Source organism: Nicotiana tomentosiformis, chromosome 7, assembly GCF_000390325.3.
Source record: "Nicotiana tomentosiformis chromosome 7, ASM39032v3, whole genome shotgun sequence".
Classification (NCBI taxonomy): domain Eukaryota; kingdom Viridiplantae; phylum Streptophyta; class Magnoliopsida; order Solanales; family Solanaceae; genus Nicotiana; species Nicotiana tomentosiformis.
The window spans coordinates 44,299,000-44,371,088 of NC_090818.1; the positions used below are offsets into that span (position 1 = coordinate 44,299,000).

A 72,089-nucleotide genomic window follows, 5' to 3' on the forward strand; every position below is an offset into this window, starting at 1 on the left:
AAAAGTAATTTTGGTGAAAATCCAATTTGTGTTTGGCTAATCAATTTGAAAAGCACTTTTGAATACTTTTAAAAAGTGTTTCTAAGTGTATTTTTCTCAAAAGTGCTTTTCAAAAAAGTGATTTTCAAAAAAATACTTTTGGGAAAAAGTTATTTTTTTACTGCTTCTTAGAAACAACTTCTGCTTCTACTCAAAAATATTTTTTTCCTTCAAAAAACTTGGCCAAACACCTCAAATTTAAAATTAAAAAAAGTACATTGGCCAAGAAAAAACGTTGGCCAAAGAGGTTTCCAGTCTTCTACCAACGTTTTTTCAACGTCAATTCAAGTATTGTCCAAACGCCTGCTTAATCAGTCATATGAACTAACCAAATAAAATCATAGAGTAAATAGGTAACGTTTACTTAACTTGAAATTAAAGAGGATCTACAGTTTAGGAAAATTAGGAGACAATATAAAGGTGGCCGGTTCAAAAATAGTTCCTCCTATGGCAACACATGCTTCATCACTCATCAATTATTATGTTTCTCCCTTCCTTGCAAATATGACACTCAACATATATACAATAAGCTCTTACCTACTACTACAATTTTTTCAGAAGTTAAAATCGAACACAATATTGAATACGAGACTGATTGTATTTTAATTTGAGGTCAGGATCACGAGAAAATAGTGTCGTTTGTCTCCTTCAGTGTTAGGCAAGCATGACCAGAAATGTGCTATGCAACTGCCCCGTCCAGAAAGAGATTTATATATGTGTAATTAAAATATTATAATGAGTTATTTTGCAAGCTATACAAGATTATTGTATTTGTTATAACAGTTAATGTTATTGCAAGTAATTCAATGTGATAGTGAAAAAAGACGATACATTGTTAATGCACTGAACTTCACCGCAAGCTTAATTAGAACTTGTGGGTGTAATTTCACGAGCTAGTCAACAAGTAGCAAATTGGATTATAGTAGATGTGTCATAGACATTACATTATTAAGGTTAAGGCAAGTTGTCTCCCAGCCTTACCTTTTTGTGTGTGTGTCTGTTTTGTGGGGGGGGGGGGGGGGCAGGGGGGGCAGGGGGGGCAATTTGATTATATCATGGATAGAATAGGTTAACAAGGGATAGATCATTTTGAGGATTTGATATTTGTCTGAAGCTGACACTTCATTAGCTGACATAATTTATGGCCCAAGGTTAATATAACTAAATATATTGTGGTTTACTTTATCCAGTGAGAGAACAATAGACGAACAGGCATATAGTAAAGAAATTTTATGGCTGTCGATCTTTTGGGTGGTGGACTGATCACCTTTCTAGAACAATTGCTATCTTGAAATTGGCTTGAGAAGACAAGGTTGCTGATGTTTATTTTAGTACTACAGAAATCTGAGGGCTCACTTGGGCAGTTGGCGACTACTATATTGCAAGAATTGACAGAAAATACTAGCCTGGTCGATCAACAAGGCTGCATTTAGACCCCACTCCAAGTCAAGAATTGTTTACAGATATATACAACTTTCATATCATGCACACTTATCTTGCAGTAGATTTTTTGGCCACTACCAAAGCCAACCAGTGACAAATTTAAAATTTAAACACAGGGCATGGGCTCAAATTTGAGAGAATAAAATTTGAAATATATATCTAATTCTATCGACATATACTTATTTTTTGCGCATATGCACAAGGCCGTCTCTAATGTTATAAGAGGTAAGGCTTATGTCTTAGGCCCCCAATTTTGAGGGCCCCATTTTTAAAAAATAATAGGTTTATAGGTGTTTAAAAAATAATATTTTAGTACTTTTCCATTTTTAAAAAATAATAGGTTTATAGATGTTTTAAAAAATAATATTTAGTACTTTTAATACAAAAGTAGAGTTTTTAATATAAAAGGAAATAAAACTCTTTATATATTTATTTATAAATAAAGTAATAATTTGACTTACTTAAAAATGGGTAGATGAATAGTGTAAAAATTGCACGGGGCACCCTATTTGGTCGTCCCCATTTAACCTATACCCACTTTTTATAAAAGTTTTAACTTGTACCCACTTTTTAAACAACTTGAGGTCTCTTTCTCCTCCTCCTTCGTTTTCTTCTTCTCCTCCTTCTTCTTCTTCTTCTTCTTCTTCGGGTGATATTATTCTTTCCTCTAGATGATATTATTATTCATATGGTACAAGGTGAGTCTCGAAACGGTTGTGTGGGTTGCCAACAGGGACTACCCAGTTCCATTTGTATCAACTGAACTTTTTGTTATCGTTATTGATGATGGTAATCTCAAAGTGTTGGACTCGTCAAGGAACTCATATTTCTGAACACAAGTAGGCAAACGTGCATCTTTTTCACATAAAGCGAAGCTCTTGGATTCAGGAAACCTGGTTTAATTTATGATTTGTTAGGGAAGCCACTATGACAAAGTTTTGATGAACTCACTGATACCTTCCTTCTTGGTATGAGGATGGACGACAGGAAGTTCAAGTTGATTGCTTGGAATATTACCCAAAAGGACCCAAGCACTGAAGTGCATCCTCTAGGAGCTGAAGTTCAGCAAATACTAAACAAACTTCAGCTCCTAAAATGCTGAAATTCAGCAGATACTAAAAAAACTTCAACTCCTAGAATGCTGAAGTTCAGCAATTACAAAACAAAAACTTCAGCCAAAATTGTTGAAGTTCAGCAATTATTGAACTGAAGTGCATCCTCTAAGAGCTGAAGTTCAGCAAATACTTAACAAACTCCAGCTCCTAAAATGCTGAAGTTCAGCATATACTAAACAAAGTCCAGGACCTAGAATCCTGAAGTTCAGCAATTACAAAATAAAAACTTCAGCCAAAATTGCTGAAGTTCAGCAATTATTGAACTAAAGTGCATCCTCTAGGAGCTGAAGTTCAGCAAATACTAAACAAACTTCAGCTCCTAAAATGCTAAAGTTCAGCAGATACTAAACAAACTTCAGCTCCTATAATACTAAAGTTCAGCAATTACAAAACAAAAATTTCAGCCAAAATTGCTGAAGTTCATCAATTATTAAACGGAAGTTTTCCATTTCACTATGAACTGAAGTTTGCGTGATTGCCTTCGCAAGTCATGCCAAACCTCAAGCAAAAATATCTGAAGTTTTGCTTTGATAAGGCTACACATTAGGCAAAACATTCTGAACTTCAAACTTCAGACATAAATTTTTGCTACTTTAGGCCCGTATGTCTGAAGTTACTCGTAAAATGGGTACGCTTGTAATTATTTTTGCAAAGCGGGTATAGGTTAAAAGATAACCCAAAAACTCGGTATAGATGCAAATCCTTTTCCAACGTTCAAATATTTTACTTTTTACTCCTTCATTAGATAACGTGTAAAACTTTTATTCGCCCTTTCTTAATTTGTTCAAGTCAATCTTTCTTTTTTCCAATCTCTTCATATTTCAAAAACCTCTACATATTTTTTATCTTTCTCTTTATTATTCTTACTCACATTCTTTCTCCAAGATTTTATTAGTTTAAGTGTTCAACAATACTTTTAAGCTTTCAATAGTTCTATACTTCTATTGTTCTATAATATCTTATATAAAATAAACAATATCTCAAGAAAGACTAAATGAGTTGTCTATAATATTAATTGAAAAAGAATTATTTGAAAAAATGATTATAAAAAGATTATTAACAACTTTATATCTCAAAAAGCTAGAAGATCATATTTAAAAAAAAATATCATAAGGGTAGGTTTATTTCTTACCTTAAGGCAACGAAGATGATCAACAAGGAGTGTATTTACCATTTGGTCCGGGTTACGGACACCAATGCCTAGGTCCCTACACTTAAGTGTGTGCCGGTTCTGAATGAATTTCCATGGGTCTTCCCTGATGAGCTCCATGGGATCCCACAAGATAGGGAGATTGATTTTGAAATCGATGTAATGTCAGGCACGCAACCTATATCTATTCCACCCAACAGAATGGCGCTGGTAGAATTGAAGGAACTAAAAGAGCAGTTAAAAGATTTGCTAAAGAATGGTTTCATCCGACTGAGTGTGTCGCCTTGGGGAATATCGGTTCTCTTTGTAAGGAAGAAGGATAGGTCACTGAGAATGTGTATTGACTATTGGCAGCTCAACAAGGTCACAATCAAGGACAAGTACACATTATCAAGGATAGAAGACTTGTTTGATCAGTTGCAAGGTGCTAAGTACTTCTCCAAGATTAACTTAAGATCGGGCATCACCAATTGAAGATTAAGGAGTAGGATATTCCGAAAACAACTTTCAGGACCCGGTATGGGTACTTTGAATTTTTGGTGATGTCTTTCGGGCTAACGAATACCCCGACAGCTTTCATGGATCTTATGAATCGAGTTTTCAAGCCTTTTCTCGACTCTTTCGTGATAGTGTTCATTGACGACATCCTTGTGTATTCAAGAAGTCGAAAGGACCATGCTGATCATCTTAGGGCAATTTTGTAAACTCTGAATCAACACAAATTGTACGCAAAATTTTTAAAGTGTGAATTTTGGCTTGAATCTGTCGCTTTCTTCGGTCATGTCGTCTCTAGTGAGGGGATCAAGGTTGATCCTCAGAAGGTCGCAGCTGTGAAAAATTGGCCTAGACCTACAACTCCAATGGAGATTCATAGTTTTTTGGTCTTAGCTGGGTATTACAGGAGATTTGTGAAGGGGTTCTCTACTCTTTCCTCTCTATTGACTAAATTAACACAGAAGGCGGTTAAGTTCCAGTGGTCAGATGCTTGCGAAAAGAGCTTCCAAGAGTTGAAGTCAAGATTGACTACGACACCTGTGTTGACCTTATTAGAATGTACGGATGGGTTTGTGGTATATTGTGATGCTTCAAGGATTGGACTTGGGTGTGTATTGATGCAACATGGTAAGGTGATCACTTATGCCTCTAGGCAACTCAAGAATCATGAGAAGAATTATCCAACACATGACTTCGAGCTTGCGGTGGTGGTATTTGCATTGAAGATTTGTCGTCATTATTTGTATGGGGTCCATGTGGACATATTCACGGACCACAAGAGCCTTAAATATATTTTCAAGCAGAAGGAATTGAATCTGAGGCAGAGAAGATGGCTCGAGTTACTCAAGGACTACGACATCGATATTCTATATCATCCGGGAAAAGCTAATATAATAAAAGATGCTCTTAGTCAGAAATCCATGGGTAGTTTGGCTCCCTTGGAGGCACATCGAAGGCCGTTAGCCAAGGAAGTTCACCGGTTGGCCGGTTTGGGAGTTCGTGTCACGACCCAAACTCCTTCCGTACAACGTCGTGATGGCACCTAGTCTCTACGACTAGGTAAGCCTAACAAATTGCGGAAAAAATAAATACAATAATGGAAGCAAAACTAAACAGCTAACTGCATTAGATACTAAATAACCAATAATAATAGTGCTCGGCATATACAATAATCAAAATACTAGACATACACAGTTTTCCAAAACCCGGAACATCGCGAATCACAAACTACAGAAGGAAACCTAGTATCTCTATACATCAGAGTCTAACAAAAGAAATACAGAATATAATGGACATGGGGAAGAGTAGAAATGGACTTTGAGGTCTGCGGACGCGGCCGATGTACATTGAAGTCTCCAAAGCTGTCTCGGCCCACTGATAATGCAATTGGTAAGGAGTACCTGGATCTTCACACGAAAACATGTGCAGAAGAGTAGCATGAGTACACCACAATTGGTACCCAGTAAGTGCCAAGCCTAACCTTGGTCGAGTAGTGACGAGGTCATGTCAGGCCCATTGGTATCTAATAAATAAGCAGGAGAATATAACAATATAATAAGAGACTGGAATTTAAACAAAGAGAACATAGCAAAGTAGCAACGCAGAACATAGGGATAAACATCACGGGATATCCCGAGATACCGTCTCGTAGTCCCAAAATAAAAATACAAGGAGACCTCCCGAGGTACCACCTCGTAGTCTCAAAAGTAAATATGCAGGGAGAACTCCCGAGGAACCATTTCGTAGTCTCAAAAGTAAATATGCAGGAAGAATTCCCGAGAAACCGCCTCGTAGTCTCAAAGTAAATATGCATTGGAGGGGGATCTCCCGAGTAAATGCCTCGTAGTCCCAAAGTAAATATGCAGTACATGGGGATCTCCCGGGATACCGTCCCATAGTCCCAAAACAAATACGCAACTCAAACAAATGAATATAAAAGTTATAACAAGAAACCCTACAATTTAGGCTAAGTACAAGTCAAGAAAGAAGCAGGACTTACTAATCATGCTGCAAAGAGTTCAAATAGGCAATTAGGACACGTAGACATGCTATTCTAGGCTAACACGATAACTACAAATGCTAGTATACTCAGATAAGATGAAAATAGGCTATTACTCAGTAAAAATTAGGTTTTTCCACAAATAGCCCGTGTACGCACTCGTCACCTCGCGTACACGACGCTTAAATATCATAACAACACCAAATCCAAAGGGGATTTCCCCCACACAAGGTTAGGCAAGCCACTTACCTCGAACCAAGCTCAAATCAATCCGTAGCAATGCTTTTTCCACGAATATCCGACTATGAATGGCCCAAACCTCGCCAAAATCAATTACATACCATAAATACAACTATAAGAAATTAATCTAATTAATGAAATCAAGATTTAACAAAAATTCCGAAATTCATCCTAAAAAGTCAACCTCGGAATCGGGTAAACGTCACAAAATATGAACACCCATTCACTAACAAGTCCAACCATACCATAATTACCAATATCCGATATCAAACTCGACCCTCAAATCCTCAAATCAAATTCTCCAAATCCCTAGCCTCAAACTCCCAAATCCCACCTTAAATACGCACTAACTAGGTGGAAACATAAATAGGGAAGCGAGATTATTGATTAAAAAAAGCACAAGGGACTTATCTCAAGAAATCCCTCGAAAATGCTCTCAAGAAATCGCCAAACCCGAGCTCAAAATGTTTAAAATGAGCAAAAATCGCGAACCCTTGCATTTAAGTGTCATGTCCAGCATTTCCGCATCTGCGGACCTCTAGTCGCACCTGCGGTGCCGCACCTGCAGAAAAACCATTGCAAGTGCAGATTCCACTTATGTCCAGGGTTTTCGCTTCTGCGGACCAGGTATCGCACCTACGATCTCGCTTCTGCAGAGACCCTTCCGCTCATATGATCCCAAACCTCCCAGGCCTCTCCGCTTCTACGTTCAAGCTTCCGCAAAAGCGACTCTGCTCCTGCGGCCTTCATGTCGCACCTGCAACCCCAGGCCAAACTCCTCCAGCCTGCATCTGTGATCCTCCTCTTGCATGTGCGAGTCCACACCTACGGTCACCCCACCGCAAGTGCGAAAACACAAGAAACAAGAAACTTCAGCAATTTGCATAAGTCCAAATTCAATCTGTTAAGCATCCGAAACATACCCGAGGCCCCTAGGACCTCAACCAAACATACCAACAAGTCCTATAATACCATACGAACTTAGTCGAGCCCTTAAGTCACATTAAACAACGCAAAAACACGAATTACACATCGATTCAAGCCTAATGAACTTCAAAGTTTCAAACTTCTACATCCGATGCCGAAACCTATCAAATTAAGTCCGATTGACCTAAACTTTTGCACACAAGTCATAATTGACATTACGGACCTATTCCAACTTCCGGAATTAGATTACGACCCCGATATCAAAAAGTTCACTACCGGTCAAAATCTCCAAAAATTCGACTTTCACCATTTCAAGCCTAAATGAGCTACAAACCTCCAAAACACAATTCGGGCACGTCCCTAAGTCCAAAATCACCCTATAGAGCTAACGGAGCTGACGAAACTCTATTCTGGAGTTGTCTTTACACAGTTCCGACTATGGATAAAATCCTAAGACTTAAACTTCCGTTTAGGGACTAAGTGTCCCTAAACACCCCCAAAACCATAACAAAATCTCCCAGCAAGTCACATAAGCTGAAACAGATACAGGGAAAGCAGTAAATAGAGGACCAGGGCTATAACTCTCAAAATGACTGGCCGGGTCATTACATCCTCCCCCTCTTAAAATAATCATTCGTCCTCGAACGAGTATATAGACATACCTAAAGTGGTGAAAAGACGAGGATAATAGCTGCACATATACTGCTCGGTCTCCCAAGTCGCCTCCTCGACCGGCTGACCCCTCCACTGAACCTTCACTGATGCAATGTTCTTTGACCTTAGCTTTCGAACCTGCCTATCCAAAATAGCCACTGCTCCTCAACCTAAGATAGATCCTTGTCCAACTAGACTGAGGTGAAATCTAACACATGAGTCGGATCGTCGTGATACTTCCGGAGCATAGAAACATGTAATACTGGATGAACCCCTGCAAAACTGGGAGGCAAGGCAAGCTCATAAGCAACCTCCCCAACATGTCGCAACACCTCAAATGGGCCGATAAACCTTGGGCTCGGCTTGCCCTTCTTCCCGAACCTCATAACGCCCTTCATAGGAGAAACCCATAGTAAGATCCGCTCTCTAACCATGAATGCAACATCGCGAACCTTCTGATTTGCATAACTCTTCTGTCTGGACTGGGCTGTGCGATGTCGATATTGAATCACCTTCACCTAATCCAAGGCATCCTGAACTAAGTCTGTACCCAACAATCTAGGCTCGCCCGGCTTGAACCAACCTACTGGAGACCGACACCGCCTACCATACAGAGCCTAGTATGGTGCCATCTGAATGCTCGACTGATAACTGTTGTTGTAGGCAAACTTTGCAAGTGGCAAGAACTAATCCCAAGCACCCTCAAAATCTATCACACAAGCGCGGAGCATATCCTCCAGTATCTAAATAGTACGCTCGGACTGTCCGTCCGTCTGAGGGTGAAATGCTATGCTCAGCTCAACCCTAGTACCTAACTCTTGTTGTACAACCCTCCAGAACTGTGATGTAAATTGTGTACCCTAGTCAGAGATGATAGATACCGGTATGCCATGAAGCCTGACAATCTCGCGGATATAAATTCGAGCCAGTTGCTCAGAAGAATAGGTAGTCATTACAGGAAGGAAATGAGCTGACTTGGTCAGCCTATCCACAATCACCCAAACTGCATCAATCCTCCGCTGAGTCCGTGGGAGTCCAATAATGAAATCCATAGTGATCCGCTCCCATTTCCACTCCGAAAATTTCTAACTTCTGAAGCAACCCACCTAGCCACTGATGCTCATACTTCACATGCTGGCAATTTAGACACCAAGCTATATGTTCCACTATGTCCTTCTTCATTCTTCTCCACCAGTAATGCTTCCTCAAGTCCTGGTACATCTTCGCGGCACCTGGATGAATGGAGTACCGCGAGTTGTGAGCCTCCTAGAGAATCAACTCACGCAACCCATCTACATTGGGCACACATAGCCTGCCATGCATCCTCAATGCACCATCATCCCCAATAGTGACTTCCTTAGCATCACCGTGCTGGACCGTGTCCTTAAGGACATGCAGATGGGGGTCATCATATTGACGCTCCCTGATACGATCATAAAGAGAAGACCGAGAGACCATATAAGCCAATACTCGACTCGGCTCAAAAATATCCAATCTCACAAACTGGCTGGCTAAGGCCTGAACATCCAGCGCCAATGGCTTCTCTATTGTTGGTAGATATGCTAAACTCCCCAAACTCTCTGTCCGGCGACTCAAAGCATCGGCCACCACATTGGTCTTCCCAGGGTGGTACAAAATGGTGATATCATAATTCTTAAGCAGCTCTAACCACCTCCTCTGGTGCAAATTAAGATCCTTCTGCTTGAAAAGATGCTGCAAACTCCGTTGATCGGTGTAGATCTCACAAAGAACACCGTACAAATAGTACCGCCAAATCTTCAAGGCATGAACGATAGCTGCTAACTCAAGGTCGTGGACAGGATAGTTCTTTTCATGCACCTTCAGCTGTCTAGATGCGTAGGCAATCACCCTACAATCCTGCATCAACACCGCACCGAGACCAATCTGCGATGCATCATAATATATAGTATAAGACCCCGAACCTGTAGGCAATACCAATACTGGGGCTGCAGTAAAAAGCTGTCTTGAGCTTCTGAAAGCTCTCCTCACACTCCTCTGTCCACCTAAATGGAGCACCCTTCTAGGTCAGCCTGGTCATAGGTGCTACAATAGATGAGAATCCCTCTACAAAATGATGGTAATACCCTGCCAAACTAAGAAAACTCCGGATCTCCGTAGCTGATGACGGTCTAGGCCAACTCTGCACTGCTTACACCTTCTTCGGATCCACCTTGATCCCATCAGAATGTCGTCAATAAACACAATGACGAATGAGTCAAGATAGGGCCGAAACACACTGTGCATCAAGTGCATAAAAGCTGCTGGGGCATTGGTCAACGCAAATGACATCACAAGGAACTCGTAGTGACCATACCGAGTCCTGAAAGCAGTCTACGGGATATCTGGCTTCCGAATCTTCAACTGATGATAGCCTGAGCGTAATTCAATCTTGGAAAATACTCTGGCACCCTGTAACTAATCAAATAAGTCATCAATACGAGGCAATTGATACCTATTCTTCACTGTAACTTTGTTCAGCTAGCGATAATCAATGCGCATACGCATAGAACCATCATTCTTATTCATAAACAAGACAGGAGCACCCTAAGGTGACACACTGGGCTGAATGAAGCCCTTATCAAGCAACTCCTATAATTGCTCCTTCAACTCAGGAGGAGCCATACGATACGGAGCAATAGAGATGGGCTGATGCCCGGCAATAAATCAATGCCAAAATCAATATCTCTATCGGGCGGCATGCCCGAAAGATCAGCTGAAAACACATCTGGAAAGTCCCTCACTACTGGAACTGACTCAACTATAGGGGTATCAATACTGAAATGTCTCACATAAGCTAGATACGTGTCACACCCCTTCTCAACCATTCGATGAGATTTAAGAAATGAAATAACTCTGCTGGGAGTATACTCTAAGGTACCTCTCCACTCTAATCGTGGTAATCCTAGCATAGCCAGCGTCACGGTCTTAGCGTGACAATCAAGAATAGCATAATGGGGCGACAACCAGTCCATGCCCAAGATAACATCAAAGTCTACCATACTAAGAAATAATAAATCGGCTCTGGTTTCAAAACCACTAAGGCAATCAAACACAACCGATACATGCGGTCCACAACAAGAGAATCTCCCTAATGAGTAGACACATAAATGGGGGAACTCAAAGAATCCCGAGATATGCCCAAATACAGGTCAAAATAAGAGGACAAATAGGAATATGTAGGGCCTGGATCAAATAGGACTGACGCGTCTCTATGACAGACCGGAACAATACTTGTAATAACAAAGTCGGAAGCAACTGCCTCTGTACGAGTAGGAAGAGCATAATATCTGGCCTGGCCTCCCCCTCTAGGGCGACATCGACCTCCCCGACCTCTACCTCGAGTTGATTGAGCAAGTGGGGCGGTAGCTGGTGCTAGAACCATAGCCTGAGGACCCGGTGGAGCATGTTGTGCCTGAGAAGTCTGTAGAGGTGCACCCCTTCTAAATCTGGGGAAATCCCTCACCATATGGTGAGTGTCACCACACTCAAAACAAGCTCTCGGAGGACATGACTGTTGTGACTGGCTCGGTCCAGGTCTACTGGACTGGCCACTGGGAACACCCTGTGCAGGAGGCACACTAGATACTGGCTAGGCTCTTGGGGCCTAGAAGGGGCTGGAACACCACTGGTGGCTAGAAGAGCTGAATGAACGGGGCGACTCATATAACCCCTACCATGGAGAGCTACTTGGGCACGAGCACCAGAATAAGAACTAGTATCTCGAGAGCCCCCAAGACCTCAACCAATCACACAAATCAATCCTATAATACCATACGAACTTAGTTGAGCCCTTAAATTACATTAAACAACTCTAAACCATGAATTACACATTGATTCAAGCCTAATGAACTTTAAAGTTTTAAACTTCTACATCTAACGCCGAAACCTATCAAATCAAGTCCGATTGACCTCAAATTTTGCACACAAGTAATAATTGACATTACGGACCTATTCCAACTTTCAGAATCGGAATCCGACCTCGATATCAAAATGTTCACAACCGGTCAAAATCTCAAAAAATTTAACTTTCGCCATTTCAAGCCTAAATGAGTTACAGACCTCCAAAACATAATCTGGGCATGTCCCTAAATCCAAAATCACCCAACGGAGCTAACGGAACCGACGAAACTCTATTCCGGAGTCATCTTCATATAGTTTTGACTACGGATAAAATCCTAAGACTTAAACTTTCGTTTAGGGACTAAGTGTCCCAAAACACCCCAAAAACCATAACAAAACCTCCCGGCAAGTCACATAAGCTAAAACAGATATGGGGAAAGAAGTAAATAGGGGATCAGGGCTAGAACTTTCAAAATGACCAGTCGGGTCATTACAGTTCGTCTCATAGACTCTAGCAAAGGTGGAGTAGTTGTGCAAAATAGGGCTAAATCATCATGTTGTAAAGGTTAAGGAGAAACAATACAATGATCCATTATTGGTGCAATTGAATGAGGGGATTCATAAACAAAAAACCATGGCTTTTTATCTTGGCACGAATGATAGAACGCTAAGATACCAAGAGCGATTATGTGTTCCAAATGTAAACAGTCTCCAGAATAGAATCATGACCGAATCTCATGGTTCCAAGTATTTCGTGCACCCGGGCTCTACGAAAATGTACCACAATCTCAAGAAAGTCTATTTGTGGAATGACATGAAAGGGGACGTAGCGTACTTTGTGGCTAGATATCCGAACTGTCAACAAGTGAAGGCCGAGCACCAGAAGCCCGGTGGCTTGCCACATAATATAGAAATTCCAATGTGGAAGTGGGAGATGATCAATATGGACTTTGTGGTAGGTCTACCTCGCACGCCTCGTAAGTTTGATTTGGATGATTATCTACCGGCTCACGAAATCAGCACAGTTCTTACCTATTAAGGCTACCGATATAGCAGAAGAGTATGCTCAGTTGTATATCAAGGAAATAGTCAGGTTGCATGGCACTCCAATTTCTATCATCTCTGATCAGGGGGCACATTTGACAGCTAACTTTTGGAGAAATTTCAGCAAGGTTTGGGTACTCAGGTGAATCTTAGTACAACCTTCCATCAACAGACAGGCGGACAAGCCGAGCGGACTATTCAAATGCTTGACGATATGTTACGTGCTTGTGTTCTTGACTTCAAGGGTAGCTGAGATGATCATTTGACGCTTAATGAATTTGCCTACAAAAACGGTTACCATGCTAGCATTCAGATGGCACCGTTTAAGGCACTATATGGTAGGAGATGTAGATCTCATATTAGGTGGTTCGAAATCGGGGAAGCGGAGTTGATAGGGACAGACCTCGTGCATTAGGCTATGGAGAAGGTTAAGACCATTAAGGAACAATAAAAAGTGCTCATAGTCGCCAGAAGTCCTATTCGGATGTGCGTCAGAGAGATTTGGAGTTCAAAAAGGATGATTGGGTATTCTTGAAGGTTTCCCCCGTGATGGGTATAATGCGATTTGGGAAGAAAGGGAAATTGAGTTCGAGGTATGTTGGACCGTAGAGAACTTGTCAAGTGGCTTACAACTCGAGCTACCTCCAGAGATGTCCTTAGTATATCCGGTGTTTCATATGTCTATATTGAAGAAGGTGGTTGGAGACCCATCGCTCATTGTTCTGGTATAGACTATTGAGGTTAATGAAGAATTAACTTATGAGGAAATTTTGGCTTCCATTCTTGATAGACAAGTTCGAAAGATGAGGAATAAAGAAATTTCCTCCGTGAAAGTGTTATGGCGAAACCAACAAGTTGAAGAGGCCACCTGGGAGGCCAAGGAAAATATGAAAAGGAAATACCCTCATTTGTTTGTATAACTAAGTAGTTGTGTTTTGAAAGAATGTTAAGAGCTTTCTTTCCATAAATTATGCTCCATTTGTATAGTTTATATTTAAGATGCTCTTTTTAGTAATATAATGCTTACGAGGTTATGGTTGGTGTTATTTTCATGATATGTTACGTCATTGGATTATGAATATGTTGTTAGGATTGGTTTCTAGGGCTTTGAGAGGTGGATAGGCCTAAATATAGGGGAAACTCTGGCAACATTTTTGAAAATTTGGGGATTTAGTCAAATTTGGAATTTCTGGTGTGTGGGATAAACCATGTTGTGTGTTTTTTACGGACTTTATTCCTCATTCGAGGACAAATAATCCTAAGTGGGGGAGGATGTAAGACCCTGTAATATTTTATAATGAACTCACTATACTATATTTGTGCTTAATTGAGTTTATTTTATGTGTAGGTACGTTGAAGACGAAATTGGGAGCAAAGTAGAGATTTTATATGTATTTTATACACTACAAGAATGAAACTATGATTATTTGATTATTGAATATACAAGGAATAAAGTTTAACATTACTAAGGAAATCAAAACAAATAAAGGAGAACAACTGAAAAAGAACCAAAAGCAAGAAACGAGAATGAGAAAAGAGTTTGAAAAGTTAGGCAGCAAAAAAAATTAAATTGAAGCTAAGTAGTTGGGCGACGCGAGAATATTTGCTCGCTATAGAGCATGCGACACGAGGATTAAAGCTCGCTATGGAGCTGGCAATGCATAGGCTAAAGTGAGGAGGAGCTCGCATCACAGTGTGTAGCGAGGTGAAGCTCGCGTTTTGCCTCGGAAGGTGAGTCACGTGGCGAGCATTTTATATTTTAGGGCTTTGATGTGGAAATACGAGATCGAAAGGGCACAGAGAACCAAGTAGCTGACCATCTATCAAGGCTGGAAAATCACGACCCTCCCTCATGGTACCCAGACTATGTGAATTATCTCGTGAGCGAGGTACTTCCTCCTGAAATTAAATCTGAAGCTAGAAAGAGGTTTCTACATGATGTGAACTTCTACTATTGGGATGATCCATATTTGTACAAGTAGTGTGCTGACCAAATGATGAGGAGATGCATACCTGAAAAGGAGGTCAAACTAGTGTTGTATGATTGTCATGCATCGCCCTATGGGGGCCATCATGGAGGCGATAGAACAGTTGCAAAGGTATTACAATTCAGTTTATGTTGGCCAACATTATTCAAGGACGCCCATGCATTTTTTAAGAAGTGTGACCAGTGTCAGAGAACAGAAACAATAACAAAGAGGCATGAGATGCCTTTGAATAACATCCTGGAGGTCAAGATATTTGATGTGTGGGGGATAGATTTTATGGGACCATTCCTATTGTCCAGAGGAAACAAATACATTTTGCTAGCAGTTGACTACGTGTCAAAATGGGTAGAGGCGATCGCATTGCCAACGAATGATGCCATGGTGGTAGCCGTATTTGTAAAAAAGAACATATTTTCGAGATTCAGGACTCCACGTGCTTTGATTAGTGATGAAGGGACATACTTTTGTAATCGGTTGTTGATTAGCGAGGTACTTCCTCCTGAAATTGAATCTGAAGCTAGAAAGAGGTTTCTACATGATGTGAACTTCTACTATTGGGATGATCCATATTTGTACAAGCAGTGTGCTGACCAAATGATGAGGAGATGCATACCTGAAAAGGAGGTCAAACTAGTGTTGTATGACTGTCATGCATCGCCCTATGGGGGCCATCATGGAGGCGATAGGACAGTTACAAAGGTATTACAATCCGATTTATGTTGGCCAACATTATTCAAGGACGCCCATGCATTTTTTAAGAAGCGTGACCAGTTTCAGAGAACAGAAACAATAACAAAGAGGCATGAGATGCCTTTGAATAACATCCTGGAGGTCGAGATTTTTAATGTGTGGGGGATAGATTTTATGGGACCATTCCCATTGTCCAGAGAAAACAAATACATTTTGCTAGCAGTTGACTACGTGTCAAAATGGGTAGAGGCGATCGCATTGCCAACGAATGATGCCATGGTGGTAGCCGCGTTTGTAAAAAAGAACATATTTTCGAGATTCGGGACTCCACGTGCTTTGATTAGTGATGAAGGGACATACTTTTGTAATCGGTTGTTGAATAACCTTCTAGCTAAATATGGAGTCCGCCATAGAGTTGCGACGACATATCATCCTCAAATAAGTGGACAAGTTGAGGTGTTTAATAGAGAAATAAAGCAAATCTTAGAGAAGACGGTGAGTGTGAATAGAAAAGATTGGGCAGCAAAGTTAGATGATGCCTTGTGGGCGTATAGATCTGCATACAAAATGCCAATTGGGGCGTTGCCGTATAGGTTAGTTTATGGGAAGGCATGTCACTTGCATGTTGAACTTGAACACAAAGCATATTGGGCCATTAAGAAGTTAAATATGGACCGTAAAGCCACGGGCGAGAAAAGACTCTTGCAGTTGAATGAGTTAGATGAGATCAAGCTGCACTCTTATGAAAATGCTAAGCTTTACAAAGAAAAGACAAAAAGTTGGCATGACAAGCATATCAAACCGCGTCACTTTGAGCCAGGCCAAAAGGTATTATTGTTCAATTCTAGACTAAAGCTATTTCCTGGGAAGTTAAAATCGAGATGGTCAGGCCTGTTTGAGGTAGTGAGAGTCACTCTTTATGGTGCACTTGAGCTGTGAGCTTTGAATGGTGAAAGACAATTTTTGGTGAATGGACACAGAGTAAAGCATTATTGAGGAGGAATAATTGATCGTGAGAAGACCAAGGTTGTACTTGCTGATGAGTAAGCGAGATTCTGAGTCGTGCCGCGACGTTAAATCAGATGTTTGTTGGGAGGCAACCCATCTTTACTGCTTTCGTTTATTTTTATTTTTTCTCTTATTATTGTTGTAGTATTTGTTTTTGTTTTGTAGGATTATAAGCATAGGAGGCAAAGCCATTAGAAGAGTGAAAAAGCGAGTTAGATGGTGAGAACTAAGTGTGGGGTGTGACACAAAGGACCATGCATGGGGGAAGTTTGAGTACTCGTGAGCCGCTATTGCTTCGTCCTTTGGCCTTTCAGGGAGTTTCTTGTCCACCCTTATTATTTTTTTGCTTTATTTGTGCATTGGGGATACTACACTCTTTTAAGTGTAGAGTGGAAGAATTTCTTTAAATAATTAGTAGTAGGATGTTAGAAAAATATTAACTTCTTATTTTCATTTTAGTAGTTGTGTAGTATTTTAGTAGCTATGAAAAAAATGGGAAAAAAGTAGAAACATTGGACTTCTCTTGACGATGGATCTCATTCGACAGGTTTCTTGAGGGATTTAAGTTGAAAGAAAGAAAAGACAAAATGATTTTCTTTTGTTAGGTAGTGTAACAATCCCCCGTTAGTTTTTCTTTGTGTCGCGGTTCTTTTTCAAGGGTTTTGTTTGAACCGGGTGTAGTTAGTTTTATTTTTTTTAGAGTAGGAACCACTGTGAGATAAATTAAAATGGAGCAATATCTCTTGACTTTGTTATGCCTTGAGAATAGTGAGTACTTTGGTTTCTATCGATGTGAAATCCATTCTATTTCTCTGATGCGCATGTCGTCCGATCAGTCTACTCTGCTTTGTGACACTTAGGCTCAGTTTTTGACTCTTGTATAAGTACCTTAAATTTGCTTAACTGCTTTGGCTAGAGTGTCTAGATGAGTCCGATCCTGAGTGAGTTATATGCCATATGTGTGTGAGGTTTGTGTGTTATTCTGTGCATTGCATTTGATGTCTAGAACTTGCCATGTGTGTTTGCAAAACGAAATAGTAGCGTTGTTCAGTCTTGGAAGTGATATAGGCGTTTCTTTGTTGAGATAGATATATATAGTTTACCCGCCTAATTGTTATGTATCGTAGTTAACCCTTTGATCCTGTAATCCTATTTCTTTGGCAACCACATTACAAGCCTTACTCATTTGTTTGAATTAACCATCTATTTGAACCTTTTAACCTCTCATGAGCACTTGAATTATTATGAACTTTGTAAAAGTTAAAGTGTGGGGTGGTTGGTTTGGCTTTTGAGTGGAACTAATGAAATAAGGAGAAAGGTGCACTATTTTGAAAAAATAATAATAGCCACTTAAATTGAAAAAGAAAAGAAAAATATAGTTGTATTGCCGTGAAAAATATTCCTTAACAGTGGTGACTCTTGATGTAATTGTGCTTAAAGAAGTATGGAGTTAATATACATTGATGTGAAGGTGGAGTTATGGTTTGACATAAGTGTAGGGTTTAAATTTTAAAGTGTATGTATTAAAGTACTTAGGGAGGTGTAGTCACTATTATATTCAAATGTATCCTACCTGACCCGCAGCCTACATTACAACCAATTAAAGTCGTACTTGATCCTAGACTGAACGAACTAGATTAATAGAGTAGTATACTATGGGCAAGTATATGGTGCATCTTTTGTGGCATATGAATGTTATTTCTGAGAGTGAGTGAATTCTTTCTATCTTGAGTTCCAAATTATTCTTAAATTTTATTGTGTGTGGAACTACTCTCTTTTGTTGTGTGAGGAAACTTGATTCATGAAGGAAAGGTAATGTCATTGACCTCTATATTAGAGTAAGTAAGTGAGTTGTGAATAATGCATGGTACTTGCGAGTCAAATCTTGAGATGAAGATGCCACACTCTTGTGCTTAGTCTATTTTAAAATTTCTTGGTGTGATGAGTTAGGAGAATTATTTAAAAAGGTCGTGTCTATATAAAGTGTAGTTTGATTGCTCGAGGACGAGCAACGTTTAAGTGTGGGGTAGTGATGTTTGGCTATAATTCTATATTTTTAGTGCACTACTTATCTTACATTTTGAGGCTTTAATGCTAAAATATATTATATGTGAGCTTAATTGAGTTTATTTTATGTGTAGGTACGTTGAAGACGAAATTGGGAGCAAAGTAGAGATTTTATGTGTATTTTATATACTATAAGAATGGAGCTATGATTATTTGATTATTGAATATACAAGGAATAAAGTTTAATATAACAAAGGAAATCAAAACAAAGAAAGGAGAACAACTGAAAAAGAACCAAAAGCAAGAAACGAGAATGAGAAAAGAGTTTGAAAAGTTAGGCAGCAAAAAAAATTGAATTGAAGCTAACCAGTTAGACGACATGAGAATATTTGCTCTCTATAGAGCATGCGTCGCGAGTATTAAAGCTCGATATGGAGCTGGCGACGCGCAGGCTAAAGAGAGGAGGAGCTCACATCAGAGGTTGCGGCACACAGTGTGTAGCGAGGTGAAGCTCGCATTTTGCCTCGCGAGGCGAGGCCAGTGGCGAGCGTGTTCCAGATTTTTAAAGCCTACTTTGTCTCCTATTTGGTTTTAGATTTGGTTATTTTGTCTAGGTCTCTTCTCTACACATATAAATAGTCATTAAACACCATTTCTTATGAGATTTTTGTGACCGGAGGCAAGAACATCACGTGGACAACTTTTGGAGGAGAAATCATAGAGTTCTTCAACCCTTTATCTTTTCCTTGTAATTTATTTATGCAAAATACTTGAAAAATTATTACTACGAACATGAGTGGCTAAAACCCATAATTCTGGGGTTGTGATTTAGCCATCAATATTATTATTTTACGTTAACTTAACCTTGATTACAAGTTACTAATATATGGTTGTTTTTTCAATTCTGTGATTAATTGCTTAACTGTCTGGCCAGTAGTTAGGTTCTATTTACTATCTATGCTATGTTTGGAAAATCCATGTTTAGATTAAAGAAGAATTGAAGAGAGCATGATCTTAATTCTTAGGGGGGAATTTGTGGTTAGGATAGGAATATACCTAGTCAATGTGCTTAATTAAATATCATAATCTTAATGTGTTCTTGATAGATTGATCTCATAGGAATATAGGCGATAATCTATTTTGAATAGGTGAGTAGTACTTCGGAAGAAGGCTATGAGAGCAATTGTTCGATTAATTAGCAACCATGAGTGAATTGTATGAAAAGGAGAGTTAGCTAGAATACAATAGGATTGGTGAATCGATCATAACCCTGGAATATTTGTCTCTACTGAATACACCATAATTATTTTGCTACATGATAATTTAGTTATTCCTTCAAATTATAGTTTAGTATAATCACATTCTTGAACTCGATTTTGGCTTGACTGAATAACAATCTTGGTAATTTTAGTGGGTAGTTGATACAAGTCTATATGGGTTCGACACTCAACTTATCATTTTATTACTTGTACAATCACGTATACTTGCGTGTGCATTTGGGAGCAACACTACCGATACAGCAGAACAATATGCTCAGTAGTATATCCTTAGTACATCCGACCGTACAGAACTGGTTAAGTGGCTTACAGGCTCGAGCTACCTTTAGAGATGTCCTTAGTACATCCGGTGTTTCATATGTATATATTGAAGAAGATGGTTGGAGACCCGTCGCTCATGTTCCGGTAGAGACTATTGAGGTTAATGAAGAATTGACTTATGAGAAAATTTTGGTTTCCATTCTTGATAGACAAGTTCAAAAGCTGAGGAATAAAGAGATTGCCTCCATGAAAGTGTTATAATGAAACCAACAAGTTGAAGAGGCCACCTGGGAGGTCGAGGAAGATATGAAAAGTAAATACCCTCATTTGTTTGTATAACTAAGTAGTTGTGTTTTGAAAGAACGTTAAGTGCTTACTTTCCATAAATTCTTTTCCATTTGTACAATGTATATGTAAGATGCTCCTTTTGGTAATATAATGCTTACGAGATTATGATTGGTGTTATTTTCATGCTATGTTACGTCATTGGATTATGAATATGTTGTTAGGATTGGTTTCTGGAGCTCTGACAGGTGGATAGGCCCAAATACATGGGAGATTCTCCCTAAAGTTTTGAAATTTTGGGGAGTTAGTCAAATTTGGAATTTCTGGTGTGTGGGAGAAACCATGTTGTGTGTTTCTGGCGGAATCTATTCCTCATTCGAGGACGAATGATACTAAGCGGGGGAGGATGTAAGGCCCGTAAAATTACCAAGAACTCGAGGTTTTGGGGGTGCCAAGGTATGCTAGTACGGTACGGACATTTTGGGTTGTGCAAAGCATTGAGGAGTTGGTGGAAGAAATTGGCATAACAAGAAATTTATGTGGTCCCTTATGCGGCCGCAGAACCACCGAGGAGTTGAATGGGAGAAGCTTAATTTTGGAGGTCGTTTTATAGTTAATTATACGGCCACGTAATTATTTTGCGGGCCGCACTTCCATCGCAAAATCAGCTTAGGAAATTCCGGAGGGATGTTTCGCAATCCACTTCTCGGCCGCAGAAGTGATCTGTGGATTCCATCGCAGAATCATCTTGGGAAATTCCAGAGGGATGTTTCGCAATCCACTTCTCGGCCGCAGAAGTGATCTGCGGACCGCAGATCTACAACAAAGGGACCAGGCCAACCCAGGGTTTTGGAAGTCATTTCACGGTCCATTCTGCGGACCGCATATGTGTTTCGCGGTCACATCTACGATCGCTGATCCTGTTTGGAGAGTCCATTTTGTGTATTTTTAAACCCAACCCAATTCTAATAAAAGGCATAAGGGGGTCATTTGGGAGCAAAAAGCTGATGTTTAAGAGAGAGGGGGGACTAGAGAGAGAAAGAGGATCTCTCCACATCTTCCACTTCAATTCCTTGCTCAAGCCTTGGGAATTGAATAAAGAAAGCTTGCAAGTCTTATTCTAAGAGGTAAGGTTCCATACCCTAGTCCTCAATTTCAAATTTAGAAAGAAGATGGGTAATAGGGAGTGTGATTCTTAGGAGTGGGAGTTGTTCTTTGTGCATGCATGTACCAATAAAGGTGGTGGGGATATTGTTGAACTAATATGGGTAAACTATTGGTTGTGGGATGAAGGAATTCCATCATAGAAACCTTGTAGTTGAATTGCACACCTAGTGCTTAATAACATACCTAAATAAACTGAACACATGAATCATTTCCTAATTATGGGTCAATTTTGTCATATCTCTAATAGATTGAAGTTGCTAGAATTTTTGGAGTGTTGTAGTAACCTAAAAGAAGCTCAAGCGAGGTATGTTGGCTAAACTCTTTCCGTAGAATCAGTCTCCTCAAAATTCTCATAAACTTTGATTATGGTTGATCAAATTCCTTTTTTTGTCATTATCATTTGCTTTTATGGTTAGCTGGTCCAAATGCCTATAGTTTGATTCATGTTTCGATTGCATAATGTTATGCTCCTCTTTTGTGTTTGTCCCTCAATGTGTTTTGAATTCTTACATGTCTGTGGGCTGAAGATATAATTTCTCTCAATATTTCAAATATTCTTAAATGTTCTAAGATGATCCCTGAAAGGAAATGAAAGAATGAAAGTATGAATTGTGAAATGTGGTCGTAGTGCCAAGAATGATGATTTACATATGAGGCCAAGAGTTCCACTGAAAATGAAAGAAAGTATGAAAGGCTATGAAAAGTACATGATCATTTATTGATAAATGCTTTTGGGAGTATCGTTAGGTCTCCGAGGAAGGCAGGGTCATAAACACCCAAGCCTGAAACTGCACGTGTCGGTGTACGGATTGATTAAGGGATAAATTTCTATTATATTATATTGAGATTATTTCTCTTAATTGGAATGAGCTGATTTGAGAGCTAGCAAAGAAGATGTCGACCCACACGGCATTATGGTGAGACGGCTTAGCCGATCGGGCAGAGATCGGATGTCATGCCGCAAACATGGTGATTTTGTGTTTTGATGCCGAGCCTCATACTTTGGGGTGAGACGGCTTAGCGGATTAGGTATAGATCGGACTCCGTGCTATAAGCACGGTGTTGTCTCGGTGTTAAACATCTCCCAACCTAAAACATTGATTATTTCTTGAAGATTTACCTCACTCTTGACTTGGTGTTCTAATATTATTGATTTTCTCATTTATTTCATATTCCTCTCCTTTTGTACCATTACTCTATTCATTGAGGGGGTGTTTAGCTCTACATACTAGTACTATTTTATGTGTACTAACGTCCCTTTTGTTGGGAATGCTACATCTTTAATGGATGCAGGTAATTCCACAGCAGGCGACATCGATCAATGATAGTGGTACACCCTCTTCTAAGCTGACTTGGTGAGTCCCACTTCATATCGGTGTCTTGTATATTTTGCTTCATGTATTTAGTATTTTGAGGTATATCAGGGGTCGTCGGCCCTATCATATTACTCTTTCGTATCAATTAGCGGCTCCGTAGACATATAGACATAGTGTGGGTTATATTTTGATTTGGGAAAGTCAAACTAGAAATGTTTTACTTGTAACACATGTTTCCACTTCTAAACTACGAATGTGTAATGTATTTTGGGAATTGTCTAAAAGAAATTGGTGTTGTACATGTTACTCTTTTATTGTCTAACTCGTGATATTCATCTTCGCAGTATTTATGGGTAAGGTCGGGTAGAAAGCATCAAGTAGGTTTGCTTAACTGGGATATCTCGGTTGAGCGTCGGTCACGCTCCCCAAGGTCTGGGCATGACACAAGATTTGAACTTTATGAATGCTAAGTTTTAGGATTGTGATATTAGATGTTAGTAACTGAGTTCTAAATTTAATTTTTTGCACATATTTAGTGAGTTTTCAATATAAATACAGAGTTCAGTCTAAATCCACTATACTTGGTCGATCCCGTAGCTTACCTACTAACAATATACATGAGCACTTTGGCTTTCCATGTATCATAACTATCAAAATTTACAAGCATTACAAAAAAAATGACAATGGAGAAAAATGGATAGCATGGTAATAGTAGTAGTAGATTTTCATCAATGATAAAAGCAGTGGTGAATTTGTTTAACCAAAAAATAGTCTTTGTGGTAAAAGCACATAAAAAGATAATTCGGAATTTCTAATAACCAATCTTACTTCACTTTTTCTAATATAAACGAATTAGAAATAATAAAAATAAAATATTGAGAGAATAAGGAAAAAGAAAACTTATTGATGATCGCAGCTTCTTTCCAAAACAAGATCTTCAAATAGCAGAAAGTAAAATTATAAGCAATTGATAATATAATTTTGAGTATTCCTTGATGATCGTACAAAATATGGTAAGGAAGGTTATATAAGGGTACAATATGTAACTGTTTTTCCCTACTTAATTTGTGTCCGTTACTAATATTTATTACCATTTATTTGAGCAATTTGTAATGGTTATAGTAATAATAGTCAATCGCGCACAATTAGGGATTATGTCGATTTCTTTCCATATCTATGGCTATTAATTAGTCTTTCTTCCTTGCAGTCTTTAATCGTGCATCCTGCGTCTATCTCTTCTTTTTCAGTTGTCAGATGCGGTATCTTTGTAAAAATCCCATGGGTGTTTTACCCATGTCTCTCCTAACCTTCATTCTTCTTTATTGTCGTGACTCTCGTGCCACCTGTCAGTGCTTCATTAATTCCATGTCAAGTCTATTTTTTCATCAATACAGACAATATCACGAAATAATAGAAAGGGTACGAGGTTTGTTATTTAATATTTGGAAAAGGGCCAACAATACCCCTAACGTATTGAAAATGGCTCAAAAATACCCTATGTTAACCTTTTGGTCCGCAAATGCCCCTAACATTTATTTTTGGGCTCAAACTTATCCCTATATCTAATAGAAATAACCTGATCAATTTTTTGACTTTAACTTCGCCATGTGACATTTTCTTAACCCGCCACGTGTATTATTTGTATTAAATAAAATTTACTTGTATCTTTTAAAACACCCAACGACCCTGACTCGCTCCTATATATTTGGACGGTCGGCTAAAAATAATTATATTCGTTAGTTAAATATATAAAAAAATATACATTGATTATATATAAAAATATGTATATTATACATTAATATTTTAATATATATTTTACATGATATTATTTTTAGGAGAAATTATACGGTGTAGTTTTTTCTTCAAATTTTGCAGATCTTAACAAGTTAAACAAATATAAATTTTAATTTGCAAACATAAAAATGATAATGTTCTATTTATATGACCTTCTAAAGGAGAAGCAAAGAAACAAATAGAAAGAAAATTCTTTAAAACCTTTAATTATATACATATCCAACTGATTAGCACATTAATGGACTTCACTTGATCTTTTCAACGGGAACTAATAGTATTTTAATATATAACGATAGAGCTAAAATATTAGCAAAAACTGTCGTTCCATTGTCAGATTTGCTTAATAAATTCGAGTTATAGATCATAATTAATAGGAAAAATTACACCGTATAAGTTTTCCTAAAAATAATAGCAGGTAAAATAATATTAAAATATTAATGTATAATATACAAATTTTTATATATAATCAATGTATATTTTTATATATATTTAACTAGCGAATATAATTATTTTTAGCCGACCGTCCAAATATATAGGAACGGGTCAGGGTCGTTGGGTATTTTAAAAGATACATATAGGTTTTATTTAATACAAGTAATATACGTGGCACAAACCAGACTTTTTGCGATTTGAAGATATAAATTATATTCTTTGTGGTAGGTGGTATCATATATCATATATATAAAATAGAAAGGCTTCATTTAGGAGCGATGTTTTCATCCAACTAGTTTTATCGTAAATAAGCGGTTAAAGAATGTTACGTCCAATTATTCCCATATTTTTTCTTGGTCAACAACCAAGCAACTACATATATCTAAAAAAGTCTGGGTTAAGAAAATGCCACATGGAGAAGTTAAAGTCAAAGAATTGTCCAGGTTAGTTCTGTTAGACATATGGGTAAGTTTGAGCCCAAAAACAAATGCTAGGGGCATTTGCGGACCAAAAGATTAACGGATGATATTTTTAAGCCTTTTTCAATACGTTAGAAATATTGTTGGCATTTTCCCTTTAATATTTGTAGGAAGTAGGAACATTGTTTTGACTCTACACAATTTGCTGTTTGACATAGGCTAGTAGATGATATATACGAATTGCGGATACTGAGAATGGTCCCTACAAGTTTGATAAGCAATGTGAAACGAAAAAAACAAGGGGAAATCATGGGTAGCCAGGTGTAATAAAATATTCCGTATTTATGTAAGGTGCGGGAAAAGTCGAACTTTAAAGGGTATAATTAAGACAGTCTATTCTAATACAAACATCAGTAATTGCTTTCATAATTTGAAACTTGACTTATAAGTTATGCAAAGATAATTTTATCGTTGTTTCAAGACTCGGATAAAATGGAGAGAGGAATTGATAGTTATTGAATCCCTTATAAAGAGGCTTAGACCTGCAGCTAATTCTGCCTCAACAAGGAGACAAAAACTATGTGAAGTGAAATAAATAAAAAAGAAAGAAAAAGAAAAAGAAAAAGTAGAGTACTTTCGTCGCGAAGAAACTTATCTATATCTTTGCATGAATTCCTTTGACACATGATGATGCCTTTCTTTGTTAGTACAGTATCCCTTTTAGGGTACTACTTATTTTAATAAGAATTTGAAAAGATAGCTAATTAATTGCCTTTCTTTCAGAGTGACTCGACAAAAAACAGAGGGACGAGAGTCGCCATTTCCAATAGAGTGTCCCCAACTCGGTAAAAGTGGAATTACTTTTTGAATATTTTTTTATTCTGATAATTTAATTCAATTCAACTATCGGTCTTCATTTTTTAAATTTCAATAATTCGGTTCAATTTTTTATTTTGTTACAAAAAACTGTCGAACAAATGAAAAAATTGAATAATATACACTTTATAATAATTCAAGTATGTATTTTTATTATTTTAATGATATTATCTCAGAGACTTAATCTTAAGCTAAAATTAAATCAAAATTTAATAAAATTGATCAGAATCGACGGTGTACGCATTACCTTTAAATTTTTATTGGTGGAAAGACTTAACTTGTGTTTTTTTTTAAATAAAAAAAAGATCGAACCACATTTATATGTGGAGGACTTCTACTAATAGAGACTATAAATCTTGATAGTATAGGTGTATCAATTGGACTTTCTAATGGCACATTTTTGTGTTGAAACTTCTAGAACAATTAATTAATTAAATTAAAAAGGGTATATCAAAGGAATTTTCATTGGGAGGTTTGGACCCCACAGAAGGCAAAATATATGGTGATTAGCAAACAAAGCGTGTCACTTTTGAGGTTAAAAGACCTTCTTATCATCGTCCTAATCAACCTTTTTTGTTGTTTGCCCAAATGTTGTCTCATGTCCATTGGATATTTGGGCAGCCACTGAAAGGTAAATATATATTTGTTAGTAGCAAAAAAGCTTGACACATTTTAGATGAGAGGCTTATCTTTTTCTTAATCAAAACTTTTCTTTGTTCACCCCTATTAGTTGTCTTAGGTTTATTTAGAGGTGGGCCCCATTTGCCCTCTTTTCAACCCCATCACGTGTCGGACTAATCTCATATTATGAAACCATGCGTGTCGATTGATTAAAGGCCTAATTTTCAGTTCTCCAGCACTTAATACGTCATTGAAAGCCACTAATCACCTCATTTTTTCTTCTATTTCATGGACTACATTTTCTTTTAAATGACAAATATACCCTCCATCATCACATGGAATCCAGCCATAGGTTGAGAATATTTCGCATCACAAGTTGTAACAATACTCCATTGGCTGTTCACATTATCAGATTACTTACACATTAAAATAAATATAAGAACTTTAGAGTTTAAATTCCGTATATTGTCATGTAAAAATTACTTATAGTAAGATCATAAAAAAGTAAACTACATGTAACTTTCGCTACTAACGTGGATTCGTGAGATAGAAACTAATAAAATAAATAAACTATTATAACAGATTAAACTACCTGACTATGTAATATTGTTAGGGTTCGTTTGGTACGATAGATAAGGGATAATTAATTCCGCATTAAATTTAAGATGAATTTATCTCACATTTGGTTGGGATAAACTCGTGGTATAACTAATTCCTCGATTAGTTATCCCGAGATTGTAATGTTATTTTATCCTCATGGGATGGTAGAATAGCTAATCACAGGATAATTAATCATTAGATAACTTATTTCCCAACCAAACGGCCTCTTACAGCTTATTTGGATGGTTGTTACTCATCGTTTCATAATGTATTCTATTGTATTGTATTGTATTGTATTGTACTGTATCGGTTGATGAATACAATATTTGGATAGATTATATCGTTTGTTGTGTTTCATGATATTACACACCAGCAATATGAAGAATAAACTTGTAATATTATAAAGAAAAATTATGATACGGGATAAATTTATTATATAAAAAGGTAGGATAAATGATAAAATAAAATCATTTATAATAATGAAGGGTGAGATGAGAGAAAAAGACAAGATAACAACGCAACAAAACAAATCGATCGTTACATAAAGTGACACATTTCGCCGTTACGTAACGACGGATTTAACGATACGATACAATAAAATTTAAGTAACGATACGATATAATAAATAGCTACTAGTAGTTATTTATTTTGCCCGTATATATAACACAAATCATTATAGTAAAAGTGTGTTGATAATATGGAAAAGAGGATAAGTTAGAAATTTTATTGGTTAATTTAATTGATGGTGTAAAAAAATTAATTTTCTGTATAAAACTTAAATCCGTCCTCGTATATATACCATATAAAAGGAGGAGGGGAGAGGGGTATATAGTTTATTAAGCTAACAAATATCCAGCCGTATACCATATAAAAGAAGATGGGGGAGAGGGGACTAGGCAAATCTTAAATTAAACAATCCAATTTCCAGCTGATTCTCTGTATTTTTGTACCACAACCAAACTACACACCATTTCTCTCTGCTAAAGATCCGAAATCTGAAAGCAGAATTTTCTTACCATTCATCAAGTTTGTACTCTTCTTCTTGTTATTATTGTTATTACGAGTATTATTATATTATTATTGTAATTCAGCAACTGGCTCGGATCAAATAGAATAAAAGGAAATTGATCTTTTATTCTAAGTTAATGGAGAGTACAGATTCATCAAGCGGCTCTCATCAGCAGCCTCAGCTTCCCCCTGGCTTCCGTTTTCACCCCACAGATGAAGAACTCGTCGTTCACTACCTCAAGAAGAGAGTTGCTTCTGTTCCTCTTCCCGTTGCTATTATCGCTGAAGTTGATCTTTACAAATTTGATCCCTGGGAACTCCCTGGTATATATTTACTCCACCTTTTTTGCTCCTACGAAGGAAAATATTTTTTTAAAAGAAATTTGTCTCGTAATCCAACACTCTCTTGAAATTTAGAAACTTGCGAAGAAGGTGATTGTTTTCTTTTAAATGGAAGATAATAGTTTTTAGTTTAATTTCGACGAAATGATTTATTTTCTGGAAAACATTTTCTGATACATATTTTCTTCATACTAAACACATATATCTTCTTGTGTTCTTTAAAGAGGTGTGAAAGAATGATAATCTAAAAGGAAAAAGTCGATGATATTTTTTTTTTCCCTTTTTGATCCTGTTCGTTTTCTAAAAAGTTAGCAATTGAAGTTTATGGAAATTTTGATATTTGGACCTTAGCTTTGAATGTTTGAGGTATTTTAATTTAATTTGATTGCAGCTAAGGCGACGTTTGGAGAACAAGAATGGTATTTTTTCAGTCCAAGGGATAGGAAGTATCCAAATGGAGCGAGGCCAAACAGAGCGGCAACTTCTGGTTATTGGAAAGCTACCGGAACAGATAAGCCGGTGCTCACCGCCGGTGGAACTCAAAAAGTGGGTGTCAAAAAAGCACTGGTTTTCTATGGAGGTAAACCTCCTAAAGGGGTGAAAACGAATTGGATCATGCATGAATATAGACTTGCTGATAATAAAGCAAATAACAAGCCCCCTGGTTGTGACGTTGCCAATAAAAAATCCTTAAGGGTAAGTATCTTTTATTTTCTTTAGTTTAATTTATAAAACTTCTGCTGAATTTAGAAGTGCATATGTGGCTTTGACTGCACTTGCAAATATTGAAGTCAGTATCTGCAAGTTGAACTTTGGCTATCAATATTTGCAAATACTAAACTTTGGTCATCAATATTTGCAAAAACTGAATTTTAGTACTTAAAAATATACTTGGGTGAAATATTGAAAAACGTAGTCTAAGAATATTTCAAGTGGAATAAGATTTTTTTTCAGAAAACTTGTAACGTTTTTTTTCCAAATACAAATATCTCTAGTACTTTTCTTCAAATTCTAGTTTTTAGCGGATGCAACCAAAGTATTCCTTTTTGTTACGATCACAAAGCTTAGAGAAGAATCTATTGGTAAGGATGTACCTAATAGCCGCCTCACACATGGCCGATTCTTATTACAAAAAGAAAAAGCTTAAAGAGAATTGATTTTTTATTTTTAGAGTATTAGTAGTATTTGATTGAGATTGATTAGTGAAAGCTTGATTTTTGTTTTTGTGCGCAGCTAGATGATTGGGTTTTATGTAGGATTTACAAGAAGAACAATACTCAGAGGCCAATAGATCACGAGAGGGACGATTTAAATGATATAATTGGAGCAACATGCATACCAAATAACTCAATGTCAATGCCCAACCCATTTGGTCAACAAAAATCTTCCAACTATACTACATTGCTCGAAACTCATGACCAGAATATATATGATCAAGGTATGCAATTTTCTTCAAAGTCGTCGTCACAACTTCCAGTTAATGTACTCAGTACAAGCGCGAGTGTACTCCCTTCAAAGCGGTCGCTAACTGGTTTATATTGGAACGAAGAAGCAACGGCTAATGACAACTCCCAATCCACAAAAAGATTTTTAACAGAGAATATTAATAACTTGGACGATGGTTTAAGCATGAATCTGAGATCAGATCATGAACAGAATGGCTCTATTGCAAGTCTTTTGAGTCAACTTCCTCAAACTCCGTCACTTCATCAACAACAACAACAAATTCTGCAAGGGTCACTTAGCGATGGCGTTTTTCGACAACCTTATTCAGGGATAAACTGGTACTCTTAATTAGACATAAAAAAAATTAATGTAAATCATATTAATTACTATACCATATTACATACAGGATCCGCTAACTAATTATTGTCACAGAATTTCGCACGAGGGTGTTAATTAGATTAGTGGGATTGCTGGATTTGGGTATTGAGTTTTTTGTTGGTAGCTAAGAAATTAAAAGGACAGAATTTTTAGATGATTTACAGTTTTTTTTTGGGGAGCGATCGAGTCTATGTTAGCAAAATTAAAAGCTTAGGTGAGGCCATGTATATTTTCGTTTTTAACTGTCTGTCTTTATAGTATATAATATAAAAATCCATACACCTCCAAGGTTTGTCTGTGAATATATAGCTAGAGATGCATAGAAACAAAACTTGTAATCTTCCTGTAGAGAATTACAACATATATGTATTCGACATTATATTGGAAAAAATATATTCTGCACACATAATATTCCATGTAGTTGTGCTTTGTCTATCACCTCTATATATCATGAGCTTCTCATTGTTCTGCAATTTTTTATTTTTTTTATTTTGCTTTCTCTAATTTTACCTCTAATTAAACTAACTACCAGAACGAAAAATTGACCCGTGGGTAACAAAAAATTACTTTTTTTGCAACTTTTTTTAAGATTCCTAAAACCCTAAATGGTAAAGCTCGACTGGATTTGTATGTTAGTTAGCTCAGTGGGAGATTATATTTACTAGAGCTACAATTATCTGATAGTAGGCAGGTTGTTAATTTTGATAAAGAATTGGTTTTTTTCATTTTCCAAAAGCATAGAGTAGCATTAAGCAGTGAAATTTGCTATCTTAGAAGAAAAGAAATCCTGTTAAGGGAAAAGATAAGAATCATTAGTTGTTGTGGAAAGCTGAGTAGCAAATTAAATAGAGACATATTCTGGAGGATCATACATACATGATACAACTAGCACATTGCATACATGACATGATTGATGTAATTATTTATGGGAGGAATCAAACAGCTAGATAATCTCATTGACTGCTCCCTTATTATATTGAGTCCAATTTAAGTACTCTTTTATTAATCAGTTTTGCTTTCTAATGCCTACCCTTCACAAAGAAATTTACATAAGAGAAAAGAAAAGACTACCCAAAAGAAAAACACATTCGCTTTTCCATTAAATTTGCAAGATTTTCTTTATTACGGTGTTATTAGAGTCTAACTTGTGCACTGAGTACTTATCCAACAAAATGTCAGGTGCGTTTATGTCTCTGAAATTTGAACCTTTCATTTTTTTAATAAGATTTGTACCCACTTTAGTGACTTACACTTCTAGGTCGTAGCGTTCTTCGAAACTTTAACATGATATACAAATTAAGGAGCTTTGCTTTTGTATTTAGGAGGAAATTAATTAATTGAGAAAATAAAATTAGAAGCACTCATGGCAATTAGAATAGGAAATTCCATCATATTTTGTCTCGATATATTATCAGCAAGGTGCCAAGTGCATTTTTTATCTCCACTTGAATTTGAACTTTTTTTTCAAAGGTTTTAACCCACATTAGTGACCTACACTGTTAGGCCGTCACGCTTTTCGAGCTTTTGACATGATATACAAATTAAGGAGATTTGCTTTTGCATTTAATTAGGAGAAAATAAAATTAGAAGCAGTCATGGCAATTAGAATAGGAAATTCCACCATATTTTGTCTCGATATACTTGGGATGTCATACTTTTTCTATTGATTATATCTACCTTCATTTTCTTGGATTAGAGATGGGCAAAGTATATTCCAAGAGCCATAGGTCCTCACATATTGACAACAAGATGCTACCTCACAATTACCTTTCTTTCTTTGCTGACTCTGGACCATCTCGTTATCATCAATGGGGAATCATTATCTCCAAACCATAATCTTTTCTTTTTCTCTTTTTAATTATCGTTTAATTAATTGCATTTCCTTTCCAAGGAAACATAACAAAACTACTTTAAAAAGATTTCATTTCACTACTACTTATTTTAGCAACACATAATGCGGAGGATCCAAATGCATGTATTTAGAATCATGGCTTCACATCATCTACGAAATCGATAGAGATGCTTATTGCATACAAGTGTGAACATACGTATATTTATTTATTTATTTATCTTTCTACATGACGTAAGTTTAACGAAATACCTAATTTTTATCTTTCTTTTCAACAGCAATTTAACTTTCAAGTATTTCCACATTCCAAAAATATGTTGTAGCATACGTATGAATAGGTATTGCCAAGTTACCAAAATAAAGTATTATACATCCTTACTTGCTCGATTAAAATAGTCCATCTACCTCTTTTTCAAAACCATTCATAACAACGACTTAGAGGTTAACAAATCTTATCTCTAGGGTAACATATGGAAGTTCATAAACTAAATTTCTTTTATCAGCAAAAACATAAAGGAATTTAATAAATGGTTTTTGAAGCTTATTTGCTGGAAAGGGATGGTCAGTATGAATTTGGGTACCCGTTTGAATTTGTCTTCAATTAATATGTTGAATTTTTGTTAAGTCACAGTTTAGTAGCGATTAACATAAGAAGATGGCCCACTTGAAATGATAATACAATGTCATCTTTCTCAACCGATTTTTACTGATTTTGAGTGAATGCACTATCTTGATAGATATATATATATGGCATATACTTCCAAAAAAGGAGGTCTATGACAATTTATAATTACTAAGCTTATGACCAAAGATTAAGCAAATCATAATTGCGAGAAAACTGATTGATTGGACCCCTAATTGTTGTAGGTTAGAGCAAACAGTTATTGTATACCCCTGCCATTATAATAAATGCTACTACTCCCTTTGACAACAAAAGAAATGGGGGTATTCATAGCATAAGGTCTAACACATCTAATTTTCAGTTTAAATTCAAACATTGATTTCCTAATTTTTAAAAATATTTTAAAAGTTACATGAAAGTTTATAAATTATAATTTTTTTATAATTATTAGTTAAGTAAAATTTGTTTATTTTTTAAATAATAATAGTGTCTTTTCTTCCCTTTTCTGAAAAGATAGGGTACTTGCTTTGATGCGTAGTGGTAATGTACTCGTTTGAAAACACGCCAGTTTTACTCCCCAGATTTCATAACGTAGGGAATAGCTTTTTGGATCAGTTCATTTTTCAGAAGCTAATACCAGAAATCTGGTTGCTTCCTTCCTGGAATTTAGCCCACTCGGCCTAACTGATTCTGTTTTTTGCTTTTTGATTTTCATGATTACAAAGATCTCCCTTTGACTCCTTGAGAATAGAGTTCCTTCGTTTATCAGTGTTGAAGAGAAATAAATATGATTTTTCTGTCTTACTACTTCACAGAAGACAAACTCCAGTTAGAAAAAACTTTCATAACTATAAACTTCATTTTTTCACCAACATGAATTACATGAGTTGATGGTAACATCATGGAAGATTCGGTGTAGGGAAAAAACTTCAAAGATATGAGAGGGTGTTGTAATGATTTTATTTACTTTTTACAGATATTTTTATAACTCAACCATGGTTAACACACACATACTCCGAACTCAACTGACCACTCATGTTAATAACATTTGATGAAAGCGTCAAGTTGGGTAGATTTTTTTTCAGAAGTAATATTGGACATTCAGGCATTTGATCTGAAGTGCGAGAAGCACGTACCCGTAGTTCTACAAACTCAAGCGATGGTCGAGTCTACTACTTTGTGAGAGAAATTGTAAACAGGTTGATTATATAGCTAAGGTAGGGAAAAATTGAAGATTTTACATGTTGGCATCAGGCATGGACGAACCACAACTGGGCTAATATTGATGAAAAAGAAAATAAAGATAGTCCTAGGCCTAGCTGCTCTCTTTACATGGTAAATGGTAATGCAACAACAACAACAACAACCCACTATAATACCACTAGTGGGGTCTAGGGAGGGTAGTATGTACGCAGACCTTACCCATACTCTGGGGTAGAGAGGCTGTTTCCAAATGACCCTCGGCACTCACAACCTCTTGGTTGGAAGTGGAGGGTGCTTACCATCAGAGCAACCCACCTTGTCGCAAGAGAAGAACAAATGAAGCATCAGGCTTTATGATCCTTCAAGAATCAAGACAGTCAATATAATGCTATAAGCTACTATAAGTTATTATTATGTTATAAGCTGCACTTCTAATTTGGAGGTTCCAGTTGAAACTTCAGCATGAGCATCATTTAATTGCACTTTTTACATTTCAAACTACAAAAGAATTCGGGCGCTATGTGCAGTATCATAAACAAGTTTCTCAGAGGATGTTTTCTGATAGTACGGTACAGCAAGTATCTGCAGCTTTATCACCTCAAAGCTATACATTACCCCATTGATGGTCCTCTTAATGAATACTCTGCTGCGTGTTAAGATTGTTTATACTTCCTCACATCTTTATCCTGCCTCTGCTCTTTCATTCATTTACTCCTACAGCACACATCAAATTAAGGTAGCATGTCAATACAACTTCACCTCAGGCATCTCACGAGCAAGTTATTTCACATACCTGTGGTGGACCTATTGAGGGAGGTTGCATTTCTGCTTCCACTGATGCCTCTGAGACTCTAGCTTCTGATTTCTCATTTGAATAACTAATAAACAAAAAACATATGAAGTTAGAATATGATGCACTTCTTCTGGTAACATCTGCATTTGTTCTGTCATCAAAGTTTGAAATACTTGAGGGCACTGCAGGTAGGTCCTGCTTATGGACCGAGAAAACACAATCCAAGTAGTAATAGCATAGAGATTAACCATTCAATAGGAAATCTGATTCACCCAGCTGTCAGCTGGGCTGCCCAATTTCCCTTTATGAAAATACTAAAGTGGAATGATTGATTGGATGTAACCTAAGAGCTATCTGCCCCCAAAAAGGTCATGGACAACCTCCTTCGTTTAAAAAAAGGGAAACCTTTGAGAGTTGGCATACCATATACTAAAAGACTACAGTCGGACCACCATCAATTTCCTTAACCAATGATGTTTTGAGAAAGATAAGCTTCAATGATAACCATTTTGGCAACATTAGCTACCTCGAAAAGTACAGTATTTAATCATTCATGTCAGCATGCTTATAGTGCTTCCGAAATTCAGTCCTTGAATATCATGCACCAGAAAAGTAAAAAAAGTTGTGATTCAGATTTTGGAATGAAAGCTTACGTTGAGAGTATTGTAACCCAAATAAGTTCTACACAGTCGACCCAAAGAAGCCTTTGTTCAACCGGGACTACTCCATATGTAATAAGATGAGCAAATGGCCACAGCTTCCAACCTGCCTGAAAAACGAGCCACATAAAGGGAATCTGTGTTAAGACTGACTGCATCATGATGCATGTTTTGCTTACTAATTCACACTGAGCCTCAAACTTCATGTTGCATGATAGAAGCGTGCAAGCAAGAAACAGCAAAAGGAGTGATATAAACTGCAGGATACCATCATGAATTGACTCAAGTAACTTGCATACCAAATATCAACTTATCAACAGAACATAGGTTTCATTTGGACAAGCAAACCACTATCGAGATTCAATGAACACCCTGACTTAGAAATCTCCTTTAAAGATACAAAATAATGTTCAATTATGTAAGAGTTATGGACCAGATGAGAGGAAAAATGCCACACAAGAATGAAGAGAAAATGAAGCTGTGCAGCACAGTTGCAACTATATGTATAGTCAAGGTAAACCACACAGATATATTCATAGATATGAAAACCATGACACAATAATGTCTTACGTAGTAATAAGAACCACTGCTTGATGCAAAAATAAGTCTATTTATGTAAAAGTGATGCGGTAATTGAAGCAAGAGGGAAGAGCAGAAGGTCTCTTCTTACAGTCAACATTGGCCAGAATGTAGCCTTCAATTCACTGAAAATGGTGAGAGGGGATTCAAAACGCAAAATGCCCAAAACTGTGTAGTAAATGCTGTTCCAAATTGCTGACCAAACAGTCTGATCAAAGGCAACCTTGACAGGAACCACCCACCAATCTTGGAAAGGAAAAAGTGCCTAAAACGAATCAGAGTGTGTTGCTTAGTCCAAAAATTAGAACCTAAAATTGCACAGCCATGAAAGTATGAAACACTTGAAAATAGCAGTACCTCACAGATCTGATAATAATAATGAGAGAGCGATCCATGAAGAGTGAATCCAACTAAGCCAGATCTCAACATACGTGCACGATCAAAGTCAAAAAGAGGCTTTCCTTCATAGCACTGCAACAAGTATAAGCAAAACTAATTAGCACTTTGTGGCAATCAACAATTTCAAATAATACGATGGCATTTGCAGGAACTTTCTATTCATTCCCCACCAACCTGTGCGATCCAATCCCCAAGAGAGTAAACCACTCCACTGATCACCATTTTAGCCAAAACTGGGTTTCTTTTAAGGGCTTCCTCATACGCAATCCAGTTGTGCTGAGGTGCATATCTCAATATCTCATATATGGTCCATCCCTGAGAGAGAAGGATGATGAGCTATATTCTCTAGGAAGATATGTATTTGAACATACATATACGTACTAAAAATTGCTGGAGAAATTACGAGAAGTAATTCCACAAGAAACAAATATGTCTCAACGTGGCGAACCCAAGTAAAAGATTATACAACTATAAAATAAAATGATACACGAAGAAAAGTAAACTTGTGACTGTTAAGTATAAATATATGTGATTCCAGTACTTGACAACATCGACAGGGGAACACATCTTTTGTATTTTTGTTCCTCCTATGGATGCTAAATCATAAGATCCTAACTTCATCAAAAGTAGTCGACAACAAGAAAGTGTCAAAACCAAGAAAGTTATTATGATTCAAGAGGACCCATTCTTCAGGATTTCGAACAGCAAAAGAGCAACTAGGATGTAACAATCTTAATCCACAGTTCCATTAATAGAAAGAAATGAAATATCCAATCATGACGCACAAGGTAAGAAGGCCAATACAAATTAGACTACATAACTGATAACACTGCCAGATTCTCCAATTAGACCAAAAGCAGATAAAAACAAACATCACACCCCGCCACTGTAAACATACATATAACTGGGACATAATATCCATAACTAATGGTGAAAGAGTTGAACCACATAGGACTAAAGACATTCAGAAACATAGATCATTAATTAAAACATCTATATTAGGATTTGCACTTTTGGCTACAATAGAGTAGGAAAATAAGCATGAGAAATTGAGAATATACCAATCCAAAAGGTACCAAACTTATTGGATCACACGCGTGCGTGCTCGCGCAGACACACACCCAGAAAAAAAGTTGTACGCAGTAGAGACATCTTTTAAAGGGTGGAAAGATTTCTTCTCTATCCTTTTTCGTGGTCTCTTAGCAGTATTTGTACCAAAAAGGTGAGTTTTTTTAGACAATTACTCATTTGGAAGCTATTGGATCAAAATTTGAGGACCAAAACAAAATAAAGAAAGAATCTTGCTCGGTTTTACAACTAACAAATCCCTTAAACCACGATATGTAAATGTTAATCCCCAGAACAAGCAGCAAGAAAATATACAACAATCAAATTTTCCAAGTTGTTTAAATACTACGCACTATTACTTAGTACTTCTAAAACTAGTAAGTAGTAACTTACGTGCCAGTAATCATGGTCAATAGTGAGCAATTTAGTGATGGCAAAACTTCCAGCAGCTAAAACAATAGTTGCATTAATAGCTCTATCAATGACTCTGTCCATATCCTCTTGTTCTGATTTTCCATTAGACCCACTTGAAGAAGAACGAAACCCACCAGCAGCACCTTCAAATGATAATCTCCCTTCATTTCCAAACCCACCCACTACCTGATTTACTAAATCCATATCTCCACCTTCCGGTTCTCTTTCCAACCCAATTACGACGCCGCTTTGCTGGTCCGTAGTGTCGTTGCTTTGGACTGGAATCAGGTCGGTTTCGTTGGCCACCGAGCTCACGACGGCCCAATCTCTTAGCTGCTGATTCTGCTGTTTGAGGCCTTTGGATAAGATTCTTGGCTTCAAAGGCTTGAAGTGGGAATAAGAGGGGTTTGGTTTGGGCTTTGGTAGAGAGAGAAAAGGCTGTGGTGAGGTCAAGCCATTGATGGTCGACATTGAAACTGGAGAGAGAGAAGAGGGAGAAGGGGGGGGGGGGATGATGGTGTTAGATCACAACTCACTTCAGCTTCTCTCTGTCAAACTAATCGAAGAACCGAGTCTTACGAAGAGGATATATTGGTGATCAGTTGTTTCGCGGCGTAGGATAGTGAAATGCATCGGCGAATCAGTGATGAACTCGATAAGGTTTGAATTGTGTAAGGTGCTTTTTCATTGGTTTATTTATGGAGGTGCAGGTGATTATACTGGGACGTAGATGTTCTGATCCTGTTTTGAATGTGCTAGCCTTAAGCCACGTAAGAGCGAACTCAGCCAATAGTTGAGCATGAAATTTGTGAAACCAATATTTTCTCCTCTTTAGATGGCATTGAGTCTTAAAATAACGATAACTTTGAATCTTTTATACTGTATTTATTTTAGTACGAAAGTTGAACTTCCGTAATAACTTTTTAATTAGTATTCCCTCCTTTTTAATTTACGTGAACTTATTTGATTGGGTACAGAATAAAAAATAAAAAAAAATTTTAAATTTATGGTATAAAATGAGGCACATATATTTTGTATGGTTATACATCATTGCATAAAAATAAATTGTTTCCAAATAAAAAAAGTAGTCATTATTTTTGACACGGACTAAAAAGTAAATAGGACGGAGGGAGTAGTAATAAGATGTTAAAAGCTGCTAACGTTGTGTTAAACGTTACTACTACTATCTTTTATAGTATTTGGAAGCTAGAAAATTAATTTATCATTAAAATTAACAGTACTAAGACTAGGGTATTTTAGAACTTAATTAAAAGTGATTAAAAAAGGGAGTAGGCTGTTGGTCAACTTGGCACGTGACCTTTTATTTAATTTATCTCTTGCTTAAGCATTCACCAACCTTTCCTCTATATTTAAGTTTTCTATATCCTCAAAAGTTGGCAAAGTGACACTGCACTGTACATACGTCACATTTTAATATAGAGAAGATGGATGGAGTATAAGATATTAAAATGCTTCTATAATTTGCCTTTCAAAAGTCTAGGGGTCTTTGAGAGGAAAAACGAGAACAAAAAAATGAATCTTACACCTATAAAGTATAAGCGAGATATGAAGTTGCTTACCCAAAAAATGGATAGAGTTCAATTTGTACGCAATTCCGAAAATATGTGACGCAACTTAATACAAAATGCAAGGATAAATAAAATATAAATGTAGATTGGAGAGAATGCAATCTGGACAAGGCAATCAAGAACAGTGAACCTTAGGATTCAACAAATATAATCAATCTAAGAAACTGGAAGAGCCATTCTTTACTGTAGAAGAATATAATACTTTCATTACAATATAAGTCTTAGAAAAATCTGTACTACAGAAATGATAACCAAGCCCTTTTATAGTGGAGGGATTCGGCTCCAAGCATAATAAAATAAACATTCAGTGGGAGACCCATGATAAGTCAGCTTTTCCATAATTTCTGCCAAGATTCCCTCTAGTGGGATTGCAACGGCTTTTGTCTGCGAGCTCGATCTCGCTTAGAATCCTTGATTTTGGTTCGAGCTTGATTTCGGCTCGAACTTGTAATCTTGGTTCGAGCCCGATCCTAGTTCGAGCCCTCGAATTGATTCCAGGTCAATGTTGATTGGTCTTTGGATTATCAGCACGATAGGTCTACCTGTGTCATGGTTCGATTCTTGTTCGCGTTTGATTATGATATCGATCTCGACACGGACCGGCCTCCTAGGGTTCGAGGTTAGTTCGTCCCCCCTTCGGGATCTTACTTTGATACATCACCCTTTGAACCATACCGGACATGCCAAGGCTGAAATCTATTTCGACCGTATACAGATAGTCCCCTCGTTTCTCAGAAAGAATATGGCGAGAAACGATATGATTTTCAACAGCTCGATCGGATTATATCTTGTCGTTTCCATCGGGTTCGACCATGACGCATCTGGTAGTTGTCCCGTCGGTTTAGTCTTTCAAGGCATTTAATGCATGTCAGGCGGTGGTCAGCCACTGCTGATACTGAACCGCCATCGTTTGAACCTATAAATAACCCTTACTTTTATCTTTTACCATTTTTACATCTTCTATCTTCCAAAATTTCCCAAGTTCTTCTTCGTACTCTCCAACTTACCAGTAAAGCTGTGATTTCTTTCCGAAAAAACCCCTCTTCAATTCTACCAAATCTCTATCACTTTCTTCTATTCCTTACTTTTGAATTCAAAATGGCGAAAATATCGCAAACCATTCCTCAGAAAGAGAAGGCTTCATCTTCACAGTGTGTCGCCGATGAGGCACCGGCAGAACCACGGCCTGAGGAGTGTGTTCTCGGGGCGTATGTCCTCACTTCAGATTTTAAGGTTGATAAAGGTTCATCGGTCCCTGGCCTGTGTGAGCCGGTATCGAGGTACATGTGTTCGATAACCGAGAAGCACCTCATTCTGTTAAAGAAGGATTGCAATTGGGGTGAAAAAGAAGTAATAATACCTACCCCTGACGAAGATATCACTTCTTACGTGAAAGGGTTTTTGAACGTATATACTTACCATTTCACTTTGGGTCCCCTCGATTCCATCATTATTGACTTCTGTCGACAATATCAGGTAACCTTAGGTCAGGTCCATCCCTCTTTATGGCGGATCGTTATCCTGATCCGATATTTTGTGAGCAAAATCGAAGGGATGTCGTTCACCCTCGATCATCTTATCCGACTGTACCGTCCCTGACTTTTTCGAGGAGGGTTAATAAAACTCCAGCGTCGGGCTACCAAGGCTCTGTTCTCGAGTATTGACGAGGACAGGGACCGGGGTTGGATGGGCAGGTTCGTTCGAATAAGGACTTCGGACCTGATCCCGACTGAAAAGATGCCCTTTCCCGAGGAGTGGAATATGAAACGTAAGTGTGATCTTGCTGTTGCTTCTATTTTGTTCTTCCATTTATTCTCTTATCGACACTCCTCCTTTTGTGATGTAGCGGTTCCCTAGATGCCCGGAGCGGTTCTCGATCTCAAGAACTGGGTACGGGCTCTTGTTTCGACCTCCACATATACCGAGCGCTCATGGCGTGATTTGTCAAAGGGTCGGTGGGAGGCCAAAAATCACAGTAAGCTCATTTCTCGGACTCTGACGATCCGGACGAGGCATTTCTCAAAATATTTTTTATAAGGTTTTCCATATGCAGGTTTGGGTAAAGATGCAGTCATGAGGCCTCTGTCCAATGAGGAGGATGTTTCGACCTCTGTCCCAAAGCCGGTGAAGGAAAATAAAAGTAAGAGAGCCTCGGTTCCCGAATATCCAAAAGCGAAGAAGAGGACGGCTCGTAAGCCGAACAAGAATGTCATTCCTTTGACCGTGGAATCCGTTTTGCGTCTAAGGGATGAAGAAGAAGAAGAAGAAGAAGAAGAAGAAGAAGAAGAAGAAGAAGAAGAAGAAGAAGAAGAAGAAGAAGAAGAAGAAGAGGGCAATGAGTCCGCACTGGCGGTCCAAACGAAGAGAGCCACCGATGCCTTATCGCCGGCTGGATCGATGATGCTCTATGGGGCTCCGCCTCGAACTGAAGATATACCGGAGAAAGATTCAGGTAGAGTCCCCGAACTATCGGATGTCGAATACGCCTCTCATCGAAGTCAACCGGCAGGGGTTACAATCGAAGAGCCCCCCGAACCCCTCCGAGCCGAGGGGAACGCTCCAAGCGAGTAATTTGGGGCAACGGCGATCAAGGATTCGCCTACCTTTCCTGCTTTTTCCGCAGGGGTGATTCGGGAAGCTCAAGCTCTGGGAGCCCTCGATCTAGACAGGCCTCACGATGAAGAAGATCCGTTTCGTGACCTGTTTATTGGTATCGAGGATGTTGCCGGTGTCGGTGATGAATCGGATCTTTTTCACGGATTGCGGCAGGCTTTGAATCAGGTGAGCCTTTAAAAAGAATTGTCGGTACTGCCTTTATGTTCGTTTTTCGTTAACTTCGTTTCTTGTTTCTTTGTAGGCTACGGTAGTCCATCAAGAACAATGTTCTCGTTCCCAGAATGAGCTGCATCGATACGCGGCCGACCTACACCGCGCTACTGACGAGGGGAACTCCCTTAGACTTTCCTTAGGGCAGAGAGAGGAGGAAATAAAAGACCTCCGAGCTGCGCTGGCCAAGGCTTATCGAGATCAGAATGATTTGTCTGAGCAGGTAATGATGCTTTTGAAAGCCTATGAGCTTGATACCGGAATGATAGCTAATATTTCGGTCTCACAGCTTGATACCGAGATGATCGGGAAGCTTCGTGAGGAGGTCGACATGATAAGGATGGAATCCTTGTGGTGGAAAGAAGGTATGGACCGCTTTGCTGCAGAAAAAGAGACTGCTCGAGCCCAGTTATCATCGTCTGAAACCCAACTTCAGAAAATGAAGGAAAAAGGCCCGGTTCAAGCAAAAAGAATTGAGGAGCTTGAGGCTCGGTTGGCCTCTGTACTCGCCAAGGCTGAATCCGATGCTGAAAAGGCAAAGGCCGATGTGGATGTGCTCGTGGCCATCTATCAGGCCGATGCTGAAGCTGCCCAAGTTCAGGCAAGAGAGGCAGCCGAATCCGCCGATAGTCGAGCGCATTGGGTCGCCGAACTTGCTAAGTGTCGATCCAGAAGGGAAACTCTCGAGGAGATTCATGCTCGCGGCTTCGATCTCGCGAAAGAGATAAAAAGGGCAAAAGAACTCAAAGCTGATGCTGAAGCTCTAATTTTTTATGGTGATGATGACGACGATAGGAGAAAGAGCGGATCCGAAAATGGGGGGGAACCTGATAAAGAAGAGACCGCTCCCGGTCGAGAAATTTAGTTCTTAGTTTTTATGTTGTAATCACCCATGCAGATAAATTTGTGTATAGGCATATCTTCCCTTTCGCCGACTTGCTTCTATTTTTGTTTCCCACCTTGCGAGGACTTTATTCGCCTTATGAATGTTTCCACAATGTTTTAAATAACTTAATCAAATTTGGACCTCGTAGTCTCTATAACCGAGCGAGAGTTTACTCAAACTTGGGGCAATGTATCCCTTTAGGCTTATTAGTTGTCAATGATCCGATCTTGAAGAAATACAGCCCGTGGGCGTGATGGTCGAGCGAGTGTTTGCTCGGACTCAAAAATATAGCCCGTAGGCTTAATCGAGTGAATGATTTGAACTTGAATTAATGTAGCCCGTAAGCTTAGTCGAGTGAATGATTCGAACTCGAATTAATGTAGCTCATAGGCTTAATGGTCAAGTGAGTGTTTGCTCAAACTCGAAATAAAAAATAGCCTGTAGGCTTGGTCGAGTGAATGATTCGAACTCGAATTAATGTAGCCCGTAGGCTTAATGGTCGAGTGAGTGTTTGCTCGAACTCAAAATAAAAAAATAGCCCGTAGGCTTGGTCGAGTGAATGATTCGAACTCGAAGTAGTGTAGCCCGTAGGCTTAGTCGAGTGAATGATTCGAACTCGAATTAATGCAGCCCATAGGCTTAATGGTCGAGTGAGTGTTTGCTCGAACTCGAAATAAAAAATAGCCCGTAGGCTTGGTCGATTGAATGATTCGAACTCTAATTAATGTAGCCCGTAGGCTTAATGGTCGAGTGAGTGTTTGCTCGAACTCGAAATAAAAAATAGCCCATAGGCTTGGTCGAGTGAATGATTCGAACTCGAATTAATATAGCCCATAGGCTTAATGGTCGAGTGAGTATTTGCTCGAACTCGAAATAAAAAATAGCCCGTAGGCTTGGTCGAGTGAATGATTCGAACTCAAAGTAGTGTAGCTCGTAGGCTTAATGGTCGAGTGAGTGTTTGCTCGAACTCGAAATAAAAATAGCCTGTAGGCTTGGTCGAGTGAATGATTCGAACTCGAAGTATTGTAGCCCGTAGGCGTAATGGTCGAATTGTATCTTAATTCTGATTGCACAATAAATCTCAAAATAGAGGAATTTTTATTGGATATAAGATGCCGATAAAAAAGAGAACTTTCTTCGCACGTTATTACATGCCTGGGTTCGGGCCAATCTATATGAGCATGGTTTGCTTCGACCATTTGGCTCTTTACAGTTTTCCTATTGGGACCCTGTTGCTGTGAAATAACTTTCTTGCGGGACCTCAGATATTGTTATAAATGTTGCACGACCAATGGTTGCCTCATTAAAAACCTTGCCGAAAAACCCATTTGGGATAAAACCGGTCTAAGGGAAAAAGAGTACAACGCGTGCTTTCTAGCGAGAGATCCGTCCCTTGTTCGGACTTCTGCAGGGGTCAATTTCGAGATATAAATGAATATGGAAAGGTTGTACCTTAACAGTAGTATCGTTTTAGATGTGATACATTCCATCTGCTTGATAGCTATTTCCCGTTTATAATGTTGATCATGTATGACCCCTTTCTGATGTCCTCGAGTACCTGATATGGTCCTTCCCAATTCGGTCCTAGCTTCCCTTCATTTGGATTTCGGGTATTGATGGTAATTTTTCTCAACACTAAGTCCCCAGGCTTGAAATGGCAGAGCTTGGTTCTTCGATTATAATATCTTTCGATTCGCTGCTTTTGGGAGGCCATTCGGACGAGGGCAGCTTCTCACCTTTTGTCCGATAGTTCGAGGCTTGTATTCATAGCCTCGTTATTTGATTCTTCCATCGCGAATCGAAATCTGGCACTGGGTTCACCAACCTCGACTGGTATCAATGCTTCAGATCCATATACTAAGGAGAACGGGGTCGCCCCCGTACTGGATTTTGACGTTGTCCGATATGCCCAAAGGACTTCAGGCAGGATTTCTCTCCATCTCCCTTTAGCGTCGTTCAACCTCTTCTTTAAGTTTTGAATGACAGTTTTATTTGTTGATTCGGCCTGCCCATTCCCACTGGGGTGGTATGGCATCGACAGTATCCTTCTTATCTTGTGGTCTTCGAGGAATCTTGTTACTTTGTCACCAACGAATTATTTTCCATTATCACATACTATTTCGGCGGGTATCCCGAACCGGCATATGATATGATCCCAAATAAAGTCTATAACTTCTTTCTCTCTTATTTTCTCGAACACTTGCGCTTCAACCCATTTAGAAAAATAGTCAGTCATAAACAAAATGAATTTGGCTTTACCTAGGGTCGATGGCAGAGGGCCGACGATATCCATTCCCCATTTCATGAATGGCCACGGGGATAGGACCGAGTGGAGTTGCTCTCCGGGCTGGTGGATAATTGGTGTGAACCTTTGACATTTGTCATATTTACGAACAAATTCCTTCGTATCTTTGCCCATATCGATCCAATAATACCCTGCTCTGATTATTTTTTGGACTAATGTGTCGGCTCCAGAGTGATTCCCGCAAGTACCCTTATGCACTTCCCGTAGGACGTAATCGACATCCCCCGGACCCAAGCATACCGCCAACGGTCCATCGAACGTTCTTCGGTACAGTGTTTCATTCAAAGCCAGAGTGAATCAAGCATCTTTGGTCCGTAGGGTTCTGGAATCTTTAGGGTCCGATGGGAGTTTTCCGCTTTTCAAATATTCAATATACTTGTTTATCCAATCCCAGGTTAAGCTTGTAGAATTTATTTCGGCGTGACCTTCTTCGATTATCGATCTCGAAAGTTGAACAACATTCCCCGAGCCCGTATCATCTACCTCGATCGACGACCCCAAATTCGCAAGCGCGTCGGCCTCGTTATTCTGTTCCCATGGTACATGCCATAAAGTCCATTGTTTGAAATGGCACGAAGTGATAAGCAGTTTATCTAAATACCTCTCCATTCTACCTTCTCGAACTTCGAAGGTTTTGTTTACTTGACTCACCACCGGCAAGGAGTCGCAGTTGGCTTCGATGACTTCTGCTCCCAAGTTTCTAGCTAGCTCGAGACCTGTAATCATGGCTTCATACTCGGCCTTGTTGTTAGTCAACCTGATAGTTTTAATAGATTGCCTAATAATGCTACCCGTGGGTGGTTTCAAAACTATGCCCAGCCCGGACCCTTTTACGTTTGAAGCCCCATCCGTAAAAAGGATCCATACCCCCGATGATGTACCTGATTTCAACAGTTCTTTTTCGACTTTTGGTACTAGGGCTGGTGTGAAATCGGCCACGAAGTCTGCTAAAACTTGAGACTTGATGGTCGTACGGGGTTGATATTCGATGTCGTACCCACTGAGTTCGACGGCCCATTTGTCCAGTCGGCTTGATAACTCGGGTTTGTGCAAAATATTACGAAGCGGGTAAGTGGACAATACACATATGGGATGACATTGAAAGTACGACCTTAACTTCCTTGAGGCGCTTATCAGTGCAAGCGCCAACTTTTCTAGGAGCGGATATCTAGTTTCTGCCTCCCCTAAGGTTCGACTCGTATAATAAACGGGGAATTGCGTACCTTGCTCTTCTCGAACTAGGACACCGCTTACGGCGACTTCCGATACTGCTAAGTACAAACAAAGTTTCTCGTCTGTTTTTGGAGTGTGAAGTAGTGGTGCACTTGACAGATATCGCTTTAGTTCCTCTAATGCTTATTGGCACTCCGGGGTCCAAGAAAAATCGTTCTTCTTTTTTAGTAGAGAGAAAAATTTATGACTTTGATCAGATGATCTTGAGATGAACCAGCTTAAGGCGGCGATCCGACCTGTTAGCCTTTGTACGGCCTTCACGCTGTCTACAATGGCGATGTCTTCGATGGCCTTGATTTTATCGGGGTTAATCTTTATTCCCCGATGTGATACCATGAAGCCGAAGAACTTGCCCGAACCGACCCCAAAAGCACATTTCTCGGGGTTGAGCTTCATTTTGTATTTCCTTAAAATCTCGAACGTTTCCTGCAAATGAATTAAATGGTCCTCTGCGCGCAGGGACTTGACTAACATGTCATCAATATAAACTTCCATTGATTTTCCTATTTGTTCTTCGAACATTTTATTCACTAGGCGTTGGTAAGTAGCCCCTGTGTTTTTTAGCCCGAAGGGCATCACATTATAACAATACGTTCCATATTTGGTGACAAATGAGGTTTTTTCCTGGTCCTCCGGGTTCATCTGTATTTTATTATACCCGGAATAGGCATCGAGAAAAGTGAGGATCTCGTGGCCGGTCGTGGCATCGATCATGCGATCGATATTGGGCAACGAAAAGGAATCTTTGGGGCATGCTTTGTTCAAATCCTTATAGTCCACGCACATTCTAAGTTTGTCCCCTTTTTTAGGGACTACAACTACGTTGGCTAACCATTCGGGATATTTCACCTCCCGAATGGACCCTACTTTAAGAAGCTTGGTTACCTCGTCCTTTATGAATGCGTGCTTTCTATCGGACTGGGGTCTTCTCTTTTGCTTCACCGGTCTGAACCTGGGATCCAAACTTAGCTGATGCGTCGTTATGTCCGGCGGGATCCCTGTTATATCTAAATGGGACCAGGTAAAACAATCGATGTTATTGATAAGATATTGAACGAGTTTCTTCCTGAGTTCAGGGCTCAACCCCGTTCCCAAGTATACCTTTCGCTCGGGCCGGCGCTCTATTAATATGACTTGCTCTAGTTCCTCGATCGTCGATTTTATGGCGTCGGAGTCATCGGGAATCACGAAAGATCGAGGGACCCTTTGATCTCCATCCTCTTCGATTTTCTGGTCGTTTGGCTGGGTTGAAGCCGGTGTCTGTGATTGCTATTTGGTGTCCCGTTCTCCTTCCGGGCCCGATCCTTTTATCGGCGAAAGTGAGGACACTGGTTTAGCTTTATTGACGGCGAACATTTCTTTCGCGACTGGTTGTTCTCCGTACACCGTTTTGACACCTCTCGACGTCGGGAATTTGAGGGCCTGGTGTAGGGTCGAAGGCACAGCTCTCATGTTGTGGATCCATGGCCTTCCGAAAAGGGCGTTATATCTCATATCGCCTTCGATCACGTGAAACTTTGTTTCCTGGATGGTTCCGACCACGTTTATTGGTAGGACTATCTCACTTTTGGTGGTTTCGCATGCCATATTGAACCCGTTTAGGACCAGAGTTGCGGGTACGATCTGATTCTGTAGGCCGAGCTGGTCTACTACCTTCAATTGGATGATGTTGGCCGAGCTACCTGGATCGATTAACACACGCTTAATTTTAGTTTTATTTACGAGTACGGATATTACCAGCGCGTCGTTGTGAGGTTGGATGACCCCCTCTGCATCTCCATCACCAAAGGACAGAGTCCTCATGGGTGCGTAATCTTGAGTCCGAGATCGCTTTTCCCTCACCATCGATGTTTTAGTGCGTTTAAGCATTGGTCCCCGAGGGGTATCGATGTCGCCGATGATCATGTGGATGACGTGCTGCGGTTCTTCTTGCTCATTTTGCTTGCTGAAATCCTTACTTCTAAAATGGCTACTCTTTTCCCTATCACTCAGAAACTCCCGAAGGTGCCCTTTGTTAAATAAGCGAGCTATTTCCTCTCTTAGTTGCTTGCAATATTCCGTTCTGTGGCCATGGGTACCATGATATTCACACGTTTGATTGGGATTTCTTCGGGCAGGATCGGTCTGCATTGGTCGAGGCCATTTAGTGTCTTCGATACGTCCGATGGCCGACACGAGAGCGGATGCACCAACGCTGAAGTTATATTCTGATAATCGAGGTGCTTCTATAGGCTCGGCATATTTATCTAAGCCGCTCTTACTCATAAGCCCCCGAGAATTTTATCCTCAATCAATTCTTTGATTGTTCCGAACTGCGTTGCGTGCTGAATCGTTATTCACCTGATCTGCGACGTATGGTCGATATCTGTCTCTGATCGACCTTTGTTCTCTGTCGATCTGCTTTTGATTAATAACTGTCTTGTTCTAATGAACGGGTCCGTACGGGGTCCCCGACTGATCATCCTCGACCCTAATTTTTGATTGATATCGGTTGTGCACATCTGCCCAAGTTACCGCTTGATACTCGATCAACTTTTGTTTCAGCCGATGTGATGCTGTTGAACTTAGCTCGTTCAACCCTTGGGTGAAAGTTTGTATGGCCCAATCGTCTGTGACCGGGGGTAATTCCATACGTTCCATTTGAAATCGGGATACGAATTCCCTTAGCATTTCTCCATGCCTTTGCTTTACTTTGAAGAGGTCTGATTTTCTCGTTGCAACCTTTATGGCACCAACATGTGCTTTTACGAATGAATCTGCTAACATGGAAAAAGAATCGATGGAATTCGGCAGTAAATTATGGTACCAGATCATAGCTCCTTTCGAGAGGGTCTCCCCGAACTTTTTCAACAGCACGGATTCGATCTCATCGTCTTCCAAATCGTTGCCTTTTATGGCACATGTGTAAGAGGTGACATGTTCGTTAGGATCGGTCGTACCGTTATATTTGGGAATTTTGGGCATACGAAATCTTTTGGGGATTGGCTTCGGTGCCGCACTCGACGGAAAAGGCTTTTGTATGAATTTTTTCGAATCAAGCCCCTTTATCATTGGTGGAGCCCCCGGGATTTGGTCGACCCTGAAATTGTACGTTTCCACCCTCTTGTCGTTGGCTTCGACTCGTTTTGTGAGTTCCTCGAGCAATTTAGTGATTCCGGGAGTAGTCCCCGATTCTTACTCGTTAGATTTCACTATGGCGGGCTCTGTTCTAGGGGTGACTTCTCGAAGTGGATTGAAAACCGGCTTGCTTTGTGCGCGAGTTTGGCTCTACAGCTGAGCTATCGCTACTTGTTGGGCTTGCAACATCTCGAAGATCATGCGTAAGCTGGCCCCGATTTCCCTTGGGTTTTGGGTGTCTTGGGCTACGGATCGAGTACCGCCATGAATGCTTATTTCCGGTTCGGAACGCTGGTTCGCTTCTAAAGCTATTTGTGAATTGACATCCAGTGGTATTTCGGCTCGAATTTCTGGTACTTCGATTCGAGCCTCGGGTGATGCCAAGTTGTTGGTTTCATCTTGAAGGCCGTCTTCGTAATCAATCGGTGAAACCATTCGATCGGTGGCTATTCGTAGCTGACCCTAAATTAAAGATGTTTTCGGAAATAAGTGTGAAGCACAATGGCGTGTTCTTTTTTAGATTTGTATCAAATGACCACTGTTATCCTCGGCCCCACGGTGGGCACCAAACTGTTTGCCCGAAAAATGGATAGAGTTGAATTTGTACGCAATTTCGAAGATATGTAGTGCAACTTAATACAAAATGCAAGGATAAATAAAATGTAAATGTAGATTGGAGAAAATGCAATCTGGACAAGGCAATCAAGAACAGTGAACCTTAGGATTCAACAAATATAATCAATCTAAGAAACTGGAAGAGCCATTCTTTACTGTAGAAGAATATAATACTTTCATTAAAATATAAGTCTTAGAAAAATCTGTCCTACAGAAATGATAACCAAGCCCTTTTATAGTGGAGGGATTCGGCTCCAAGCATAATAAAATAAACATTCAGTGGGAGACCCATGATAAGTCAGCTTTTCCATAATTTCTGCCAAGATTCCCTCTAGTGGGATTGCAACGGCTTTTGTATGCGAGCTCGATCTCGCTTAGAATCCTTGATTTTGGTTCGAGCTTGATTTCGGCTCGAACTTGTGATCTTGGTTCGAGCCCGATCCTAGTTCGAGCCCTCGAATTGATTTCAGGTCAATATTGGTTGGTCTTTGGATTATCAGCACGATAGGTCTACCTGCGTCATGGTTCAATTCTTGTTCGCGTTTGATTATGATATCGATCTCGACACGGACCGGCCTCCCCGGGTTCGAGGTTAGTTCGTCCCCCTTTCGGGATCTTACTTCGATACATCACCTTCGAACCATACCGGACATGCCAAGGTTGAAATCTATTTCGACCGTATACTGAAGCAATCTTTCAAATTTATATCAGTTCAATTCACATATATAGTGTGATTATTAGTCAAACTAATATCTAATGAAATTATAAACATCATTAGATAATAATATGACATCTTATAAAGCTAATAAAAAGATTTTCTGACTCTAAATTTAATGATGGTAGTTCCAAAACCAAAAAGAGTGAGAATTAACAACTTAGAAGATTTTCCTATTAAACTTCATATAGAAATCCAAAATTTTCTTCATTTTTTTTTGGTATGAGTTCCAACATTAGTTCCAATTTTTTAAAATTTTCAGAGAACGTTTTTTGCCAACAAAAATAAAAAATCATTGATTTGTAATGATACGTGTTCGCAGGGGAAATATTTTTGCTAATCAAGAATAACTTATTAAGAAAAAAAGAGAAAATAATGTTTTGATATAGAATCTTAGCGAAAAATCATGGAGTCTTGTAGATTGACTGGGAAAGCCATGGTCCGCTCCACTTGTCGATTCGTTTAGGTATCTTCCTCTCTCTTTCATCTGTGTCTACGTTCACATGGAATCTCTTTTTGGGGCATAAAAATTAGGAAATTAAGAAAATATTATAGACCAAGTTTCACATAAATATCCCACACCACCCAATTGATGTAGGCCCTGAGATGGGGTCCAAAACGTGATCTGAAAAGGTTAGGAGAGTATAGTTAGTTCACATATTTATGCTTGTTTACGTGGATAAGAAAGCCTGTCATGTTCAGAGATTTAGACCATCAAATAATTCGTGCCATTTATTGTGGGCAAGAAAGCTACAATTTTATTTTTATTTTCTGGAAAAATTCACATCTTATTTTAGATTATGCAATGAGACAATAACAGTCGGCTGCCCTTTAATTTAAACCATGCAACAACGCAGAAATCGAATATCCTTAAGTTGTTTTCACTGGGAAATTCTTGAGGCAAAGGATTTTCAGAAATCATGCATCAGTCTTCGGTCAAACTGAATTAGTACATCAGTTTTCATTCTCAAATGCCTATATCCTACATTTTTACATTCGTTTGCTCATTAATTAGCCTTATTATCGCAGGTTGTGTTAATTTATGTCTCTAGCTTAATGGGTGTAATTATGTATGATTCATGGAATCATGGTAAATAAATGAATCATATATCTCTATTGTATCTTTTTTAAGTTCAATGTGTTGAGGTCCAGCTTCCCAATTAAACTAAAGCAACTCAAAAAATAGTATGATCTAATTATAATTGTGAGTAACTTTGTATTTGTAGGCAATTAAAATTTTATTGAATTTATCAAAATCGGATAACAATTGAATTTGTTTGTGGTTTAAAGGATATGTGAATTAATTTGATACTAAGCGATAAATTTGATAGCAATTGAAATAAATAACGATAAATTAACTGCAAACCACACGAATTGGATAATTTCAGCCTAGGAAAGCTGGCCACCCTCGAGCTGGATGTACTTTGATTGACACCAAAATGCCAAAAAATAAGAACTTAAAGAATAATGGTAATATCTTGCTTATGAATATATGTTACAATGTCCTTCATGAATTGTGAGGCGCCCTTTATTTATTAGAGGAACCTACTTTTAAGGTATTATTCTATTATTCCATAAAAGGTAAAAAGGCTCTTGATTTGTTGACCGTTGGTTCCTTTGGTATGTTCCGTGATTTTCGCCGTAATGTCCGGTTAGTTACGGGAATTTCGGACCCTTGTCGGATAAGCTGGCAATATGTTCCTTGAGACCGTTATAACCAGGACCGGTTATGACCTCTGTAAACTCGAAGGCAAGTCTGGTGATTCCGGTGACTAATTCGGTAAGGCAGGAACCGATCTCCGGGATTTTATCACCATCTCTCGATCCCAAACTGTTGTGTTGGATGCTCGGTTAAATCTCGAGTACGATTTTACCCGTATACAGATAGTCCCCTCATTTTTCGGAGAGTAAATGACCAGAAACGATATTGAGCTCCCGATTCTTACTTCGATATATTATGACGTAAAGTCCCCTAATTTTTTGGAGAGTAAATGATGAGAAACGATATGAGCTCCCGATTATCACTTCGATAAATCATGACGTAAGCGACAAAACCCATGATGTAAGCGACAAGAATAGTTGAAACGTCCCGTCGGTCCAGTTTTTAAGGCATTAAATGCTTGTCAGTCGCTGGTTGGCCACTCCCAGATGCGAACCGTCGCTTGGGAAACTATAAATACCCCTTCCTTTGTTCATTCAAACTTTACATCCAAACATTTTGCCCTCGTATCTAAGAGATTTCAACACTTCTAAGCTCTTTTATTCTGGCTTGCTGAGATTTTTCATAAGAGTTCTTCATTTTCCAACCATCCATTGTTTTTTACTTTAAACCTTCTTTCCTTTACTTCTCTTCCTTTTTTACAGAAAGGGTGAAGACTTCAAAATCTGTTCCCCAAAAAGAAACTCCCTCTGCTTCGCGACTGGTTGTTGAGAAAAATGTTTCGCCTGCCACTGTCAATGAACAGGCATCATAACCTCCTCTTAAAATGTTCATCCCTGGGGGGTGTCCGATCAATGCTGATTTCAAAATCAAAAAGCCCTCCCCGGTACCAGGTCGGTGTGAGTCGGTCTCGAGGTATATATGTTCGATCACCGAGGATATTCTCTCTGAGGTGAAAAAGGATTGCAACTGGGCCAACAAACATGTAGTGGTCCCTAAACCCGACGAACCTATCACCACCCATGTGGAGGGGTTTTTAAGTATTTATACTTATCCCTTCACGCTGGGTCCTTTAGACCCGGTCATCATTGATATTTGTAAAAGATACAATGTGACCTTCGGTCAAATTCATCCTTCTTTCTGGAGGATTGTAATCCTCCTCCGGTTTTTTGTAAGCAAGATCGAAAGATACCCTTTTACCATCGATCATCTTATACGCATATATAGTCCCTGACTCTATCGATGGGGACTGATCAAGCTCGCCCATCGGGCTACTAAGGCCCCATTCTCGAGCATAGACGAAGATCGGGATCGAGGCTGGCTAGGCCGATTCATCCAAGTGAAGACTTCGGATTGATCCCAACTGAGCAAATGTCGTTCCCTGAAAAGTGGAATATGTCACGTAAGTATGCTCTTGCTTTCAAATTTTATTTTATTGCTTTTTCTCTCCTTATTTGTGTTATGTGGTAGCACAGCTGTTGCTCGGATCCGGGACGTAGTTCCTCGACTCAAGGAGTGGGTCGAGGGCCTCGTATCCCAAAGGCCCTATTCCGAGCGCTCGTGGCACGAGATTTCAAAGGGTCGATGGGAGGCCCGTTCCCATGGTGAGATCCATTTCGTAACCGATAATTGCTTTCCTGTTTGCACTACTATGTTCTCATTTGTTCTATTTCCTTTTGCAGGTTTATCAAAAGACGTTACAATGAGACCTCCATCCGGCAGTGACGATTTCCCCATTGAGTCTCCTACTTTGGGACAGGATAAAGAGAAGAAAAGGAAAGGGGCTCTTCAGTTCTCTGAACCCTGAGAAAAAGAGGCCAAGGAAAAGATTGGCGCGAAAACCCAAGGAAAGCACCAGTCTATCGATTTAGGGATGAGTCCGAGAGGGAAGGAGAAGCCTTCGATCTAGTGGCCAGTGTGCTGCCACAGCTCGAAGGGCAAGGGGCCTCTGAACCAAAGGGGGTGAGGCCGATCTTCATCAAATCGGGGAGGCCGAGGAGGAGGCAGGAACTGAAGCTTCCCAGGATGCGGGCAAAGCCCCGCAGGAAGCACTTGGCCCAATTGAGATTGCCGAATCACCCTCGCTTACAGAGTCGATGTTCAATGAAGCCCAAGCCGCAAAAGAACGCCCCATCGAAGGGGCACATAGAGCGGATGACCTTTTCCGCGGCTGTTTCAATGGCATGGATTCTACGGCCACGGAGAATGTCACCGGGTTGGGTGGCTTAGAGATAACGAGGAAAATCCAATCCCCGGAAGCAAGCGAGCCTTCCTAAAGCCCGAAATTAGTCAGTCAATTTCCTGCTCCGAGTTCATCTCCCGATCGGAAACGTACCATTATTATTTCCCTTTCAGAGGATGTCCCTTCCGTATGATGCCCGGGTCCTCTCCGCCCCGTAGGGGTGGCTAGTTATCTTCGGTGTATGGTGATCGAGGATGATCAAGCCAAGATGAACGAGGTGGGTGCACCCTGCCTTTTCAACAAAGCACAACAGGCTCTGAACCGGGTAACTTCATGCTTTCCTAAGTGATTTTTTGATTTACACTTAGATTTTTTCATAGATAACTTAATGTTTCTTTTTGTGCTCGTAGGCCTCGGTGCTTCATCACGAGACATTTTTAAGGTACCGAGATGAGCTGAAACAACTCGAATCTGAAGTTCGAGAGGTCACTGAGAAGAGATACACCTTCAAATTTCTTAGCAAGAAGTTCGAAGGGGAGACTAAGAACCTCTGTGCCGAGATGGAAGTTGCTCGGAGGGAACATGCTGATTTGATCGAGCAGGTAAAAGTTTTTGAGGTTAGTGACAATGAACTTGATTCAGTGACTGATGGTCAAAATCCGCAGGTCCAGCAAAAACTCGATCGGATTGCCCAGCTCCGAGCTGAAATGTATATAGTCAAAGTTGAGGCCGAGGAATGAAGAGGCAGAATGGATCGTCTGGCCTCGGAAAAATAGGTTGCTTGGGCACAACTAAATTTGACTTAAATTCAACTTAGATCGGCAAAGTAGAGGGCCGAGGTTCAAACCAAAAGGGTTGAAGAGCTCCAGTTGCAGTTAGGTTTGGCCGCCTCTAATCAAAAAAATCTGGCCAAGGAGCTCGAAACGGCCAAGTCAGTGGCTGTAGTGGTTAAGGTCTACGTCGTTGAGATGGTGGCCCAATATAAGGCTGATGTCGAGGTGACCCAGGACCTTGTAAAATATTTCATTGAGCACATGAAGTGGAAATCCCGAAGGGAGGCCCTCAAGGAAGTTCACGCTCAGGGTTTTGACTTATCGGTTGAGATTAAGGATGCCAAGGTGCTCGAAGCCGATGCCAGGAAGATAGCCTATCCCGAGGAGGAAGATTCTGAGGACTCAAGCAGGTCCGAGGATGGAGAAGACCCCGAGAATCCCGGTGACGAGGCGGACTCCGGCTAGGATCATGCTGCTTAAGTGCCTCTGTTCGATTACATTTTTTCTTTTTTTGTATTTTGTTCTTTTTGTCAAGGCTTGTTATGGATTTGTAAAGACCATTTATAATACAAGTTTTTTGATAATTCTTAAGTTTTTCCTTTGCCTTTCTTTTTATGTTTTTCCAAGATTAGAATGCCTTAGCATTAAATAGTTAGGTCTTGTTCGGGGTTTTCGAATAGGCCTTGCCTTTGATTTTTCTTAAGGCAATGTGGAAATTTGGTGTGACTGGAAATTTTTTCCAAAGTACTTATAATTCCTTAGACTGTAATTTTGTCGAAGGTGCCTTTTGTTACGGGCGTCAAACGTCTCCGAGCCGTTTTAATATAGTCGTAGCATTTTTATTCGGGCAATGCAAAATAAGCTTTGTGCCCTCGGGCTTTTATATCCCGGAATGGCCATAGCCTTTTACTTTGGGCAATGCCAAATAAGCTTTGTGCCTTTGGACTTTTATATCCCGGAATGTCCATAGCCTTTTAATTCGGGCAATGCCAAATAAGCTTTGTGCCCTCGAGCTTTTATATCCCGAAATGGTCGTAGCCTTTTAATTCGGGTAATGCCAAATAAGCTTTATTCCCTCAGGTTTCAATATCTCGGAATGGCCGTAGCCTTTTAATTTGGGCAATGCCAATTAAGCTTTGTGCCCTCGGGCTTTTATATCCCGGAATGGTCGTAGCCTTTTAATTCAGGCAATGCCTTAGGAGGCAGTTCTCGAGTGAAGTGGCTTTTGGGCTTGATGTCTTCGGGGAACCAAACGAAAAATCTTTGAAAGGACAGGAACTTTTATTTAAAAGGCATAGACTTCCTTTCAATTTTGTGCGTAGTATACAAAGTTAAACTTGTATTTTGTGTCCGAGCTCGGGTGATCTATGTGGGCACGGTTTAATCGACCGTTTGGCCTTTACAGAGAATCTTATTGACCGAGCCTAGATTGTTCGAGCACAAGAATCAAAAATCATTCCCCCCGGATTATACCCCCCAGTGTTCAGGGTTTGTCGTAGATAAGCCTCAAATATTGTTGACTTCGATTCTAAGTTAGCACGATTTTACTATTGCCTCGTTAAAAACCTTACCGGAAAACCCATTTGGGACAAAATCGGATCAAGGGAAAAAAAGTACAACGCGTGCTTTCAGGCCTAAACAATTGTGTTGGTTACCTGCAAGTGTTAGTAAAAAATGTAGCTGAGTAAAAGAAGGTGATCGGGATCATACCTTAGCAGTAATAGCGCTTCAAGTGGGTTATGTTCTAGTTGTTCATTAATTGTTCACCATTCATTGTTCCGAGTTTGTACGAACCTTTCCCGATGACCTCGATTATTTGATATGGACCCTCCCAGTTCAGTCCGAGTTTTCCTTCGCTCGGATTTTGAGTGTTCGGCATGACCTTCCTTAACACCAGATCCCCGATATTAAAGTGTAGAAGGTTGGCTCTTAGATTGTAATACCTCTCGCTTCGTTATTTTTGGGTTTCCATTCGGACGAGGGCGACATCACGCCTTTCGTCTAGTAGTTCCATGCTTGTGTTTAGGGTCTCATTATTTGTTTCCTCGGCAGCATATCGGAACCTGAGACTCGGCTCTCTGACTTTGACCGGTATCAGAGCTTCGGTGCCATAAACCAGTGAGAATGGGGTTACCCCGGTACTAGATTTCGAAGTCGTACGATATGCCTATAGGACTTCGGGCAGAATTTCCTTCCATTTTCCTTTGGCGTTGATCAACCTCTTTTTGGGGTTTTGGATTATGGTTTTATTAGTCGATTCTTCTTGTTTGTTCCTACTAGGGTGTTAGGGAGTTGATAATATCCTTTTGATCTTGTGTTCTTCGAGAAACATGCTTACTTTGTTGCCTATGAACTGTTTCCCATTATCACATACGATCTCGGCAGGTATTCTGAACCGACATAAGATATGGTCCGAGATAAAATCGATGACCTCCTTCTCCCTGACCTTCTCATATGCCTGGGGTTCCACCCATTTAGAAAAATAGTCAGTCATAAATAAAATAAATTGGGCCTTATCGGGTGCTCGTGGAAGCGGGACAATGATGTCCATCCCCCATTTCATGAATGGCCATGGTGACAAGACCGAATGTAGAAGCTCTTCGGCTCTATGAATCATCGGAGCATGCCTTTGGCACTCATCACATCTTTGTAGGAATTCCTTCGCATCTTTTTCCATGTCGATCCAGTAGTAACCGGCTCTGATTATTTTACGAACCAATGCTTCGGTACCTGAATGATTTTTGCGGGTGCCTTCGTGAATTTCCCTTAGAATGTACTCGGTATCTCCTGGTACTAAATATATCGCTATCGGGCCATCGAACGTTCTTCTGACTAAGGTTCCATCCTCGGGCAAACTAAATCGGTTGCCTTCGTAAGTAGGGCCCTTGATTCTTTTGGATCTGAGGGAAATTTTCCGGTTCTCAGGTATTCTATGTATTTGTTTCTCCAATCCCACGTTAGGCTCGTTGAGTTTATTTCTGCATGGCCCTCTTAGACTATCGACCTCATTAGTTGTACGACTGCCCCTGAATTGAGCTCATTGTCTTCTACCGACGACCTTATTAGTTGTACGACTGCCCTTGAACCGGTGTAGTGTTACCTATAATTTATCTAGGTATCTCTGCATTAGTTCTTATCTTACCTCGAATGTCCCATTAACTTGGTTTACCACAAGGAGTGAATCGTACTTAGCTTAGATCACCTCCACCCCCAAGCTTTTGGCTAGTTCTAGACCTGAAATCATGGCCTCATATTCGGCCTCATTCTTAGTCAATCTTATGGTTCTAATAGATTGTCTAACTACATTTCCCTTTGGTGGTTTTAACACGATGCCAAGTCTGGACCCTTTTGCGTTCGAGGCGCCATCTATAAAAAGGTCCTAGATCCCCGAAGAAGTCCTCGAGTTCAATAATAACTCTCTTTCGACTTCGGGTACCAGCGTCGGCATAAAATCGGCCACAAAATCTGCCAGAATTTGAGATTTAATGGCGGTTCGAGGCCGATATCCAATATCGTACCCGCTGACCTCAACGGCCCACTTGGCTAAGCGTCCCAAGAGTTCGGGTTTATGCATTATATTTCTCAATGGGTAAGTAGTCACAATACGTATGGGGTGGCATTGAAAATACGGTTTCAACTTCCTAGAGGCGCTTAGCAAAGCAAGCACCAATTTATCTAGGTGAGGGTATCTAGTTTCGGCCTCACCTAAAGTTCTGCTAACGTAGTAAATTGGGAATTGCGTACCTTTTTCTTCCCGGACCATGACTCCACTTACCGCTATCTCCGAGACCTCCAAGTAAAGGTATAGTTGTTCGTCTATCTTCAGCATGTGGAGTAGCGGCAGGCTCGACAGATATTGCTTGAGCTCTTCCAAGGCCCGTTGGCATTCCGGAGTCCATGAGAAGTTACTCTTTTTCTTCAATAATGAGAAGAATCGGTGACTCTTATGGGAGGACCTCGAGATGAATCTCCCCAGAGCGGCTATGCGCCCGGTTAGCCTTTGCACGACCTTTACATTATCTATGACCGTGATATAGTCGATGGCTTTGATCTTATCGGCGTTGATCTCGATTATCCGGTTGGATACCATGAATCCGAGGAATTTACTCGATCCAACTTCGAACGTACACTTCTTCGGGTTCAGCTTCATGTTGTATTTTTTTAATACGTTGAAGGTTTCCTGCAAGTGTTTTAAATGGTCCTCTGCTCGCAAGGACTTAACCAACATATCGTCAATGTAAACCTCCATTGATTTTCCTATTTGTTCTTCGAACACCCGGTTTACTAGGCGTTGATAAGTGGCACCCGCATTTTTTTAACCCGAATGACATTACGTTATAACAGTATGTGCCATATTTAGTGATAAATGAGGTTTTTTCCTGATCATCCGGGTTCATCCGTATTTGGTTGTACCCAGAGTAGATGTCGAGAAAACTGAGGATCTCGTGGTCGGCCGTGGCATTGATCATGCGATCGATGTTGGGCAGAGGGAAGGAGTCCTTGGGACATGCTTTATTCAAACCCTTATAGTCTACACACATTCTTAATTTATCCCCTTTCTTAGGAACTACCACTACGTTCGCTAACTAATTAGGGTATTTAACTTCCCGAACGGACCCTATTTTAAGGAGTTTAGATACATCATCCTTGATGAAAACTTTTTGATCTCGGACTAGGGCCTCCTCTTCTTCTTGACCGGGTGGAACTTCGAATCTAAGCTTAGCTTGTGAGTGGTTATTTTCGGTGGTATCCCTGTCATAACGAGGTGGGACCAAGCAAACAATCTTTGTTAGCTATAAGAAATTGAATGAGTTTTTTCCTGAGCTCGGGATTTAACCCCGTACCCAGGTATACCTTTCGATCGGGCAAGTGTTCACTTAGTACGACTTGCTCTAGTTCCTCGACCGTTGATTTTGTAGCGTCCAAATTATCGGGGGCAATGAAAGACCTAGGGACGCCGTAGTCGTCACCCTTGTCTATCCTCCGCTCATCCGATTCTGTTGAGGTTGGTATCAGTGATTGCTATTTGGCCCCATTTTCAACCACTAGATTCGGACACTTAGATACCGAGAGTGTGGATGCCGAGATCACCTCATCGGCAGCGAACATCTCCTTTGTGGTCGGTTGTTCCCCGTAAATTGTTTTGATTCCTTCGGGCATCGGGAATTTCAGCACCTAGTGCAATGTCGAGGGTATTGCCCTCATGTTGTTAATATATGGCCTTCCGAGCAAAGCGTTGTATCTCATATCCCCTTCAATTACATAGAACTTGTCTGCCTTAATGGTTCCGGTGACGTTCACCGGTAATTTTATTTCCCCTTTAGTGGTCTCACAGGCCATATTGAACCCATTTAGGACTCGGACAGCAGTACGATCTGATCTTGTAGGTTGAGTTATTCCACGACCCTCGATCTGGTGATGTTGGACGAGCTACCTGGATCAATCAACACACGTTTAACTCGATATTTATTTATGAGTATCGATATTACCAGTGCATAGTTGTGGGGTTGTGCGATCCCCTCTTCATCTTTTTCGTTGAACGACAAGGTTCCTTCCGGTAAGTAATCTCGAGTCCGTTTCTCCCTTGTGATGAAAAGTTTGGTACGCTTTAGCATTGATCCCCGGGGGATGTCGAACCCACCAATGATCATGTTTATGACGTGTTGAGGTTCCTCTGGTTTAGTTTGTTTATTAGAATCCATGTTCCTAAAATGGATCTTGGCCCGATCATTGAGGAATTCTCGGAGATGCCCATTGTTGAACAACCGGGCTACCTCTTCCCTTAATTGTCGACAATCTTCCATTCTGTGACCATGAATGTCGTGATATTTGCACATAAGGTTAGGATCCCTTTGGGTTAGATCAGATTGCAAAGGTCGAGGCCATTTGGTATCTTTGATGTATCTGATGGCGGACACGATAGCAGAGGCATCGATGCCGAAATTATATTCTGATAGCCTCGGTGCTTCTTTAGGCCCGATGGGTCTGTCGAAGTTGTTTTTGCTCATGAGTCCTCGGTTGTTCTGTCGGCGGTCATTTCTTTTTTCATTTCTCATAGGGTTTCGCCCGGACCCACTGCTTCTCCGGTCCCTATTTTACTGTTGATACCGATCCCGGTTTGATCTAGGTTCGTGATCGGTGTCTTTCTTGACTCGGTCGGTGATCCTGACGGGGTGTACGGATCTGGAAGGGGTCCTGAGTTGGTCATCCTCGACCCTGATTTTTGATTAGTACCAGTTATGGACGTCGGTCCAAGTGATGGCTGGATATTCTACCAAGTTTTGTTCCAACTGTTATGAAGCCAATGAGCTTTGAATATTGAGTCCATGGGTGAAAGCCTAAATGGCCCAATCGTCTGCGACCGAGGGCAAATCCATACGTTCCATTTGGAATTGAGAAACGAATTCTCTAAGCATTTCGTTATCCCTATGCTTTACTTTGAAAAAGTCTGACTTCCTTGTCTCAACCTTTATAGCACTGGCGTATGCTTTTATGAAGGAATCTGCAAGCATAGCAAACGAGTCAGCATAATTAGGAGGAAGGTTGTGGTACCATATCATATCTCCCTTTGACAGGGTCTCTCCGAATTTTTTCAACAAGACAGACTCGATCTTATCATCTTCCAAGTCATTCCCTTTGACGACGCATGTATACGAGGTTACATACTCGTTTGGATCGGTCGTTCCGTTGTACTTAGGGATTTCAGGCATGCGAAATTTTTTGGGGATCGACTTCGGAGCCGCGCTTGGGGGAAAAGGATTTTGAATTAATTTCTTGGAATCCAGGACCTTCAATATCGGGGGTGCTCCTGGGATTTGGTTGACCCTAGAGTTGTAGGTTTCCACCTTTTTATCATTGGCTTTGATTTTATTTTCCCCTATTTCTATCTGTTTCGTCAATTCTTCGAGCAATTTCATGAGTTCGGGTTTAGTACCCGATTCACTCTCACTCGTTCTTTCCGAGATTGGTTCGTTCCTGCGGATGGCTTCCCGGGGGAGCTCGGGTTCATTCCTGCTCAGTGTTCGACCTTGGTTATGAAGTTGAGCTATCGCCGTCTATTGAGCATGTAGCATTCGAAGATCATACGCAGTTTGATCCCATCATTTTCGCCATCGTGAGTGTTTTGGGCAATCGAACGCACTTCCCTGTGCACGCTGTTTTTGGGGTCGGTGGGCTGGTTTGTTTCGATGGCCATATAAAAACAGGCATCGATGGGAACCACCACCAGGATTCTACCAAGATCGACCGGTGTTGCCTCATTATCGAGCGCTGCATTCTTGTTCCTATCGTGGTGGTCGGATTCTATGTCTATGTTAGGGGGACAGACTGTGGGTTTGACTTTTCGATCCTGACCTGAAATTAGAAATACTTCATAGAACAAGTGTAAAATGGGGTGTGTTATAGTGATTCATATCCTTAGCCCCACGGTGGGTGCCAAACTATTTACCCTCAAAATCGGATAACAATTGAATTTATTTGTGGTTTAAATGATATGCAGATTAATTTGATACTAAACAATAACTTTGATAGCAATTGAAATAAATAACGATAAATTAACTGCATACCACACGAATTGGATATTAGGCCTAGGAAAGGTGGCCACCCTCGTGCTGGATGTACTTTGATTGACACGAAGATACCAAAGAATAAGAACTTAAAGAATAACGGTAATATCTTGCTTATGAGTGTATGTTACAATGTCCTTCATGAATTGTGAGGCCCCCTTTATATATTAGAGGAACCTACTTTTAAGGTATTATTCTATAAAAGGTAAAAAAATCCTTGATTTGTTGACTGTTGGTCCCTTTTTTGGTATGTTTCATGATTTCCGCCGTAATGTCCGGTTAGTTACGAGAATTTCGGACCCTTTTCGGATAAGCTGGTAATATGTTCCTTGAGACCGTTATAACCGGGACCGGTTACGATCTCGGTATCCTCAAAGGCAAGTCTGGTGGTTCCGGTGACTAATTTGGTAAGGCAGGAACCGATCTCCGAGATTTTATCACCATCTCTCCATCCCAAACTGTTGTGCTAGATGCTCAGTCAAATCTTGAGTTCGATTTTACCCGTATACAAATTTTAATCCATAAGAAATTTGGATTTAATCTCAATTAAATATATTTTGGTCCAAATAAATAATATGGGCTAATATAATTGGATTAATTACTTAAGTCTATTAAATATTGATTGGGCTAGCCTATTTAGTTGGTCTACAAGTGATGAACCCACTTCATTAGGCCCAATATGTCATCTTCCTAGAGGCCCAGTTTGGTTCCATGTGTCAAATGACGTGGCACGCCAAGTCAAACGGAAGAACCAGTAGGATCATGCCACGTGTCAAAATAACAAGGCATGCCAAGTCACATCAAAAGGCCAATGAAACCGTGCCACATGTGTAAATGACATGTTCTAGCCAATCAAATGCGGCCTTGTCACACTTCAATTTGATTGGTAGGAAAGAGTTTGTTCTTATCATAACTCTTCCCTCCCACAACTATAAATGGGGGTCTTCGCAATCCAGAAAAGACACCAGAAGTTATAACAAGAAGACACAAGGGAGCTCGTGGGTCAAAGGCCACAATTCTCTGCAAATTGCAAGTGTTCAAGCATTCAAACACTTTAACACAAATTTCAAGTATACAAGACCAAGAACGAATTCAAATCAAATACAAGGCATTCAAGATCAAGGCTACTTGTTCGTGATAAAATTCGTGGCAACAATCAAAGTGTTCGTGACGAATAAATCAAATTCAAATTCAAGATCAAGCTCAAAGGCCCTTGAATTTATATTGGAAAAGTAGAATCAGAGGGATCATAGAGATTGTGACACTCAAATATTTGAAATCAAATACTACGATTGTTACAATATTTTTCGGTCTTGATTTTATTTTCTTGACGCAAATTTATTGTCTACAAATTCTGGCACGCCTAGTGGGACAATTTCTACCTCTCATCTCAACTTTTCAATCACCAAAGTTTAAGAACACAGAAATGGCTTCAAAGAAAATCAGCCCCAGATCAACTTCTACCAAGGCTGCTAGTTCCAGGTTCTATGCTGATGTAGAAAGAATCCTCGATGTTACCTTTGGAATCTTTGGACCAACTAAAATGAGCAAGGCAAGCTCTTTAGAACAACAAGCACTCCAAGTGTCGTCCGCATCAACCCCTGTTTTCTAATCTTTATCCTCAAAAGGAGCAACATCTTCCACAAATGCCCCCGAAGGAGGAAGCGATGTTGCTGAAAAGATCAAGAAAATTGTTGCTCTACTTGACCTTTCCGAATCCAAGAACTCTGCTGTGAAGGAAGATGATGATGCTTCAAGTGATGGATCCTTCCCACTTACACCACATAGCGTAAGCCTATCGAGAATCAATATGTGTGACAATCCATGCTACTTTCCATCGTCCACAACAATCATGCAAGCCTTAGTGACAAATGCTTCATCTGTGGAAGAGCAGTTGGCAAACTTGACGGAAGCAATTGCTAGCTTGACCAAGTGCATGCAAAATCAAGAAGCTAGAATTGACAAGCTAACAGACAGGGTGGGAATCTTTATAGAAGAAGAATCTACCCATGCACCTAGCAAACTCCCAGAAGTTCAAGAGATTGATCCTCCCCCACGACAAGTTACATCCACTAAGGAAGTTCCAGTCTCTTCGGAAAGGATGATTCCAATTAATTAACTAAAGGAGTTCATTGAAGGTACTATAAGAAACAAATATGAAGTTGCTTCCAAGTCCTCCTTTACCTACGCAAAGCCGTACACTTCAAGGATCAATATGTTTAAGATGCATGATGGCTATCAACCTCCACAATTTCAATAGTTTGATGGCAAAGGCAATCCAAAGCAACATGTGGCGCATTTCGTCGAGACATGCAACAATGCTGGGACTTATGGAGATTACCTCGTCAAACATTTTGTCCGCTCATTAAAAGGAAATGCTTTTGATTGGTACACAAACCTTGAGGCTGGATCTGTTGATAGCTGGGATAAACTAGAGCAAGAATTCCTCAATCGCTTTTATAGCACGAGACATACTGTGAGTATGATAGAACTTATAAATACTCATCAACGAAAGGGTGAATCAGTTATCGACTTTATCAATCGTCCTCAACTGCAAAGACAAGCTTAGTGAAGCTTCGGGCATAGAGATGTGCATCTAAGGCATGCATTGAAGACTCTGCTACATCTTGCGAGGTATCAAGCCTAGCACATTTGAAGAACTTACAACTCGTGCCCATGACATGGAGTTAAGCATGGCCTCCGCTAGAAACGAAAGGCTGCCTATCTATGAGCCTCGCAAAGGGAACGACAAGCAAGAAGTCAGAAAATGGATCAAGTTTGTACCCAAGTATGAAAACAAAGAAGTTATGAATATCAATACATCACCTGTGAAGTTCACAACGAAGGTGAGCAAGAAGAAGAGTACGAAATCCACTTCTTTTCAAGATAAACCAAGTGGAAAGTTGACTCTAAAAGAAATGCAAAAGAAGGAGTACCTATTTCTATATTCTGATGTGCCAGCAATTTTTGAAGAACTCCTCGAGTTAAATCTCATTGAGCTTCCAGAGATGAAATGGCCAAATAAAGCTGATAAAATGAATGACCCAAATTACTACAAATACCATTGACTCGTGAGCCACCCTCTCGAGAGGTGCTTTGTCTTCAAGGACATTGTTATGGACTTGGCCCGTGAAAAGAAGATCATGCTTGAAGATGAAAAGGCAAGTCCCAACCAAGTCTCTATCACCTTTGTCTCATTCAGTCCAGATGAGCTATGCAGTTTAAAAGAAATCAAAGATGAAGAATTACTGGAGAATAACAAAGTCGAAGTAGACGACCATGATGATGATGAAGGTTGGACGTTGGTGACTCGCCGTAGGCGCCAAAAAAGGAGCCCACAAAATGAATCAATAAAACAACCAACAAGGAAAATAATGGTGAAAATACCAAAGAGACGGAATCCAGTTAAGAATTTGAAGAAAGCAAAAGTGAAGGTGCACCATCCTCAAAAGCCACGACATCCAGTGACCTTGTAGGAGTTCTTATCAAGTTGGTTCCGCACGAAGATTTTTCATGAAGGTATTGGTGCCTCTTGTTGCCATACTGACAAAGGGGAAGAAAAGAGTGATGACCTACCATCAGCACCATCTTCAGAAAATCTCATCGAGTTTATTCATCAAGAAGTTCATGCTTGTGAGGAAAAAGTTACGTTCACAAATAATGATCTTCTACTAGGTGACACTTCTCATAATCGCCCGTTGTACCCGGTTGGCTATATGCGTGATGAAAGGGTAAATCGAACTTTGGTTGACGGAGGATCGTCAGTAAACATCTTGCCAATTCGTACTGTAAAAGAACTTGGTATTCCCATGAACGAACTCTCGGAAAGTCGTGTGATGATTTAAGGATTCAACCAAGGGGGAAAAGAGCCATAGGTGCTATCAGGTTGGGAATCACCATTGAAGATATGCAATCAAGTGCATGGCTGCATGTGATCAATGCAAAGACTTCATACAATGTCTTGCTTGGAAGGCCTTGGATACATGAGAATAAAGTAGTTCTATCTACCTACCATCAATGTTTAAAATACTACGAGGGTGAAGTCGAGAAGAAGATAGTTGTTGATGATTAGCCATTCACCGAGGCTGAGTCACACTTCGTTGATGCAAAGTTCTACGTGAAGAACCGCATTGTAAAGGAGCTAAAAGTTGATATGTCATGAAAGGCAAGAATGACGAGCCCACAACTAAAAGAGCTGAGGTGACTGCTGGTAGAGCCAAAGCTGTTACTAAAGAGGTACAACCTAACTCTAATAAATCTTATAGAGGGGGCTATTGCGTCTTATGGCAAGAAAGTAACTCATGCGCTCCAATATGCCCCTAAAAGGAATAAAGATGAAGGTGAATCATCTAATCTCCAAACTAACATGCTAAAGGAGTTAACTCTTCCGGTAAAACAAATTGAGGCACTAAAGTTGTCCTCAAAGCCACTTGCAGGGTTTGTGGCCCAAGATCGTTTGCAGAATGTGGCACTCCCTATAAAGCGAACAGATGAAGGTTTTGATCTTAACGCTTACAGACTATTAGTAGAAGCTGGATACAATCTCAATGAACCGTCAAAGCTAGGGAATCTCCCATCAAAAGCTGCAACGAGGCAACCACGTGAAGTTTTGGGATACAAGCAACTGTCACCAGTGCGCATCTCCATAAAAAGAGCGAGCAACAATTATATCACCGTAGAAGACGAATCTGCCGCTTCTAACAAGCCTTCTGTCTTTGATCGACTTGGAAAATAAACTGTGAGGACTTCTGCGTTTGTGAGTCTGGGTCCATTAAAGCAAGGGAATAAGTTCCAGAGAAACTATCGAAATACAATAACACCCGCTTCGCCCAAAATTCAAAAGATCTCTAAGGATTTCCAAAGTCTGGTTCCTTCTAGAATGAGGCGACAAACAAAAGTCATGGTTTCGTGTGATGAGGTACTAAAGGTGAAGCCATACACTGTAGTCTACACTAAAGAACGTGATGAAGAAGAAAGTGTGGGTTCTTCGTATCATGTCACTGCACAAGGCGAGAAAGGTGTTTCATCTTTAATAGAGGATGACGAGAAATTGGAGGATGTTTCACCATGTTATCACATATCCTTCAATGATGGGGACCCTCAAGAAGATGAAGATGCGAAAGATGCTCCCCCGGGAACTTGAAGAAGGGGTGAATGCAACGATTGATGCCTTAAAAGAAGATAACTTTGGCACAGATGAAGAACCAAGGCCCACATACCTAAGTGCTTTACTAGCAATCGATGAAGAAAGCACTTATATCGAGTTACTCAAGGAGTTCAAGGATGTCTTTGCTTGGAGTCACAAAGAGATCTCTGGCTTGGACCCTAAAGTAGCAGTTTATCACCATGCAGTCAAGAATGGCGCTCGTCCTGTTAAGCAAGCCCAAAGGCGCTTTAGGCCGGACTTGGTTCCCTTGATCGAAAGTGAAGTTAACAAACTCATTGAAGATGGCTTTATTCGCAAAGTTAAATACCCAACATAGGTCTCAAGTATTGTCCATGTAAGGAAGAAGAATGGCCAGATTCGGGTGTGAGTTTACTTCAGAGATCTCAACAATGCGTGTCCCAAAGATGAATTCCCGCTTCTTATTCTAGAGCTGATGATCGATGCTACTATTGGGTACGAGGCAATGTCATTTATGGACAGTTCATCAGGCTATAACCAAATTCACATGGCACCAAAAGATGAAGAGCTTACTGCATTCTGTACCCCCAAGGGTATTTATTGCTACAAGGTAATGCATTTTGGCTTGAAGAACGCTGGTGCTACTTGCCAAAGGGATATGCAGAATATTTTTGATGATCTTCTCCACAAGAATGTCGAATGCTATGTTGACGACTTGGTGGTAAAATCAAGAGAGAAGAGCGACCACTTGAAAGACTTGAGAATGGTGTTTGAGTTACTCCGGAGGTACCAACTTAGGATGAATCCATTGAAATATGCCTTTGGAGTTACTTCTGGAAAGTTCCTTGGTTTCATTGTCCGACATCGAGAGATCAAAATTGATCAAGCCAAAGTGGATGCTATTTTGAAGATGCATGAGCCTCGCGATCTTCATGAATTGAAAAGTCTGCAAGGAAAGCTAGCGTATCTTAGGAGATTCATCTCAAACCTAGCTGGGAGGTGCCAACCATTCGGTCGCCTCATGAAGAAAGGCGTTCCTTTCAAATGGGACCAAGCTTGTAGCAATGCCTTTGAAAGCATCAAAACTTACTTGATGAAGCCTCCAGTTTTGGCAGCTCATATACCTGGAAAGCTGTTGATACTATATACTTCAGCACAAGAAAGGTCTGTTGGAGCGCTGTTGGCCCAAGAAAATAGTGAAGGGAAAGAAAACTCCCTTTACTACTTGAGAAGGATGATGACACCAAATGAGTTGAATTATTCGCCAATCGAAAAGTTATGTTTGGTACTAGTTTTCTCAATCCAAACGTTGAAGCACTACTTTCAAGCTCATATCGTTCGTCTTGTTTCTAGAGCAAATTCGATCAAGTTCGTGATGTCAAAACCTGTCCTTAGTGATCGATTAGCAAGATGGTACCTCCAGTTTCAACAATTCGAAATTGTGTACATCCCTCAAAGGGCTATAAAAGGACAAACGTTAGCAGACTTCTTGGCAGATCACCCTATACCTTATGATTGGTAGCTAACTGACGAACTACCTGATGAGGACGCAATGGTCATTGAAGTTCAACCTCCATGAAAGATGTACTTTGATGGTGTTGCACATTGTGGAGGAGCTGGTGCTGGCATAGTATTTGTCACTTCTCAAGGTAAATTTCTGCCCTACTCTTTTACGTTGACGCAACTCTGCTCTAACAACGTTGTTGAGTATCAAGTATTAATACTTGGGCTTGAAATGGCTGTCGAAATGATGTAGTTGCAATTAAAAGTCTTTGATGACTCTCAGTTGGTGATCAACCAGCTTTTAGGTAGTTACGAGGACAAGAAACCTAAACTACGCCCATATCATGATTATGCTAAAAATTTAATGGGGTGGGTCGGTGATGTGACTATTCAACATGTTCCAAGGAAAGAAAATAAGAAGGCTGATGCTTTAGCTACCCTAGCTTCATCGTTAACCCTGCCTGATCAAGCGCAAGTTACTATATGCCAAAAATGGGTAGTACCGCTGCCAAATGAGGGTGAATGTGAAAAAAATGAACTCGAACATCTTGTGGCTATTTCTGAGGCTGAGAAGGAAGAATGGCGACAACCCATTATTGATTACTTGAGCTACGGGATATTCCCAGAAAATCCGAGGAGAAGGACTAAAATCCGTCGTCGTGCACCTCGCTTCCTTTACTACAAAGATACTCTATATAGAAGATTATTTGAGGGAGTAATCTTGTGATATTTAGGGGAAGATGAATCACTCCAAGCTTTGCAAGAAGCGCATTCTGGGGTATGTAGATCACATCAGTCTGGACCAAAGCTCCACTTTCATATAAAAAGGATGGGATATTATTTGCCAACGATGGTAAAATATTGCTTGGACTACGCTCGAAGATGCAAGGCTTGCCAGTTCTATGCAAATTTTATTCATCAACCTCCTGAAGTGCTACATCTGATTGTTGCATCATGGCCATTTGACGCTTGAGGACTAGATGTTGTTGGACCATTGCCAAAATCCTCTAGCGGACACTTATACATCTTGGTTGCACCTGACTACTTCTCAAAATGGGCTGAAGTTGTTGCTCTTAAGGAGGTAAAGAAGGAAAATGTTGCAAGTTTCATCCGAGTAAATATAATCTATCGCTTTGGCATTTCTCGTTACATAATAACGGATAATGTCAAGCTATTCATCAATAGGTTGATGAACAATATTTGTGATCTCTTTGGCTTCAAGCAACGTAACTCTTCTATATACAATGTTGCCGCCAATGGTCTAGCTAAGGCATTCAACAAGACTCTATGCAACTTGTTAAATAAAGTTTTCTCCAAATCTAAACGAGATTGGCAATTTGGCATGATCGTATGGAAGAAGCTTTGTGGGCATATAGGACAACTCACCGCACGCCAACACAAACGACCCCTTATGCACTCGTTTATGGAGTCGAAGCCGTCTTACCACTCGAGTGTCAAATACCTTCATTATGATTAGCTATTCAAGAGGGAATCACCGATGAAGAAAATGCTCGACTTCGATTAGCA

General features: G+C 39.8%; 3 protein-coding genes across 3 annotated transcripts; 2 read left to right on the forward strand and 1 right to left on the reverse strand.

Annotated features, from left to right (window-relative positions):
• Positions 1 to 28,568: 28,568 nt before the first annotated feature.
• Positions 28,569 to 31,302, forward strand: LOC104090750 (NAC transcription factor 56-like). Its single transcript, XM_009595922.4, has 3 exons — positions 28,569 to 29,040; positions 29,450 to 29,754; positions 30,292 to 31,302. The coding sequence occupies exons 1-3, from the start codon at positions 28,854 to 28,856 to the stop codon at positions 30,850 to 30,852; spliced, it is 1,053 nt and encodes a 350-aa protein (XP_009594217.1). The 5' UTR covers positions 28,569 to 28,853; the 3' UTR covers positions 30,853 to 31,302.
• A 3,637-nt stretch (positions 31,303 to 34,939) lies between these two features.
• LOC104090749 (uncharacterized) lies at positions 34,940 to 39,012 on the reverse strand. Its single transcript, XM_009595921.4, has 7 exons — positions 38,448 to 39,012; positions 37,161 to 37,301; positions 36,945 to 37,058; positions 36,679 to 36,852; positions 36,003 to 36,118; positions 35,350 to 35,434; positions 34,940 to 35,270 (listed from the first exon to the last, which is right to left on the reverse strand). The coding sequence occupies exons 1-7, from the start codon at positions 38,937 to 38,939 to the stop codon at positions 35,265 to 35,267; spliced, it is 1,128 nt and encodes a 375-aa protein (XP_009594216.1). The 5' UTR covers positions 38,940 to 39,012; the 3' UTR covers positions 34,940 to 35,264.
• A 31,629-nt stretch (positions 39,013 to 70,641) lies between these two features.
• LOC138895542 (uncharacterized) lies at positions 70,642 to 71,289 on the forward strand. Its single transcript, XM_070180242.1, has 2 exons — positions 70,642 to 70,708; positions 70,829 to 71,289. Exons 1-2 carry the CDS (start codon positions 70,642 to 70,644, stop codon positions 71,287 to 71,289), a joined length of 528 nt encoding a protein of 175 aa, XP_070036343.1.
• Positions 71,290 to 72,089: the final 800 nt, after the last annotated feature.

What these genes read in the sequence shown, in the direction of transcription:
- LOC104090750 (XM_009595922.4), top strand. Translation starts at nt 28,854, where the DNA reads ATGGAGAGTACAGATTCATCAAGCGGCTCTCATCAGCAGCCTCAGCTT. An exon ending in TGATCCCTGGGAACTCCCTG is followed by an intron (nt 29,041 to 29,449) that starts GTATATATTTAC and finishes ATTTGATTGCAG; the next exon opens with CTAAGGCGACGTTTGGAGAA. An exon ending in CCAATAAAAAATCCTTAAGG is followed by an intron (nt 29,755 to 30,291) that starts GTAAGTATCTTT and finishes TTTTGTGCGCAG; the next exon opens with CTAGATGATTGGGTTTTATG.
- LOC104090749 (XM_009595921.4), bottom strand. Translation starts at nt 38,939, where the DNA reads ATGTCGACCATCAATGGCTTGACCTCACCACAGCCTTTTCTCTCTCTA. An exon ending in TTGACCATGATTACTGGCAC is followed by an intron (nt 37,302 to 38,447) that starts GTAAGTTACTAC and finishes CTTCTCTCTCAG; the next exon opens with GGATGGACCATATATGAGAT. An exon ending in ATTATTATCAGATCTGTGAG is followed by an intron (nt 36,853 to 36,944) that starts GTACTGCTATTT and finishes GATTCGTTTTAG; the next exon opens with GCACTTTTTCCTTTCCAAGA.
- LOC138895542 (XM_070180242.1), top strand. Translation starts at nt 70,642, where the DNA reads ATGTACTTTGATGGTGTTGCACATTGTGGAGGAGCTGGTGCTGGCATA. An exon ending in AGTATTTGTCACTTCTCAAG is followed by an intron (nt 70,709 to 70,828) that starts GTAAATTTCTGC and finishes TGCAATTAAAAG; the next exon opens with TCTTTGATGACTCTCAGTTG.